General features: G+C 40.7%; 1 protein-coding gene across 1 annotated transcript; it reads right to left on the bottom strand.

Moving 5' to 3' along the window:
• Nucleotides 1-36,313: 36,313 nt before the first annotated feature.
• Nucleotides 36,314-37,082, bottom strand: LOC110703791. Its single transcript, XM_021881572.1, has 2 exons — nucleotides 36,834-37,082; nucleotides 36,314-36,541 (listed from the first exon to the last, which is right to left on the bottom strand). Exons 1-2 carry the CDS (start codon nucleotides 37,080-37,082, stop codon nucleotides 36,314-36,316), a joined length of 477 nt encoding a protein of 158 aa, XP_021737264.1.
• Between the last annotated feature and the right edge of the window lie 35,007 nt (nucleotides 37,083-72,089).

Here is a 72,089-nt window from a genome sequence, read left to right as displayed (position 1 = left end):
ATGGGGATTATAACGGCAACACTCAGGCAACTAGGTCGTCTTAGTAAGAGAAGCTTACAGTACAAGACTGGGAATGTCCCCTTATTAACAATAGGGAATATGTCTTTGTTGTTTACAAGGCCTCTCGAAGAGCGAGACTGTGAAAATGCATGGCCGTGCTCAGATGGATTATAGAAATCATTTGTTTATTGACAGTTGAACTCGGGAATCGAGAAACAATTCTAGACGTAATAATGATGACGAAGAATCTTACCTTATAGTTCATGAAAAGACATTAAGCGACATAGGAAAAAGGGTTATACACTAATTGCACACTTGTCCGGAAGGACAAGTGGGAGATTGAAAGGAATGGTGTCCTTCCAACAAGTGTATTATTCCGATAGAGGGTTCAGAATTATTAGAAAGCTAATTCTTCAGTGAGGTCAAGTGATCGGAATTCCTAAGTAAAGGCCGCTTTCGATCGGTAATATTAATTTGTAAGTAATATTACAGCTTAATCTTGACTGAACCCTTCGGGTCACACCCAATCGAGTAACTGATCCGAGTCAACGAATCAATCCGAAGGTTTAGATAAGTCATTAGAGTATTACAAACAAAGATGTCGGATATCGAGCTTAGAGCGTCGAGATCGAACGTTGTAAGTCAAGTCGAATTTAGAATTCGACGAGACGAGAAATCAAGCAAGTGACAAGTTCGAGCAAAGCGTAGCCTCACATTTTCCTGGCAATGCGAGTCCTAGGCTAGCTCAAGATACCATGCACATCACTAGGCATACCGTAAGCAAGCTAAACAAGGCTGGTGTATAGAGGCGCAAGCATACTAGCAACTAGTGCATGCTAGCGTGCTAGTGTGCTGAGCCACGCAACCATCCGCACCATCACTAGCTCAAGCACAGCAGCAGCGCGCTATGTGTGCTTTTCTATGGCGATGTGCGCTAGCATAGCAGCCTTAACATCGCAGCCTCTTGCACATAGCCACGCATCGCATCGTAGCGTGCTATGCGTTGTGGCTGTGCATGCTTGCGTGCTAGGCATCGCAGCATGCTACGTGTTGAGCCTAAGCGTGAATGTGTGCTAGGCAGCGCCTAGCATATGCTACACACAGCAGAAGCAGCCCGCATTATATGTGTGGCTGCCAGGCGCCAACTAGTCAGCCTTGGCAAGCTAAGGCAGGCTGGCTGCCAGCTATGCGCAGGCTGCTCTTGAGTCTTGGTAGGGACCGATGCTTTGTGTCCTTGCTTTGGGAGCAAGGGGATTTTTAGTCCCCCCCCTTAGTGGTCCTCTCCTACCTTTGCTCACCTCTTGATACTTGTCATTTGTTGATTCACTTGCATTTCAATTTGATTTTTGAATTAAAAATAAATTGGATAAATTGCATTTTACCAACTCTCCCACATGGATGGGAGATTGAAGTTCAAGAGCTCCCCTCCTTATGAATACCCATCATTTGGGTTTGGGAAGGGACACTTGAGTTGAACTCAATGAGGCATCTCCCTTTAGGTGAGAAAACCTCTAAGTTCGTAATACTCTAGTCTTTTCTTGGTCTAGCCCCGACTAACCTTTGGGGTAGAGGCCGTTCGGGTCGGGTCTCGAAGGTGGACTCCGTCAGAGGCTCTCGTGCTTGCGGAGCTAAGGCTTTGAAGTCCGAGCTCTATAGGAGCGAAGCACGCGTCGAGGGTAAGAATGTCATTTCCCTTTCTCTCTTTTATGTTGTTAATTATGTGATTAAATATTTAGTTACTTTAATTAGTGAGCGGGTCTTGGGTGGGTTTCTCTTCCGCGTAGCGTTGGACGCTACGAAACCCAATAAATCTAATACCTGACATTAATATTTTTAGGGGCTTACAACTCTTTTCCTCTCTCCTTCCTTACCTCCATTGTCATGGCTCTTTACCTCTCTCCTCTTATCAAATCTGCTACCAACTTCAATACTAAATCTTGATTTTGATTTTTCACTCACCGCCGACTCGACTTTGGGAGTCTTTATTTATTAGCCAAGGGTCAGAGCTTGATTGATGTTCCATTGTTGAATTTGGGTGGAAATGGCGTGGGACTCCTCGTCGGCAAGCACATCGTCCCAGACAAACCACAACAATCCAACCCAGCACTATCTCCAGCTACGAAATCAACGATGTCGAAAGGATCTGGCGAGAATAGTGACTTATGTGAAGCCACCACAGATTCGCTGGAAGTCATCGGTTTCGCCGTCTTCGAAATGATCGCCATCCTTTGTATGGACGCGTCCTACACAATTTTTTTCGAATTTTTAATGAGACGATGATAAGTGTAATCTAGGAATACAATAGGCTTGTCAAAAGTTAACTCGACACGAAATAAACAGGTTTGGGTCAAGAATTCTCGACCCGTTTAAATAATTGGGTCGCCACGAACCCGACACAAAATTAAACGGGTTACGTTGGGTTGATATTTTCAACCTGAAATCGTCACGTATAACCTAATTATATAAATAGGTTCAACGATAACCCGTTAACCCGAAACCAACACGCTTAACTTGATTATTAAGCAGTAAAAAAAAAGTGAAATTTTTTATTCTAAACTTGTAGTTTTGTAAAAAGCCTTGGCGCCGATCATAAATTTTGGTAAATTTTTGACGGTTTACTTAGGCGGTCAAATTTAAAAATTTAACTTTTCAACATTTCACTTTTCCACTTTAGACTTTTAGAGGATTTTTGAGACCTATGCTTAGTGTCTTACCCTTACTCTCATTTAACATTTTTACCTACCTTTAGTTCATCATTTCTCACGCCATCTTTCATCTCCTTCAAGCTCAAATGATGTAACTAGCAGTGGAAGTGGAGCAGCAAGCGCAATTAAGCAAAGTCAACCATATATGTAAATTAATTTCATGGATAGGAAATTAAGGGAAATTAATTACTAATGCATGTTTTAGTAGTTGATAGTTTGTCATTTTGAAGGTCGGGACAATTATTATGTATTGGTTTTGTTGCTAAAATCACTTTAATTTTTGACAGTATATTGAATATTAATTAGTTTATTATATATTATGTAGGTAAAAGGTTACCCGGGTAACCCGTTTACTAAACGAGTTAGGTTTGGACCAAGGGTTTTCAACCCGTTTAATAAACGGGTAAGATTTGGGTCAAGGGTTTTTCAACCCGTTTAACATTGACATGAAGACGAACCTGACACGACACGACCCGTTTGATAGCCCTAACCCCAACTACCTTACTCACATCTTTTTATGTTAAAGTCAATTAATTCACCCAAAACTATGTGGCAGTAACACTTAAAAAAAATGGAGGGAGTAATAATTGACAACAAGGTTTTATTATTACTATGATACTATTCTAATATATGATAAGTATGGCAAGAATTGGAATATTTTGGTTTTCGCAATCTTTTTTTGAATTTAAAAACTATTTGACTGCTCAAAGCCTATATTATCTAGCAAAGGTACATTGATTTAAAAAATTATTTACTTCAACTATTTATTCAATATTGTCACGCATATACAAAGAAAAATTAAAAGTTTAATGTATAAAAACATAATTTAGTGGGATACTAAACCTTTTATCCTATTGCACGAAATCTTTATTAGCCTCGTTTAATTAAGTGTTTTTGACATTGTATTTAGTCCCTATTATATACATGTGTTTTTTTTTTAAGAATTTATACTCGGATTTAATGTTAAGCATGTAATAATATATGATGAATGATGTGTTTCCTAGCTTATTGTTATACTAGCTTAAATCCTGTGCAATGCACGGTTGTTATGAAAATTTTTATAAAGGGTTGTTATTAAATTTTATAAAATCATACTCATAATACTTATTCAAAAATAAATATAACTTGAATTTATACCTCCAATGTCAAGATTATTGACACTTATACTTGATTATAAAAAAAAAAGGTCTATGAAGTTTTATTTTAAAAAAAAAACAACTAAGGATAGTGTAGGCTTCATTTGAGGCGCGCCTATGTTAAGCATGTTGTGAATATGCTTGGCACTCATAGGAAATGAAAATTGACTTATACGATTAGGGACAAAGCAAAGTAGGGAGCCGCCAACAAGTTTTTAAGGAACTTGTAAACCGTTCATGGATCATTATAAGGCAACCACGATAAGGGACAGCGAAAGGCAACAACGATTGACCCGTGAAGGTTACGCCCCATTCATATCCATGAGATTACTAAATCCATATGGTTTGGAACCACGAAAGGAGGATCGGGGATGATGGTACGAAATGAGTCATGGAGTCACATTCGCCCGTATTGACCTCTACATGATTCTTATAGCGAAAAGTATTCCTGCAATCTCAAAGGCATACAAACAAAGATTCAATTTGCTCCAAACTATTATTAAGCTAAATTGGTTGAATGTTATTGCAACAAATAATTCTAATTATTAGTGATCACTTGATTAAACAACAAGATTAAAAAGGAACCTAAACTGAATTATATTATTAGACATTATATTCAATTACATATTCCCTTTAACATGCAATATGATGATCAATACAATAATAAAATCATCATTAACATTGGAAGCAATTTAACCATAACAACAATGACTAGTATATGAAAAACATAACAAAAACTGTTTTGCTTGCAACTATAAAACAATAAATTCGTTAGTAACTTCAAGGAAAACAATAAACAATAATGGAAATTAAATTAAATTAAAAGTAAAGTTAATTTGGGGCCAAACCCTCAAACAACTTTACCTTTAACGCCTTGGTTTAAGTTTAGAAGTTCAGGTGAAGTACGGACTCCGGGAAGTGCTTAGAGAATGTACGTATTATGAAAGAATAGCGAATACATGTATTTAGGCTAGAGCATGAGAGAGAGAAAGAGAGAGAGAGAGAGAGAGATTTTTGGTGCCCCGAAACTGAGAAATCAGCTTCGTATTTATAGAAAAAATATGAGCGTGAGGTACGGAACCCTAGAATTGAAGCGCCATGGAAAAATGTAACCTAAAAATTGCCGTGTCACGGCGCAAATTGCTGTGGCACGACAATATCTTCCGTGGCGCGGCAGGTTTTGCCATGTCTCGACAATGCTAGCGTGACGCGACATATTATATTGCCTCAAATTCTGTCTAAGTTCTTTTTTATCTTTTACTTTTCATTAAGTACGGGATAATTAGGCGTCGTTTTAGTGTTCCGGACTCATTTCAGGTTTAGGGTTTTAATATTTATTAATCGGGCTTAATTAATAAATAAAATGAAATGGATTAAAATGGTTTGGGCTAAAAAGAGGGTTAGACTACGCTTTGACTAAATACTTGGGCTGATCTGTTGACTGATTTGTAAGCCGTGTTCGACTGAATATGGATTTTAAGCACTCCCGATATTAAATACCCGACTCGACCAATAATGGCGGTGAAAGGTTGTTCATCATCGGGTTTGGTTTTGGGGAGACATTTGTAGATGTCTACAGATAATACCCGTGCATGCTGCGTTATTATTGATACGACTTTTAAAAGTAGAAAATTAAAGTATATAATGTATATGTTAACCAAATGATGTTAATTAAATTGAATTAAACATTATTGCTAATAAAATTGGATGGAAACGAAGTTGATAGTATTATCGGAAACTAAGATAATACATATATGTTCAATTTTTTTTTATCAAAAAAATACCTAATATAAAATACTACGTATATGTAAAATATATTGGTTGAGTGTATATGGAAAAAAATTATTGTTAAGAATGTTAACTGGAAAGAAGATATTTTGGATTATTATGAGATAAAATCTTTGAAGAATCTGCGAAAAAAAGAAAAGTAAAATGGGTGGGAAAATTTTTAACCAGGAAATGACATGTGTCATTCCTGATTTTGCTTTTAGTATATATATAGTTATTGATGCAAGCTTGATAATTTATTTTTTTTGACAGAAAGCTTGATAATTTTTTATGAGATAAGGTTTTTTTTTCTGATATTTATTTATTTATTTTTTTAAAAAAAAAAGCAAAATATGTTTGAAAGATTTTAAATTGTGATAAAATGGGTTGTTTTCATATTTACATTTGGAAACTCACATTATTATGCAAACTCACACGAACTTCTTACTCCCTCTCCTCCCTTACTTATATAATAGACATAAAATAAAAAATAAAATCATTACACATATATATAACATTCAGCGCGTTATGTGTGCGGCTGGCCACACCATGTGGCCGCTTGTGAAAAAATAAAGTAAGGATAACACTGAGAAGTAACCCTCGTAACACTCTAACGAGGAACCCCTATAACACTGACGAAATAACCCTTATAACACTAAAGAAGTTTTTTTCCCCCCCCCCCCACATATAAGAATTTTATGGTGCAAGATTTTATCTTTTTTATTTTTCCTATATGGTTTTAAGGGGGGAAAAAACATCTTTTAATTTTAACCTATTTCGTATATCTTCCTATAATAAATTGTAATCTTACCCTTCCCTATTATGAATTGATTTCTTACACATTGGAAAACATAGAATGTCAAGTTAATTTAACAAAATATTCCATGTTTCATTTTATCAAATACTTCAATTTTATTCAAGACATTTTTAAACAATTATTATTTTTATTCTATTAATTAATTTAATTAAAAAATATGGAGTAATTAAAATAACAGTGCGTGGCACAGGGCTTAACATGAGTTTACATAAACCTAACCTGCATCCGTAAACATAATACTAAATAATTATTAATTAATAAAATCCTAGGCATGATACTAACAAGATTAATATAACGCCTAAACATGATACTAATAATTTAGAATAATTCCCTATACATGATGCTAGTAATAAAAGCAATAAAAATAAATTAGAGTAAATACAATCAAGACAATTAAATACTTACTCCGAATGTGCAACTTTTGACTACTACATCATGAATAAATTGTTAGTAACTTCAATAAAAATAGTAAAGAAAAAGAATTAAATAAAAGAGTTAGAGAAATTAATATCATTCTCGGGATTATGCCATCACGCCTTAGTAAAAAAGGTAGAACCTTTAAATCTTGTTTTGGATTTTGAATTACTTGAATAATATAAGATTCGAAATAAAAGCTAAGAACAGTAGAAATTATTCGTCGAAGCTTTACGTCTAAGACTTTTGGATTGTATGGGATTGGAAAATAGTTGCAGGGATGTCAAATTCACCTCTGAAAATCATAAATAAGGGTGGTATTTATAGGCTTAAAATCAGGTAAATATAGATTTTTAAAAACGCATCGTGCGGGTCAACTTTTTTAATTTGCGATTTTTGTTTTTATCATAAATTTTGATCACAACTTGAAATAAAATACTCCCTTCGTCCCATAATACTTGACACGGTTACCATTTTCGTCCGTCACAAAATACTTGACACGTTACTAAATATGGAATGAGACCACTAATAAAAAAATATTTTCCTACACTCTCTTTGGGACCACAAACCACAAAACCCAATTAAATCCATCATTTTCTCACTCCTCACTACCCCTACCTCCCCCACCTTTTGTTTTCTTACAATATAAAAATAAAAAAGAGAATCCTTTATATAACAAACAAATGTTTTAAATGGACCCACTTGTAGTTTTCTTAAACTACATGTCCACCCCAACATCCCAAGTAGTATGATACGTTGGGAGTAAATTATATATCGTTGGAAAGCTCTGGAAGTCTACTTTCCAACTTAATTAGAATTAGATTAATATCTTTTGTAGATTTCAAGATATGATTGAAACAGTGGAATGGTGTCAGTTTTGAACAGAGTTTGGTATTTTGATCATATCTTTTTCATTTCAAATCGGAATTGGGCTTATGATATATCATTGGAAAGCTTATTTCAAGGATATCCAACCATGTAAGATTTGGATTAAAATTATGAGGCATAAAAAACAGATTTGCTCAATTTTGGGCTGTAGTTAAGAAAAGAGGAAAATGGGTTAAGACTTATGGTTTTTTTTTACTAAGAAAAAGGTTTAGGCTACTAAAATGGCTATAATGGTTAGGAAATTATATTGGGATAGAACAAAAGGACTATTCAAGTTATTCTTAGATCCATCATGCGAACCGGACCAAATTAGGCAATGAAAGTTGTTTCGTCACAAGGCTTTGGTCGGGGAGGCATTTTTAGGTGTCTACACCAATCTAGAGATTGTTGGAACATTTATGTAATAATGTAAATGTGCTTATAAGTATTTCACATGTTTATGTCGTTTGGATTTGTGTAGTTAATTGATATAGTTTAAGTTAGAGGATTATTAATTACAAATTTATTAAGATTTAAACGTTAAGATTGGTGTTGGAAGCCACATGGCGTGCGCGCGCAAGGCTTATTAGGTGGCGCGCCCGCGCGTCCCTTAATATGTGATGGTTCTCTTTGTAGTTTGGCATTAATTCGTGTGGGTCTATAGTCCATATGGGTTTATACATGATTAAAGTTCTAAATTATCTATTACTCCCTCCGCCCACTATTGTCTGCAACAAACCTAATATTTGCGGAATTCTAGGCAAAACTTTTAATGGGGTGTAATTAACTTTGAGTGGGTTTAATTAAGTGGCAAAAGGAGGGAATGGCGTGGTCCTCCCTTTTTTTTGTTTTCTTGAAATCAGAGTAAAAAAGATGGAATGTACTTTTCCCTCTCAATTTTTTTGGGAAACATTTGAATTTTCAGAATTTCACCTAAGGTTTGAATTTTTTTTCATTTCACTTCAATTTTTTCCTTCCAAGGGATATTTCCAACCATTTATGCCTCTTATAAAAGGCATTAACCATTCATTGTTCACATTCATTACATACCTAGTCACCATGGGCATTAAATACACAACAATGTTTGTCCAAAAGAATCCCTTTAATTACATCCATAATTAGTCAAAATCTACCTGCCTAATCTGTAATTAGTCCTAAACTAAGGGTATCATTAGGTTTTGCTTCATCACCACTTCAAAAAACAACAACTGCCAAAAAACTTCATCACCTTTCTTCAAATCTGCAAAAAAAAAAAAAAAAAAAAAAAAAAAAAAAAAAAACTGTACGCAACCAAAATGGAAGATTTCTTTGATCAAGAATTTTATGAACAACCATAATTGGAACAACCAGAAGAGTACAACAGTGATGATGAAAGAATCGATGAGGATGATCAGTCAGATAACAGGAAAGTAGAGGAAGAAGCAGTACCACATGTGACAAGCAGAAAGCAATTGAATGTGAATAAAAAACGCCAAACAGTAGATGACATACTTGTCAACATGTAGGGTGGGGAATTAAAAAGCCGGTTTTTGTCTCACTTGGCAATCAAATATGGCATTCATAGAAGCACAACATTCAGGTTATGGATGAACATACAGGAATAGATGGCCCAAGGGAATGTGATTGATGTCAGGAGCAAAAAACTTGGGAAAACTTTGTTTTGATGAGTGGTTGTAATCAATACCATTATACAAACGTACAGTAGAAAAGAGTTATACAGCTGCTCTAAAAAGTGTCACATGGAATCCTCCATAACTTGAAGAAAAAGGGCAGATTAAGAACACATACAAGCACCAATCATCCAACACTCACATCAAATCACAAAGTTGCTAGTATGAAGTGGGCTTTAGGGCATATTCACCCTATCCCACCAGTTGGAGATCCAACATTCATGGACATGCAACAGTTTATACACATAGATGAAAAATGGTTCTATATGAACCCTGAAATAAGGAATTTATACCTCCTACCCAAAGAAGAAGATCCATATAAATGTCAACAGTCCAAGAGATTCAAAGTGAAAGCTATGTTTATGGGGATGATTGGTAAGCCACTTTATGATATGCAAGGAAATATGTTGCATGATGGTTAGTATGGTATTTTTCCATTTACTTACTAACAAAGGGCTAAGAAGAAAAGAAAGAATAGAGATGCAGGTGTTCTTCAGACAAAGGCAGTTCAGAGTGTCACCAAAGAATAAATCAGGAAGATGCTATTGAACAACACCCATTCCATTTATACATAGGCAATGGCATCCTAGTCTTTCTAAAGACATTTTCATCCAATGGATAATGTAAGGCCACATCAAATTCCCAGGGATGAGGAATTCATTGCAGCATGTACTGGTAATGGATTCAACATCCAAATGGTCTTTCAATTAGCTCAATCTCAAGATCTTAATGTCCTAGATCTTAGGCTATTCAAGGTCATTCAATCTTTGAAATACCAGCCATTTCCCACAACCATAGATGAACTCTTTGAGAAAGTATATGAAGCATAAGAGTGGTTTGATCCAATAGTGAACAAGTACACATGGATAACTTTATAGACAGTAATGAAAAAGATTTTGGGGAAGGAAGGAGGAAACAACTTTAATCCACCTCATATGGGTAAGAAAAAGGTTGGACAACTTAGGTCTACTACCTGAGCAGTTGGAGGTTGAAAGGGAACTCATACAACAGGCAGTTGAGCACCTCAACACACTTTTCATTCTAACAGATCCAAGCAATGCAGAATACAGTTAGATGGAGGTAGACGCAGACTACGTGTAACTGAAGATCAGTGACAAGCGCACATTAGGGCGCGCTTTAAGGCATATAAATGGGTAATTTTGGATGTATTTAGGCCTGTTTTGGTCGTTTATTGCCTTGTTACACTCGTTTCCTTCATATTACGTGCTTCACGGGTTTCGGTCTGTTTTTGGTGTGTTAACAGGTATAGTTGACCAAGTTATGCCGAGTCCCGAACCATTGGTGCGTAATCAGGTTATTATCGATCCTAGTCCACCAAGCTAAGGCTTTGCTGCGGTTCTCAAGGCCTTGAAAGGCAAGTTAAGTAGCAGGCAAGGCAGAACAGTTCACAAATATGACACCTGTTCACTATTTTGCTTACAACTTTCGGTATACAAATGATAATGGAGTGATTCTAATTGCATTGGAAAGTAGACTTGAAGAGCTTTCCAATGATATATTGCACGCCTCAAACGGAGCTCTGGATAAGAAGTTGTGACTGTTTTAAGAAGACCAAAGTGCCTGCAACCTTCCTGCCTATGCTGCACGGCCGTGCCACTTTTAGCACGGCCGTGCCAGGCATTAGCACGGCCGTGCCAAGCCAATTTTCATGCCCGTGCTAGTGCCAGATTCAGCACGGTCGTGCCAGATTCAGCAAGGCCGTGCCAGGCATTAGCACGGCCGTGCCAGATTCAGCACGGTTGTGCCAGGCATTAGCACGGCCGTGCCAAATTCAGCACGGCCGTGCCATAATTGAAGATATTGCGGATCAGCTACTGCCATGCTTGCACGGCCGTGCCACTTCCAGCACGGCCGTGCCGATTCACGAAGGGCAGCCTGCGATTTACTTTCCGATTTAAAACATATATATATAGCCCGATTGTAAGGGTTAAGGGAGAGTTTGAGAGATAGTTTTTGAGAGCCTTTGTAGAGAGTTATTGAAGAACGTTCTTAGTATTAGAGATTCATTAGTTTTCTTAGAGATTATTCTAGCGATTTTAGTTTTCTTGGATTGATTTGAAGCAAGATTTGTGAAGATTCTTTGTATTATTCATTGACGAGGGATATCAAATTTCTGAACTTTTCCATTGATTCGCATCAATACAATTGGTATTATTCATTCTTGTTTATTAATCAAGCTTTATTATTCCTTAATCAGAATTCATGTTTATATCTATTATGCTTTTGGAATTCATTATTGCTTTGATTATGAATATGTGTGAGTAGTCTCCTAGCTAGGGTTTCGGGATGAAACCCGGCCTAGGTAATCTATGTAATTGAGGATTGATTTTGATAAACGGATTGTGATTAAATTGATTATATGCGATTGCATGTTAATTCATTATAATAGGAGTAGCTAACCTAGAATCTTGAATTTGATTGCATGATATCCTTGATTTGAACAAGAGATTGTGAATTGAGTATTTCATTATTGAATGGTTTGATTATGTATCGAGTAATGTTAAGTGCATGAGAAATCCAAGCTTAGTATTGCCCGTTGTCTTCCTATCACATGATATTGATCAGACATATAGTCTTTGCATATCCCGTTTGTCTCTGTGATTCCTTGTTGCGTAGTTACCGATGGTTTGGTGAATTCCTGTTCTCCCTAGTGTCTTAGTTTATTGATTTATTCCATCTTATTAGTAGTATTTTAGAACACCATTTTCCATTGATTTCGAACTAGCTTAGGTTTAAGATTGATTTGCAATTACTCTCGTTCCTCGTGGACCAAACCTTTATTTTCCATTGTACTTTGTTATAGGGTGTTCGTATAAGTATTGTTTGATTGAGAGTTAGATTGTAGCGACCGATTTAACCCTCGTCAATCAGTAGTAGATGCCAATATGAGTGACACACATAACAAAAGAAGGACTCATAACAGGTTTTTGTCTTAAGTAAGCTTTTGTATTTTGTTAATGCTTATTAAGGTTTGGTTATGTGTATTTTGATAGATAAACTAGCACATTTTAAGGCAGTCATGTAATGAATGATCAAGCACAGGGACTCTGCTAATGTATCTTTTAGTTTTGTAATGAATGAATACGGAATAACAGTTGGAATAGAAAATGAATTCCATCAGAAAGGTTACTTTAATTTCAAATGAATGTTGTAGGATGTTACCTCAACAACAAGTTCAAAAGAAACTTTTTGGAGCAAAACAAACCTAGAAATCCAACTCAAAGTGAGTCCCTTCATCATTTGGAATTTTTGCACATACATAACCCTTTATTAGGGACTCATATACAATATGCACATGAACTGAGTTGCAACCACTACTAGGCAATAAAATTATGGGACTCTATAGGCTACCAAACGTAGTTCATCATTCATTAATCATGCATTCCCCGGCCAATAACTCAAATAAGTTACTAGCAGCCAAATTAAGGTAAATACAGGCACAAATACTGATGTGATTTTTAGTCCGAAAACTAAGCCTCACAAAGATATGAATCTAACCTAAATCTATACAGAAAATTCACCAAGAATTAAGCAAGAACTTAGATTAATTAATCAAGAATCCACCTAATTAATTAACCTAGATGATTGTTTTAACTAAAACAAACAAAACAACAAATTGGAATCCACCAATCAAGAGTTTAAGTAATCCAACTTAAACAAAAGCAATAAGAAATATTATTATGAATGTATGATTAAACTTGTATATTATTCGCAGATTACAACCCTATATTTATAGACTCAATCAACTATCCTAATCCCAGTTGAATTAGAATTCTAATCCCCTAACAAAAACCTATGGATTGCATAACTTAATCAAGTTTAGATAACTTTAATTTAGTTATTTAATCCTACTTAAACTCTAACTACTCTTAAGATAAAACTTGCCTATTTTATCCTAACTCAAGCTTGCACTCCAAGCTATTATTGACGCCTACTAGACTAAAAACAATTCCTAATCAACTTAGGAACTCTTTTTGCTAAAAACAAATCCTAATCAACTTAGAAACTTGCTTAGCTAAAACTAGTCCTAATCAATCTAGGAACTTATTAAGCTAAAATAATTCCTAATGCAATAAGAAATCCTAAGTGCTTAAAACAAGAAAAATCCTTTCAAGTGAAAGGTATAAACTTGTAAGCAAAAACCTAAGTAAAGAAGACTCCAATATCAAGCTAAACCAAGGAAGGCTACAAGGCAAACCGTAGCCTTACTTTGATGACCCATGAAGTGACCATGAATTGCGTGATTTGAGTCCAAATTGAGGGCTAATGTTTCTTCATGTTGATTTATCAAATCTTCCTAGTTCATCCTCGTATTATCCTCCTCTTCTTCGAAAGAATTTGTTCTCAAATCTTCAAGTTCTTCATCCGAAATGTACTTAGCCAAATCTCCAACATTTAAAGTGGCGCTTACACCATATTCTCCCGGAAGTTCAAGCTTGTATGCATTATCATTGATCTTCTCAACAATCTTGAAAGGTCCTTCACTTCTAGGCATCAACTTGTTCTTGCGTTTACTCGGAAATCTTTCTTTTCGTAGATGCAACCAAACCAAGTTACCTACCTTGAAGACTTCCTGCTTCCTATGCTTATTAACCCTTGCTTTGTACATGTCATTAACCTTCTCTATTCTTGCACGAATTTGAGCATGTAACTTGAGCATTGATTTAAGCTTAGATTCGGCATCCTTGTGTACTAGCTCGCCTTTTGGTAATGGAACAAAATCTATGGGTAGTTTTGGATTTACCCGATAAACAACCTCAAAAGGACTATGATTAGTGGCATATGTAGGTGACCTATTGTAAGCAAACTCAGCATAAGCTAACTTAATATCCCAATCCTTTTGTGTCTTGCTTACTAATCCATGCAAAAGTACACCAAGAGTTCTATTAGTTACCTCGGTTTGTCCATCCGTTTGTGGGTGATAAGATGTACTAAAGAGTAGCTTAGTACCTACGAGCTTCCATAAAGACTTCCAAAAGAAACTCATGAACTTTGTATCACGATCACTCACAATGGTTTTCGGAACTCCATGCAATCTAACAATCTCCTTGAAGTAAAGTTTCGCAACTTTCATAGCATCATCCACCTTGTGGCAAGGAATAAAGTGTGCCATCTTAGAAAAACGATCCACCACCACCACGATTGAATCTTTCCCTCTTTGTGTTCTCGGCAACCCTACAATAAAATCCATAGAAATGTCTTCCCATGGTGCATTAGGAATAGGCAAGGGTGTATACAAGCCTTGATGAAAAGTAGCCTTCGCCTTTTGACAAGTTGCGCATCTAGCAATAACTAGTTGTATGTCCGCAAGCATTTTAGGCCAATAGAAGTGCTCTTGTAACATATTCAAGGTCTTTGCAATTCCAAAGTGACCAGCAATTCCTCCTCCATGAGCCTCTCTAACAACTAGCTCTCGGATGGAACACTTAGGAAGACAAAGTCGATTTCCTTTGAAAAGAAAACCATCTTGCAACAAGTAGGAACCTACGGCCCTTTTTGAACAATCATCAACGATTGTAGAAAAGTCATCATCTCCTTTATAGTACTCTTTAATCAATTCAAAACCAAGCAATTTGCTATCAAGAATACCTAGCAAAGAATACCTTCTTGAAAGTGCATCCGCCACTACATTAGCTTTCCCTCTTTGTACTTAGAAGAAAAATTGAATGATTGTAAGAGCTCAACCCATTTAGCATGTCTTGGATTAAGCTTTTGTTGCCCATGTATATACTTCAAAGATTCATGATCAGAATGCAAAACAAAGTGGTTAGGTCTTAAGTAATGACTCCAATGATCCAAAGCCCTAACAATTGCATAGAATTCTTTATCATAAGTGGAATAATTCAAACGAGCCCCATTCAACTTCTCACTAAAGTAAGCCATAGGCTTTCTCCCTTGTAACAAAACAGCCCCAATTCCAACCCCACTTGCGTCGGTCTCTACCTCAAAAGGTTGTGAAAAATCTGGCAAGCAAGTATAGGTGCTTCACATAGTTTCTTCTTGATTAGCTCAAACGCTCCTTGGGCTTCTTTAGTCCACTCGAATTTTCCCCTTTCCTTCTTCAAGCATTCGGTCATGGGTGCTACAACACTGGAAAAGTTCTTCACAAATCTTCTATAGAAAGAAGCTAAACCGTGAAAAGATCTAACCTCACTAGAATTAGTAGGACTAGGCCAAGTTCTAATGGCTTCCACCTTAGACTTCTCAACCGAAACTCCTTCTTTAGACACAACATAGCCAAGAAAAGTGACACTAGGCACCAATAAATAACACATCTCAAGCTTAGCATAAAGTTTCTTTTCCTTTAACACTTCAAACACACTTCTTAGATGCATTAGATGATCATGTAAGTTTTTCGAATATATCAAGATATCATCTAAGTAAACAACAACAAACTTTCCAAGAAAAGGTTTGAGTACCTCATGCATCAATCTCATGAACGTGCTAGGTGCATTAGTAAGACCGAAAGGCATCACTAACCATTCGTACAAGCCTAGCTTTGTTTTGAAGGCGGTATTCCACTCGTCTCCTTCTCTCGTTCTTATTTGATGATAGCCACTCATAAGATCAATCTTCGAAAATATTTGTGAGCCATGTAACTCATCTAGCAAATCATCTAATCTTGGAATAGGAAAACGATATTTGATAGTGATGTTATTCACGCTTCTACTATCAATGCACATTCGCCAACTTCCATCCTTCTTTGGAACAAGCAATGTAGGAACGGCACATGGACTCATGCTTTCCCTCACGTAGCCTCTAGACATGAGCTCTTCAATTTGCCTATGCATCTCCTTAGTTTCTTCCGGATTGCTTCTATAGGATGCTTTATTAGGCAATGGTGCTCCTGGAATCAAATCAATTTGATGCTCTATCCCACGAATTGGAGGTAAACCCGGAGGTAACTCTTTAGGGAATACATCCTTGAATTCGACCAAGACTTCTTCTAGCTCAATCGACCTCTTTTCTTGTTTGTCTTGATCAATATGGAACTCATTAGCAACAAGTACATAGACCATGCTATTATTGCTAATCTCTTTCTCCATCTCTTTCTCACTAATAAAGTAAGAACTCTTTGAATTAGATGAATTGAAAACCGGCGTGTTGCTTATCAAAGGTTTTCATGCAACCGGTTTCTCCTTTCCTTTCCTCACCACATACACGTTAGTCCTTCCATCAAATTTCACAAACCTATCATATTTCCAAGGACGGCCTAATAATATATGACATGCATCCATAGGACAAACATCACAAAAAACTTTATCATGAAATTTACCAATTGAAAAGGATATTAAAGCTTGTTTATTCACCTTGACATCACTCGAATTATTGAGCCAATGAAGCTTGTAAGGGTTTGGGTGCTCGGTAATTGGCCACTCCAATTTATCTACCAAAGTAGTAGACACTACATTGGTGCAACTTCCCGTGTCTATGATCATATCACACAACCTATCTTTCACCTTGCATCTTGTTAGAAAGATTTTCTCCCTTTGGTTGCCCTCAATAGACATAGGTTTTGAGTGTAGTGCTCTCCTAAGGACCAAAATTTGACCATGAGTCTCGGGTTCATTTTCTTCCATGTGTTCCTCCTCTTTTTCAAAGTTTTCTTCATCCTTTTCAACGTCACTACCTTGCTCACACAAAACCTTTTCTTGTTCCCATTCTTGAGCCGTGATGACCCTTTTTGAAGGACAATCACTTGCAATGTGACCAACACTACCACACTTGAAGCACTTCCTTCCTTCCACAAACTTCTTGTTAGTTTCGAATTTAGGCTTAGATTCTTTGTAATTCAAACTAGAACCACCTTTTTACTCACTAGATTTCTCAAAAGGTTTCGAGAATCCTTTTATAAACGGTTTAGAGAATGAGCTTTTCTTCCCTTTTAATTGTTTTTCAACTTTGATAGCCACTTTACACACATACTCAAAAGACCAATATTTTTGTAATTCAACTTTTTCAGCAATATTATCATTCAATCCCGAAATAAATCTAGCAATCTTATGTTCAACAATCTCTTCTAAACCACATAGCATGCATAACTTCTCAAATTCAACAATACAATTCTCAACAGTCATAGAATTTTGCTTAAAAGTTTGCATCTTAAGATAGATATCCTAAATATAATCACTAGGAATGAACCTCTTTTTCATGTGCTTCTTGAGTTGCTCCCAAGTTGTGATTTTGTTACGCCCTTCTTTATGCCTCTTCTTTTTCAAATTATCATACCAAAGACTAGCATAACCAGTGAGCTTTAACTCCGCAAGTTTACACTTATTTCTCTCATCATACTCCTTATAATCAAAGAGTGTTTCGGCCCTTCTAATCCATTCAAAATATTTCTCTGGTTCATTCATACTCCCATTGAATTCGGGAAGGTCTAACCTATGGTTTCTATCATCATCTTTAGGTCTATCCCTTCTCCTAGGTCTAGGTGAATCATCACTTGATGAATAATTCTTTTGTGACCTCCTAGGGTTTCTTATTGGTTGTTCTTCCTCACTTGAACTAGAATTAGGGTTAGAATCACCCCTCTTTGAAGAAGATCCATCATGAGTATCAAGTCTCTTCAATACCTCCTCCAACCTAGCTGCCAATTCGGTGATTTGCCTATCTCTTCTAAGATTTTGCGCTTGTTCTAAGGTTAAACCCCTTGAAACTTGTGGAACCTCTTCTTCACTCATGATTCCTACACAAACCAAGTTAGTATATGCGAAAATCTTGATTAAAAGATCAAATCTTGAAGGAATCTTGAAGCAAACAACAACCGGACTCCCAACCCGTATTCCAGTGAAACTACACCAAACGTTTAAGGCTGTACAGAGTTCGTTACTCAACCAAATGCTACGAAATTTTAGGTGAAGATAGCTAGACGTTTTTAATGTCTAATGCAAAAAGAATCACTCAAAAAATCTAAGCCAAACGTTACCAGTTTAATTTCTACCGAACCTGTGCTCTGATACCAAGATGATGAGATTTTTTAGTCCGAAAACTAAGCCTCACAAAGATATGAATCTAACCTAATTCTATACAGAAAATTCACCAAGAATTAAGCAAGAACTTAGATTAATTAATCAAGAAACCACCTAATTAATTAACCTAGATGATTGTTTTAACTAAAACAAACAAAACAGCAAATTGGAATCCACCAATCAAGAATTTAAGTAATCCAACTTAAACAAAAGCAATAAGAAATATTATTATGAATGTATGATTAAACTTGTATATTATTCGAAGATTACAACCCTATATTTATAGACTCAATCAACTATCCTAATCCCACTTGAATTAGAATTCTAATCCCCTAACAAAAACCTACGGATTGCATAACTTAATCAAGTTTAGATAACTTTAATTTAGTTATTTAATCCTACTTAAACTCTAACTACTCTTAAGATAAAACTTGCCTATTTTATCCTAACTCAAGCTTGCACTCCAAGCTATTATTGACACCTACTAGACTAAAAACAATTCCTAATCAACTTAGGAACTCACTTTGCTAAAAACAAATCCTAATCAACTTAGAAACTTGCTTAGCTAAAACTAGTCCTAATCAATCTTGGAACTTATTAAGCTAAAACAATTCCTAATGCAATTAGAAATCCTAAGTGCATAAAACAAGAAAAACCCTTTCAAGTGAAAAGTAAAAACTTGTAAGCAAAAACCTAAGTAAAGAAGACTCCAATATCAAGCTAAACCAAGGAAGGCTACAAGGCAAACCGTAGCCTTACTTTGATGACCCATGAAGTGACCATGAATTGCTTGATTTGAGTCCAAATTGAGGGCTAATGTTTCTTCACGTTGATTTATCAAATCTTCCAAGTTCATCCTCGTATCAAATACACCATCCAAAACAATCCAACAACATAAACAACATCCACAGGACAAGTCTATAAATTAGTATAACCATCAACAAAATCATGCACACCAACCATCAATTACATGGAGGGAATCACACAAACACATTGGACATGCTTTTCAAAACTTATACACCAAAAATCATGACAATCATGTCAATGAACAAAAATCACATAGTAGTAGGACAATCAGCATAAATAAGTCACAAGACCAATTAAAAATTAAAACAAAGATAAACAACTAGGGTTTAGTATTAGTTACGCTGCAAGATCAGTTCGTGAGAGGGAAATGCTCAGGGTATTTGTCCCATAGGTAGGCAAGGTAAGCTGGATCCAAGTCGCTCATGTCATTAGGGGCGCTAGATCTGACGCGTTTTTTCCCACTGGAGGGTCCAGCATGGTCAACAGCCTTAGGGGACTCAGGGAAAGCTTGATTCAGAACCTCAGGAGAGTCAGGAGCCTCCACCACTAGAACGACCACCAGAGGACCTCCATCATCCACCAGATCTACCTCCCAAGGTGACTCAACAAAAGAGTTGTTGACAACAACCACTTCAGAGGGCTTCTCCTTCACAATAATCGCACTAATATTGTTAACAACACCTTTCGGCGATAGTTCTGGACCCACATTAGGCTGAAAGCCTCTTCCTTCATTGGTTCTGCGCCTAAAACCTTCTCCTTTTCGTCAACACTCAAAATGTACTCAACTATTTTCACCCCTTCACCGGACTTGTACCTTAAAAAAGAAGCGGAAGCGCGACAAACTGGTTTTAGAATTTTAGTTCCTCGCTGCGCCCTGTAGCGTGTAAAAGGAGGGTCAGTCTTCCTTTCTGTGCTGTCGGCTTCAAGGGACTCACAGCAAAAAATCTTGTCGTTTGGATCACTTTTGGAACTCATAGTTTTTGAAAGAGAAGAAGAAATTAAACTTAAGGTTAGGGTTTGATAAATAAAATAAGAGCCAGAAGAAAATTACAAGAGGAGAGAGAAGAGGGTAAACCAAAGAACTTCTTGGTTTAGGGTTGAAGTTCTAGAGAATTCTCCAGTTTTGAAGCAAACTGGGCAACATAATCAAGAGGAATTCCAAGAATGCGCCTCGACCGTCTATACCTACAAAACAACGGAACTCCGGTTGGGTATCCGCCTCCGACGATCAAGTTAGAACGTTTCCAGATGTATAAAAGTGCGGAATGTAAAGGTTTTCCTCTCGGATTCCGAGAGAATTCTGTAATTAATATTGCTCGGGTTTTATGTGTATATTTTGTGCATGTGTAATAAATGAGGATTTTCTTCTATTTATAGTTAGAGGGGATTAGTTCCCCTTTCATATGCTAGAATGCCACGTGTAGCCAGAGGATTGACTCTCTTAGACCCATCCGATGCTGACACGTGTCAACACGTGATTGGGCCACGTGGTCAGGTTATTTTTACCTTAAACAATTGCCCCTCACAGGTGTGACGTGGCTTGCTACGTGGCACCTGTTACATGTGTCACACTCTGAGAAGGTGATGTTTCGTCTCCTTCTCTCTCTCTGCTTTATTTTTTTTTTGTTTTTTGTTTTTTGAATTCGACTTTGAATTTGGGAAGGTGACGGTTCACCTTCTGGGGTTCTCTATAAGTAGAGACCCATCTCCTCTCAATTTCACACTTTGCAAACTTTTGTGGAGAGAATTTTCTGAGAGAGAGCTCTAATACCGGCTGCTATTTTATTTAAAATCGTCTTCCTTTTTCCTCACTCAACCGGTCACCGTCTGAGTGCTCTTTGCTCAAAACTCATAGGTACCGCCTGACCATACTCAAATTCCTTCCCTTTGCTCTCAATATACCCTCATCCGGTCTACCGTCTGGGGTATCATCAAGCAAGATTTCAGAGAAACGGTTGGGTTGCTTCAACAATTTAGTTTCTCTTTGAAGAGGGTACATCCAGACAACCGTCTGAGTTTCTTCTCCAATTTTCAGTTGCGCTTCAAGAGGATACATCCGGGCTACCGTCTGGGTATCTAGGAAGCAACAAAACGATTTTCGGCTGCTGATCCGGATAGCCTACTTTCCGCTCAAAGCATCATCAAGGTACCGTCTCTACTCCTTGCAACCTTTTTTAAGTTTTTTCGGTTGTATAGCTTGTAAAGAATAATGGATTCACCCAACACACACACGGCATAGCGTAGGACAGTTGTCAGCCGGTCACCGGATACGGCTGAGTCTAGGACTGAGGATGCCGTCTGGAGGTGTTTGGACCACCCTTACTCTTCTGCGAATCCGACCGTCTCTGTTCATGTGCCGGACAGAATGGCTCGGACGAGACGGACGGCTGTAGAAGCCAAATATCAGTCAGACGGCTCAGCCGAAGCTCCGGCTGACTTTGTACCTTATGACCGGCCGGGCGTACCTTATGACCGGCCGGGAGATGATATGTTGGACGATTCCGAGGATACAGGCGGCGAAGAGACCGTCAAGCAATCAGAGTCTATAGAGTCGACTATGGAACCGGATGCCCCCCAAGAGGATGAGGAGGCATATAAATGGCCCTCTATCAATGATCCAATAGAGGCGCACATGAGCGCTAGGGATGTGGTCACTCTAAATGCCACCTTACCTAGATTTTTACAGAAGCGCCCGGTTAGGGTAGGATGGAAGATTGTTGTTTCGCCTGTAGAGGCAACCGTCGTCTGGGATGACGACCTTGATCATGTCGATGATTATTTCGGCTGCTATGAGGCGGCGTTCAAAGCCAGCCTCCGGTTCCCCCTCCATAATACAATAATAGCGATTCTAAGGGTTTACGACCTTGGCGTTTGGCAGCTAACACCAAACTCTTGGGTGAATATACTAAGATACATAGCCGCTTGTGAGATGCAGGATATAACGCCTAGTTGGGAGGCGTTTGCACATATGCACTACCTCAGGCGTGCCCTAAGTGGCTGGAATGCGTGGTATACATTAACCACGCATCTAGAATACATGATGACGCTTGACAAGCCGTCGAAATGGAGCAGCTAGAAGAGAAATTTTTACGTGGTTTCTTCCCCATCGCGGCAACAAAACCACTGGCTGCGTTGCTACAATACACACCCGGCTCTCCTTGGAAAGAAATGCGCCCTTCCTAAAGTGCCGGAAGAGGCTTGGACACAAATAATGGAGAAGGGTCTCTTTAAGAAGACCTCCTTGCCTTTCGATGATGGGACAGAAGTCATTGTCCCCAAGAACTGAGTCCCTCATCCGGATAGGCTAAAGAACGAAGCGTTCCTTTCTGTTTGTGGCCTTAGCACAATGTTTAGCATATGTATGTTGATTGTTAACTGGTACTTTATGTCGTTTGTATCATTCTTGAATGGCATTTGATTTTTTGATTTTCTTTGCAGTGAAAGGATTAGAGATGGTGCCTCATGAGAAGACACCTGCTAAGTCTGCTGCACAGACCCGGAAGGATCAGTTGGAGAAAAAGAGGGCCCAACTAGCGGCTAAAGATGATGAGGTAAGCGCCGGCTGACCTCGTTTACCGTTTGTATGGTTTGAAGTTAATTCTAGTATTAACTGGCTGTTTTGTTTTGTTTTTCAAACAGGGAGCTAGAATGTTCCTCGTTCTTTAACAAAGATGCTGAAGAGACCAGGAGAGCAGCCTTCCCAGCCTGCTTCTAAAAGCCGAAGGGTTCCGGCTGCCTCTGCCTCTATTGGAAGGCCGCCTAAGCCGGAGAGGCCCACCTCAGCAGGCAAAAGCCTGAAAGACCTTGGCCTTAGCTTAGGGTCGGCTGAGGTTGAAACGAGGGAGCCCCAAATTCTTTTAAGCCGGGTGCTTGCTGTAGCCTCCGGCTCAAATGCGGCTTGGGGTGGGATGACCCCTTAGCCTAAAAATCAAGGTACGGGTCTCACCTTTGATCCCCCCTTGCCACTTGGGCCTATGCAAGTCAAGTCCCAACCTACCCAATCAGGGGGTTCCTTAGGCAGCCGACAGAATGTAGGTGCCGCCTATGCTCAATACTTAAACAATAAATCTATTGATTTAGATGCCTCTTCTCGTTGGCCTGACCTCTAAACTTATGCCAAGAGGATGTTGAGGACCCTCACCCGGTCTGAGAAGGACGTGGTGCCAGGCGTGCACCAAGTCAACATAGACCGCATCAACTCACTGCTCGCTGAGGTAATTGACCAGTCGGGGTGCTTTTGTGCCACTTTATTCTTTTGCCGGTTGTAGCGTAATTGAAAGACTAACCCCTTTCCGGCTGATTTTGCAGGTGATGCTAAGGGTGGACGACATGAAGGTCCCCTTGCGGAAGAAGCAGGAGGAGGCAAAAGGGCAACCGACCTTATTGATGTTACTCAATACAACACCCTTATGTGTGAAATTCAAACTAAAAGCCGGGAGATGAAATAGGAGGAGCTAATCAAGGAGCTCACGGCTGCTGCTGACACAACCAACAAGAAAGCGGTTGTATTTAAGCTGCAAGTTAAAAACCTCCAAGCTGATGTCAAAGCTTTGGGGGAGGCTGACAAGGAGAACACTGAGCTGCGGTCAGAGGTCAACCGCCTAAAGACCGAGCAGGCCTAGACCCAGGTGGACCATAAGGAAAAGCTGGCGACTAAGCAAGACCAGCTGATCGCTGAGACTGAGCACAACTATGAAGAGAGCATGAAGATTGCCTGGTCTATGATCCATCTGGACATCGATAAGGCTTTCTTTGACCTGCGGTATAAGTACGCCACTGAGGTGTTCGATGCCCAGGTTCTCGGAACAGAGAAGCCGACTCCCTTTGAGGAATGGGCCGACATTACCGAGGAAGAAGAAGAGGAGCAGGCGGAAGAACAATCGCCGGCTGAGACTAACGAAGCTCAAGCCAAGCAATCTCAAGACGTTCCTCCTTCTGGTTAGGGCTAGCCGTCTCTGCATTAGCAGCAGTAGTAACTTGATTTGTTTCTTTACTCTACCTCCGGCCTGCGAGCCGTGTACTTTATATGTATCTACTTTCCTCGGGCATAGGTCCGGCTGACAATCATTTCTATTAATATATTTTGCCAACTGAGTCGGTTTTGCCTTTAATATAATTTGCTTCAACTTTTGCAAGTTTTTTCTCGTACAAATTTGTTTTTGCAATTTGATTCGGTGTGTGCAGTATGCCGGATGCATTGGCTCTGCCTGCCCCTGGATGGTTGTTTGCTTAATATACCCAACTCTAAGCAGGAAGCCGTCCAAACAAGCATCCGGACGGATAGATAGGCGGTCATTGACTGTATTTAGAGAAGTAGAACTATTCCAAGTTGGATTAGCAGACGGTGCCGGGTAGGGCCAACCTAGATTATTCTTTTAATCAACTACTGGTTACCCTTTGGGTATCCATCATTGCCGTTTGTTGGGATGCACCCGGCCAATGGCCGGGTGTATGCATCAAATCAAGGTATGAATTAATTGCTAAGGTTTTGACCTTGCTTAATTTGGGTTTGTAACCGGCTGTAGTGCTTTTAGGCAAAGACCGGTTACATTCGACCAATATTTAAGTTACCGTTTGTGTTGCTTTGAAGCAACGGCCGGTTGTATCTATGTTTCAATTGATCATTCAAACGACTGTGAGTTATCTTTAACCTAGATAGTTGGTTAAAGCCGCTTGAGTTATGATTAATAGAACAATGTACCACCCAAATGAGAGATACTCTCTTCGACAAATTCACCCAAATGGGCGTCGCCGGTTGCCTACTCATGTTGGAGCTGGCGGTTTAAAATATATCCGGCCATTGGCCTTATAAATAGTTAATTTTGATACTTAGCCTACGTCTACTTAGTTTAGAGCAGAGGGTTGCCCGGTTGTGCATTGCACAGATGGGACTTCGTACAAAAGACAATGAAAAAAAGCATTCTTTCATTAATATACTCTATTTACAAGTCTTTAGAAGTAGTAATTTTTCAAGTTATCTACATTCCAAGTTCTTGCTAGCTGCATGCCGTCTGGAGTTTCCAAGCGGTAGGTGCCGCCTCTAAATTCTTCAAAAATCCTGTAGGGGCCCTCCTAGTTAGGGGTTTACTTTCCTTTCTCATTAGCCCTACCGGTTGCCTCCATTTTTCGTAACACAAAGTCCCCTACTTTTTGGGGTCGTTTGTGTACTATTCTGTTATAGGCCCTCATCATTCTCAAATGGTATATCTCATGACGCAAGGCGGCATTGCCTCTGCGCTCTGGGAGTGAATCCAATGCTAGACGCATGGCCTCCAAATTTGCCTCTCCATCATAGAGCATGATTCAGTGTTGGCTCATAAAGTTCAATAGGCAGGACGACTTTAGTGCCGTATGTCATGAGAAACGGGGTTTCACCGGTTGCCCCTTTTTGAGTTGTTCTGATGGCCCATAGGACATGAAGCAACTCGTTTGCCCATAGACCGCCAGCCCTTTCAACTTTCTTCTTAATGTCGTCTGAGATGAGCTTTTTGAAGGCTTTAACTTGGTCGTTTGCTTGGGGATGGCCGACTGATGCAAAACAATGTGAGATTCCTTGATCTCCCAACCAGCTCTTGAGGGTAGACGTTTCAAACTAAGGGCCATTGTCAAAGACCATAGATATAGGTACCCCGAACCTAGTGATAATGTTTCTCCAGATAAAAGAGATGACATCTTTTGTCTTAATGCCCTTGACCGCCTCTGCCTTAACCCATTTGGTGAAGTAATCTGCAACCACCAGGATGTATCTCCTTCCCCCTATGGCAAACGTATATGGACCTAGGATGTCCAAGCCCCATTTTGCAAATGGAACCGGGTTGTAGATAGCCGTCAAATCAGTAGCCGGACGGTGTATGAGCCGGCCGAATCTTTGACACTTATCGCATTTCTTCACCATTTCCATGGCGTCTGCCTCAAGAGTGGGCCAAAAGTAGCCTTGCTGCCTGGCCCTTTTTGCTAGAGTTCTGCCGCCTATATGTGATGTACAAAAGCTTGAGTGCAGATCCTCTGGAACCTCTTTTCCCCTTTCAGGGGTAACACATTTTAGTAGCGGCTGGAGGTAACCCTTCTTGAAGAGTTCCCCCTTGTAGATCTCAAAACTTGTGGCTCGCTTCTTCAACGCAGCCGCTTCTGAAGCGGCATCCGGCAAAGTGTCGTCTGCCAAGTAAGCTCGGATGGCATCCATCCAGGTAGAGATTTGCTTAAGAACTCCAATGGGATCATGTTCAATGCTTCTTTTTTCCATAACTTCCCAAAAGACTGACCTAGGCGCATCACAAGAGGCGGATGATGCCAACTTAGAAAGTGCGTCTGCCTGGTTATTTTTTTACCTGGGCACCTGAATAGATGCAATTCGTCAAGTGTCTCGGCCTCGTCCTTTACCGTCTGCAGATATTTGATCATAGCCGGATGGGTGGTCTCGTAGTCACCATGGTATTGGCTAAGGATCAACTGAGAATTTGAACAGGCGTCAACTTTTCTTGCCCCTGCCGCCTTACATATGCGGATACTGGCTAGCAGGGCCTCATACTCCGCCTCATTATTCGAGGTTTGGAACTTGAACCGTAGTGCATGTTCATATTGGTCCCCTTCTGGAGACTTGCAAATTACGCCTACACCACAGCTATTCATAGTAGAGCTCCCGTCTACATATACCTTCCAAACCTGATCAACATTGCCCGGCTAAACCAGCCTTGTCAATTCCATAATGAAGTCGGCGAACGCCTGACCCTTCATTGCCTTTCTTAGTTCGAAGGTGATTTCCAGACTTTGCATTTCAATAGCCCACTTGAGCATTCTGCCGGACGACTCCAAGGTTGTCATTGGCCGCTTGAGAGGTTGGTTTGTGTAGACCACCACCGGATGGTGCCAAGAAGCATGGTTTCAACTTCTTGACTGCCATGAAAAGAGCAAGGCTAAATTATTCAACCAAGGGGTACCACAGCTCAGCATTTCGAAGAACATGGCAAATGAAATAGACCGGGAGCTGAATGTCGTCTCTCTCAGCTAGGAGAACAACACTGAGGGCATGATCTGAGACAACCAAGTACATATAAAGAACCTCTAATGCTAGAGGGCTGACCAGCCGTGGCAATGAGTGGAGGTGCTCTTTTAATTTCTGGAATGCCGCCTCAGCATTTTCCCCCCATTCGAATCTAGTCTTCTTTTTGATTGCCTTGAAGAAGTAGAGGCACTTGTTGCCTGACCAGCTGAGGAATCTCCCCAATGTCGCCAGACAACCGGTAAGTTTTTAGACTTCCTTGATAGTGCAGGGTGACTTCATGTCAGTTACTGCCTGTACCTTTTCCGGGTTGGCCTCTATCCCCCTTTGATCAATCGAAAATCTGAGAAACTTCCCAGACTCAACACCAAAGACACACTTTTTGGGATTAAGCATGACCTTATGTCGCCTGAGGGTAATGAAGATTTCTCGGAGGTCAGCAAGGTGATCCGTCTGTAGCTTAGATTTGACTATCATGTCATCAATGTACGCATCCACATTCCTCCCAATTTGATTAATGAAGACTGTATTAATCATTTGCTGGAAGGCAGCAGAAGCATTTTTCAACCCAAACGGCATCACGTATAACACAATAACCCTTGATCAGTGATGAATGCCGTCTTCTCTTGATCTTTTTTCCACAAGGGTATCTGATGGAAACCTGAATAGGCGTCCCTGAAGCTCATCAAGGCATGACCAGCTGTAGAGTCGACTAGACTGTCGATCTTTGGAAGCGAATAACAATCCTTTAGACATACCTTGTTCATATTTGTGTAATCAACACACATCCGCCAGGTACCATTTGGCTTTTTAACAAGGACAATGTTTGCTACCGAATCTGGGTAGTAACATTGCCGAATGAACCCGGCTTGCAACAGTTTCTTAACCTCGGCGGTTGCTGCTTGAGATCTTTCCTCGTCGTGGTTCCTCTTCTTTTGCCTAACCGACTTCTTTTTTGGATCCACGACGAGTTTGTGGATCGCAAGATCCGGGCTGATGCTTGACATCTCTTCCACGTCAAAGGAAAAAAATGTCTTTGAATTCTTTCAGCAGTTGGTGCAACTCTACGCCCAACTTGGCAAAAGCAACCGTCCCCTCTTTAACGGTTTGTTCCGGACGGATGTCATCTAGAACAATGTCAATATTTTCACCAGCTGGTTGGGGACGGAGATCATCTGACCGCTCCCCGATCAGTGATTTCTATTGCTTCTCTTTTTTGACAGCCACCAGGTGGTCCGCCTTCCTTATTTTGCCGGCTGCTTTGAGAACAGGCGCGGGTTCCTTGAAGTCATCAAGGTCGATGGGCTCCTCGCCTTGGCCGACTGCGGCCACTTTAGGCTTGACGTCTGAGAGATAACACTCCCCTGCCGTTTTCTGATTTCCATTCAGGGAACCCACCGTTCCATCATCCCTCTCAAATTTCAGCAGCATAAGGGATGGGATGATGACTGCCTTGGACTCGTTGAGGGTTGGACGACTTAGTAGGAACTATCCCATACAACTAGTCCCTCAAGAGGTGGTATGAGGTCGCTCATGCCAGCTGTTTTGAGTGTGTAACCTCATCGGTAATTACTCAATAAGTCGTCCGGCTGAGGCTCCCTCCATATAACTAGCCCCTCAAGTCTTAAGAGTGTGTACGTGGTTCAAAGATTTAAGAGAATAGGGGTTGATGTTCTGAGGATGCTACTATTGTAGTGGGGCGATGATAGTAACCTCTTTAATCTCAGAATTGTTAAGCTTGAGCAAGGAATTTCAATTACTCCCGCTGAAGTCTGAGAAATGACGAGCTCGTAGCGAGGAATTTCGATTACTCCCGCTGAAGTATGAGAAATGACGAGCTCGTAGCAAGGAATTTCGATTACTCTTGGCGAAGTCTGAGAAATGACGAGTTTAGAGCGAGGAATTTCGATTATTCCTGCTGAAGGTTGGGAAAATTATATATTTTCTTAAGCGGGAATGTCATCTTGCATGCGTGGGACACGTGTCAATCATCCGAGGTGCAGTTATTTTACTGTGGTGACATGGTGTTTAATCCTTAGGGATTAGGTGAAGCCGCCTATTAATGCCACATTTAATTTTACTGTCCCCCCTTTTTACTTCCTATTTTCATTCCCTTTTTTTTATCTTCTTCATTTCAAAATTTTTGCTCTCCTTTCTCCTTCAATATTGCTCGCCTGTGAGTGGTTGATACTCATTGTTGTTGTAAGTGCTTTCTATCTTGCTCCTCTTATTATTCATTTCATTTTTGTGCAATTAATTTCGCCTCTGTTAATTGCTTGTTTTCTTCGATTTTTGTTTTGCCTTGGGATCATTTTTCCCTGGTTACAGTCCAAATTTTTTCTTTTGATTTTCACTTTGGGGTTGCGTTTGTTGCTATGTGCCGTCTCCGGCATGCCGTGGATTGCTCGACTCTCTTCAAAAGGTACTTCCTTTTACCCCTTTCGCACTTTTTGCTTGCAAAAGTGCATTTTTTGCTTCATTTCTTTGCAAGATTGAATCTTTTTCTTGAGTATACTGTTCACATGCACTCTTTCCTTTTGTTCATTGTTGGTTTCGCTTTCCTATTTCAATTTTTCCTCTTTTCTTCTTTCTCTTTTTGTTTTGTTGAATTTGCAGTTGGGGCGCAACTGATTTTCCTTTAACTCCCCATTTTTCCTTTTCCCTAGGGTTTCTTGTTGTTTGTAGAATCACAATGCCAAATGCTTCTGACAGTCAGAATCTGACTACTCCTTCTGCTCGTACCGAGTTCGCCTCTTCCCCTGAGTCGTCTCGCTGTTGTGAGCGAACCTCTTTTGTTTCTCATACTTCACCCCCATCCCTATACGAGTAGTTATGCCGGGTGGAAATTCCCCTTTTGGGAGCGGGGAAGGTACCACTGTGACCCCTCAGTTGGATCGGAGTCAGGTGGTAGCTGTGCCGCTGACAATAGTGCTTTTCGCCCCTTTTAGCCTCGGACTCGCCCCGACATTTTTAACCCATATTGCGAGCGGGATCTCCCTTATGATGGAGTTTCCCTCTCGCACGTCATGAGCTTGAGAATGCACGCATAAGTGCTTGGCTGACGAGGTTAAAGCTAATCCCCCTGATGTTTCTCTTGTTAGCCCTATTCCTCAAGTTCTTCCTTTAGACAATTTTGCTTGGCTTTACGATATGGCTGATGTAAATCAATTTGATCATTATGTAGTGCGAGGTGCCCATTCTCTGTCTCTTTCTTCGACTCCGTCTCTGGTGAAAGATGTGGGTAAGACTGCTGAGTCCCCCAGCGAGAGAGCTTTTTAGGCTAAGACTGCCAGCCTTTCTTTGTGGCCGAGCCTATGGAAGAGGGGAACTCTGATTTCTTTATGGATGAGAGATGCGTTGGCCCTAAGAATTGTACGCTTGACTCCAACTGGCGTAAAGATGCTGAGAGGCTGGAATTGGCAAAGGTGGGCCAAGAATTCTATGGGTTTGGACCAGGCTACTAGTTGGTTCTTCCTGCCGAGGGCTCAAAGCTATTTGTTCCTCCTGACGGGTATATTGTCGTGTTTGCATCATAGCTTGATTTGGGCTTACGTTTTCCTCCGGATCCTACATTGGACAAGGTTTTTAACCTCTATATTGCTCTGCTTCACCCTGTGTCTCTCCACACGCTGATTTACCTGCTCTGGTTTTTGCGCTTTAGGCGCTACCTTGAATCACTGAACTTATTCAAATCTTTGATGAGTCTGAAATGGACTTCATCCAGCTCGCCTGAGTCTAGCTGGTATTATGTGGCTCCCAAAGATGGCAGGGTGTTGTCCTATCTAAAGCTTAGTCGCTTTCATGACTAGACTAGCAAGTTCTTTTAGGTGGCTGTCCCCTCTGACTTCATTGTGCCGCGTAACTTAAGGGTGGTTCACACTAATATGGCTGGTGTTACATTCACCCCTACTGAGACTGTTCGAGAGACACAGGCTTATGACGCCCTGCAGGGTGCTGGCACTCTTGATTCCAGGTTCCCCAAGGTTTGGCTGCCCAACTCGCTCTATATTGTTGGCAACACGCAACTTTCTGCCATGCGCTTATGCTCTACTCATGAATCTGGTAAGTGTTACTTTTTCATTAGAGTTTTTCTTTTCACACATGCCCTTTCCTGTCTTATAGCTTTTTGCGTCTTTGTCCTTTCAGGTTACGACAAGTTGGATAAGAAACTTCTTGGCTTGAAGGAAAATTGGAAAAATCCTTTCACCGCTACACCTGAGAATCCTCCTAAGCTTTTTGAAACTTTGGAGGACTGTGTTGGCGCGCTAAAGGGTTAAATTCGGCTGGCTCTAGCTGAACTAATTAATTAAGATTTGTGTTTGGAACTGTGACTCCCATAGATCTCGCTGGTTTTAGTAGGGCTGATGTTGAGCCTTCATCTTCCACTATGGGGAGTCATCGCGCATATCGGAACAGGCTGAGAGATGTTACTTCGGGATCTGAGGCGTTAGTGGCGCGGGGTGCTTCGTCTATTGCGAAGGACCTTGCTACAGTTTTCGGCCGGGTGGCATCTCAGTTATCCCAAGTAGATCAGCCGGGAAACAAGCTTTGGTCGATGCTAAGAATGATGATGTTGATAATTTTCCTGATAGCGTTCTTAACTTTTCCCTTGAAACGGGGGTTGTGGGTGACACTGTTGTGGGTGAAAAGCCCCATCTTCTGCTGAGTATGTTCTGCTCTTTGCTACCAGTATTGACACTTTTATTGCTACCAAAGACTCTATTTTCCCTTCAATTCAAAGTTTCAAACCACTGGGTTCGAGCTTCCCAAAGATGTGATTGGGGAGCTTCCCAAAGTTGCTCCTCGTTCTCTTGGGCTCCCAGGTCGGCTGCGAACTGCCAGCCGGTCTAACACCTCGTCTAAAACAAAAGGCGAGACGTTAGCGGAAATAACGTCAAGACGGTAATGTCACTCTAAGGGTTACTAAAAACTAAAGGAAATAAATAAAGAACTAAAATAAATATAGTTTAGAGAAATAAATCCAAAATAATCAAAGAAAACTTTCAAACGAGGCAGAACAACCTCAAACCCGACTATTCCAAAAAGAGATGTAAAGATAACAAAAGAAACTCAATAAAACTACAAGGGAACAAACTAAACATTCTGCTCTCAGTCCAAACTCAACAAACACTACTCTTCACTTGCAAATAACATTTAGGTTCCACAATTAGTGGGGAGTAACTAGCAGTTCTCCCAAAACTTGTAGAAACACAAAGCTAAGCATAGGGTAAAGCATAGAAGCAGACATATAAATAATACAAAATATATACATGTCAAGATAAACATGATCTGATGATATACATAGATAGGAATACAGTTCAAAACATGCAACATGATTATAATACAAAACAAACATGTATATTGAAAGTAGATATATTACCACAAGCTTACAAAGTAAGAATAAATAGCACCCAAAATAGAGCGATAAACTCATAAAAAAAAACAATAATTAACACTTATAAAGGTTCTTTAGAGAGATTAAGGAAATTCTTGACTTGACTTAAGAAGACCTCTCAAAGTAGTAATAATTTTAAAACAAGGAATTTTAACTTTTCGAAAACTTATTCATAGTGAGGCAAGCATATAAAATATAAACCCCGGTGAAATCCGCAGCCCACCACCAAAGGTTTGTCATGGCGAACCTACAGACGATTTCGCAGCCATCTGCGTCCAAGAATGGCCAATCTCCCGGTTTTCCTACTCGAATTCCGCAGCCCGAGTAGTTTCGGACGACAACAATTAACCTAGGAAATTACATCTCGAATTCCGCAACCCAAGATGTTGGCATGTTCCAACCATTGAATTCCGCAGCCAAATGATTATCTTACACTCACAAATTATATAAAACTATAAAAATACTTCTTCAAAATCATCCAAACACATTTAGGGATCATCAACCCCAATTTAAAATACTGCAGGTCTTTACTTCTAAGACCAAAATTCAACAAAAATCCTTCAAAAGAGTTTAACTTCAAAATATACAAAAACAACTTATATATCATAACAGGGTGTCACTCTTATTGTCTGGATTTGGGTACGAAGCTAATTATAAAAAAAATATCACAATACACTCCATACACATCCCTTGGCGAAGCGGTGCTAAAAACAGTAATATTTGACTTTAAAGCACAACGATGTCGACAATTTACCGAACAACCAATAATGGCAGCAGCTACACCACTTCATTGACACTTCATAAACTCACCCCCAAATCATGCCAAAATGATAAAATAAAACTATGACATATTAATCCACATATTAGACAATATATACATACAAGATGGCTTAAATTCATGACTTTAACATACCAAAAACATCATGATAATGCAGCAGCCCCTAATTACAATTACAACAGCATATTGCACAACAGATTCACCCAAAACCAACCTTAAACCCATAATTAATCTTAGCTCATTAACATACACACTCTAAAAACATAATAGGTCATGATAGGTACAAGATTAGGCATAAAAATTAGGCAATACATCACTTAAAACCACTCAATTCACACGGTTCACAAACTGTTCTGGCTGCAACACATTTGCTTAGTTTTAGGCTTATAATCACATCAAAACTTACTTAAAACATGATGATTTAAATTTGGGATATTCCTAACATGATACCCAATTATAAATCAACAAGAAAGGCTTAGAAACCAAGCAAATAAACATGACAAGGGCTGTAGGAGTACACGACAACCTCAGTGAGTATAGAAGCAGCAATTAAGTCCTTCTAGTGCTTAAAATACATGGCATAACTTCCCTAAAATATGATTAAACAATTTAGGAACATACCTATCATGATGCTACACCAATTAGGGTACAAAAGCAACCTAAAACTAGGCAAATAGGGCTGTAAATCCACGACACAATGACAGTAATTACAGCAGCTATTTCATTGAGCATTAGGGTAATTTGAATCCGTCCGAGCCGCTCCAAACTCACGCCTCTTGCTAGCCCCAATTGATGATGTTATAGGGTGTTTGAGTGCTCGAATAAGGGGGAGGAACACAACAGCAATTACCCACGAAAACCCTTGATGAATACACGAAAATTTGAGAGAGTTTGAGAGGAGAAAGCAAATGATAAAATGCAGCAACAATACACACCCAATGGTCAAGGTTTATACGTAATTGAGAGGGGAAGAAGAAGAGTATTTAGAGCAGCAAATAGGTTGTTATTAAGAAAATTTAATTAGCCTTGAATGAGGTGTAATGAAGGGGGTTACTAGGCTAAATTTGTGCAGCAACTTACCAGCGGGTAAAGCCGTGTGAGAGGAGAAGAATTGGGTAAAAAAAATGCATCTTAGATGTCCACCTTATGAAATCCTAGATTTAGGAACCAATGGGCTGATTATTAGGAGGGTTAACTAAGCATTAACATGGGCTTAAGTAGCGCAAATAAACGAGCTTATACAAGCTTAATTAGACAGTTAACTACTAGCCTAAAATCTATACCGAGCTAATCCTAGTTAGCCCAAAAATAATCGAAGAGAAGAAACTAACTAAGAAGCAATTAAAATACACATATAATAACAACACTATTAATAATAATATTTGATAGTATCAATAACAATAACAAAAATAATTATAATAAGAACAATAATAATCAATAATAATAATTAAATCATGACGCAAAATAACATATAAAGTTTATATTTTAACAAAAATTAGGAAGAAAAGACGAAATACGAAGCAATTAATAATATATATACATAACAAATTTATTAATAATAATATTAGTATTATTAACAACAATATCAAAATATTAATATTAACTAATTCAAAATTCAAAATTTAAATAGAAATCAAAGTATTATTGAAAAGTGCGCGTAAAACCTTAATTTAAAATTATGGGGTGTTACAGCCGGGGTTGTCATTCTCAGTCTGCTGGGGTACAACAGCAGACTCCTCGGTTTAATGACCAAGCTAGAGGCTCCCTCTGTCTTCCCCTCTCCTACAAACCAGCCGGCTGCCAAAAGGGATCGCACCTCCTCTGCCCTGGATCCCCTTGCATCCCACTCTGCTAACACTGGCCTTCTTAGCGAGAATGTTGCAAAGGAGCTTGGGACTCACAACTCCACCGAGCTTAATCGATATGTTCACCAGGATCTGGGTGATGCCTTTGAAAATCCATTGTCAGCGACTTCTCGGTCTGGTGGTGGCATCTTTCGCCCTACTGAGCGATAGAATTTGGAAAGGTGCCTATTGACGCTGCTTTTCGACCCGTCCTGTGCCTAGATGGGGCTGGGAATGAGCTTTTTCGCCTTCTTATGAATGTGCAGGCTGATGAATCTCTTTTCATGGATAATCCTTATCAGGGTGGCACTTTGGGATACCGGCTCACTTAGGGTATCAGGTTGCCAGCTGACTCTACTAGTGGCTCTGTCAGCCTTCCTGTTACCACCACTTGCCATGATCTTCAGAAGGTTTGTTTCTTTTACCTTTATTCTTGGTTGTACCTTTCTGCCCTGATATTGCCGTTGTTATTGGAGTTAAGACCGTGGCTGACGAGCAATAAAGTTAGGTTTTAGCAGCTATCTCCCTCATTCTTCAGTGGTTCCTCTGAATATCCATCACCTAGGTCTGTAGTTACTAGGTAGTATTTGTGTTTATCTTTGGGGTGTATAACCGCCAAAGATTCTGTTATATAGGTGTTTTTATCTAACACTTTTATTTCTATCCTACTGGGTCTATCCAGGTTAACTTGGTTTCATTTTATGTACTTGCTGGATGTTTGCCAGCTTAAACTCGTACCTTATTTTAATTTGGCTAAATGTTTCTTTACCTTGGTGGATGGAGGTTCAACTTAAATATGCACTTCTTATTTTGCCTTAGTAATTTGTTGTTGCTTGTTTATTTTTGCATTTCTCTTCTCTGGGGGGACCTGCTATAGTCCTCCTTAGAACCAGATCACCAGGCAGCAATTCCCGATGCCTGACCCTGTTGTTGTAGGCCTTTTAGATTCTGCTCTTCTATACATCTAGCTTGAGAGTTGCCTTCAACCATACCTGAGGGAGAAAATCTAGCTCTTCCAGCAGGCGCTTCTCATTTCCCTGTTGCTCATAGTGTTGAATTCGCAGGCTGGGGATTTGCACCTCTACGGGAACAGTAGCATATGCTCCATATGCTAAGGAAAATTAACTCTTGCCCGTTACTTCCTTCTCCGTTATTCGATTCGCCCATAGCACCTTTGACACTAGATCAGCCCAAAGTCCCTTCTGTTCCTCAAGCTTTCTCTGCAAGGAAATTAAGATCAGCTTGTTTGCTGCTTCAGCTTGACTATTGCTCTGCGGGTGACACACAGACACACTTGCGTATTTGACATTCAGCTCCTCCAGGTAATCCTTTATAGCATCACAATCGAACTAGCAACCATGATAAAAAAAACTATACACTATGGCACCCTTAATCTTGTGATAATATTCTTCTAGATGAACGTTTTGACTTGGGACGCCTTTATGTATTTTGTGGGCTCGGCCTCTATCCATTTGGTGAAGTAATCCACTGCCACTATGAGGTACTTCCTTCCCGCTGACCTAGTGGTGAATGGTCTCAATATGTCCATTCCTTACTGGGCAAATGGGATCGGTATGAGAATCGAGGTCAAATCATTCGATAGCTGATTGATAACTGGTAAATATTTTTGGCACTTCTCACATTTTTAACATATGCCAAGGCATCTGGTGTCAATGTCGGCCAGTACGCTCCTCTTTGAAGTATCTCGACTTTTAAGGCTTTTCCACCTATGTGATTTGCACAGATTCCAGCATGAGTTTCTTCCATGATTCCCTCTTGTTCCCATTCAGGGATGCATCTAAGGAGTGTCTTTGAGAATCCTTTCTTATTTAGCTCTCCATTCATTACCACGTACCAGTTGACCTTCTTGGCTATGGCTGATGTGCTCATTCGTAGCCTAGCCAGGGTAGTCTCGTACTCTGCCTCAACTCATTGTTTGATGCCTTGAATTTGAATTTAATGGCATACTCAAATACGTTGCCCTATGGCAAGGTTAAAATGATCCCAGCCCCGCTGCCTGTCTGAGCGGTGGACCCGTCTACAGCCACTTTCCAAATTCCTACCTCGTCTTCCTTCTCCTCATACGAGGCTTCCATTATAAAATCAGCCAGAGCTTGAGCCTTTGTGGATGCCCTCGGCCTAAATTCCAACTCATACTCAGAGAGCTCAATTACCCACTTTACCAGTCTTCTCGAAGCATCCATTTTCTGTAGGGCCTTTTCCAGCGGGTGGTTAGTAAGGACTTGAACCACATGTGCGTCAAAATAAGGCTTTAATTTTCTTGTCATTGTTACTACTGCCAATGCTAACTTTTCCACCAGCGGGTATCTTTGTTCAGCTTCGATCAGCACGTGACTTACAAAATAAACTAGTTGTTGATGCTTGTTTCTTTCCACCAAGAGGACTGATCGTATTATCTGCGGTGAGGCTGAAATGTCTAACTAGAGCGTTTCACCCTGCTCCAGGCTGATCATCGTGGGCAGTTTGGTGAGATGCTACTTAATACCAACAAAGGCTTGTTTTTCTTCTTCACTCCACTTGAATTCATTGTTCCCTTTTAGCAGCTAGAAGAATAGTAAGGCTTTGTCCGCTGACTTGCTAATGAATCGGGTCAATGCAGCCATTCTTCTTGAGGCGCATTACGTCCTTAGTGCTTTTTGGTTCTAGGAGGCTGAGAACTGCTTACACCTTTTCGAGGTCGACGTCTATCCCTCTTTCACTCACCATGAACCCTAGGAATTTTCCCGAGCTCACTCCAAAAACGCACTTCTTTAGATTCAACTTGATGTGATACTTGTTCAGTGTGGCGAATGTTTCCTCTAGGTCTAAAATATGACATGTTGGCCTGGTGTAATACTTTTAACAATTGAATCATCGACATACACTTCCACACTCCGCCCTTTCTGATGTATAAACACCTTATCCATTGTCTTCAAAAACGTTGCCCCTGCATTCTTCAGCCCGAAGGGCATGGCAATGTAATTGTACACCCCTCCTTCAGTGATGAACGCAATTTTCTACCTACCTAGCTTGTGCAAACTAGTCTAGTGGTATCCTAAAAAGGCATCCATGAAGCTCATCAATGCGTGCCCACTCGTAGCGTCTACGAGCTGGTCAATTCCTGGCAGTGGGTAATAGTCCTTTGGACATGCTTTGTTGAGATTTGTGAAATCAACACACATCCTCCACTGACCATTTGCTTTCTTTACCATGACTACGTTGGCCAGCCATTCTGGATAGTCACATGGCTCAATGAACTCCGCTTTGAGCAGCTTGTCCACTTCTTCTTGTATGGCTTGATTCTTTTCAGCAGAGAAAGAGAAACTTCTCTTTTACTGCTTGATTGGCTTAACTTCCTCCTATACGTTTAGCCTATGGACCATGATTTCTAGATCAATTCCAGGCATCTCTTCTGCTGAGAATGCAAAAATGCTCCTGTTCTTTCTCAATAGTTCAATAAGGTTAACTCGCACTTCAAGCTCAATCCCTTTGCCAATTTTTACCAATCTGGAGCTATCTCCTTCGGTGAGTTCAATTTCTTTGTGTTCACAGCTAGGAATCGTCCTGGATGCCTCTTCTTTAGCAGGTTCAAAATTCTCCATGGCCAACTTTTACTTGTCCTTTTCACTACGATGTTATTCTCTTTTTCTTTTTCGAGACTTCCTCTCATCCTGAGCTTCTTTCTTAACTTCTGAGCCTGACTGGGATCTTATCTTTGCTCGATGCTTAAGGGTTGTAATGTAACACTATTGTGTTGTCTTCTGACTTCCCCTCAGTTTGGCAGATCTTCCATCATTGGTTGTGTAAGCCATTGCCATGTGGTAAGACCACTCCGCTTATCTTGTGGATCAGTGGTCTGCCCATTATCACATTATAGAGTGAGGGTGAGTCTACCACCAAGAACTCATCTCTGACGTCGCGTCATCTATACCCTTCTCCCACTTTACTTGACAGCTCCATAATGCCCTCTAGGATTAAGTTTGACCCATTGAACCCTATGACTTCATAGCTCACCCTTTTCAGATCCTTCCTGTCCAACTTGAGGCTCTTAAAGGCACTGATAAAGATTATGTTGGCTGAACTGCCGCCATCTATCAACACTCTGTCTACATGCCAGTTTGCAATTCTCACGGTGACTACTAGAGGGTCATCATGAGGGTAGATTATGCCCTTCTGATCGTATTCGTCGAACACTGTACGCGGTTGAGGCGGCAAGGGTTGCCATCTGCGCTTGTCATTGTAGTTCACTTGGTGAATCATTGCGCATAGGTCAGCTCTTGCCCTGTTCACCGTGCCGCCATGTACTGGTCCACCGCTAATGACCAGCACTTTACCGTTTAGCTTGCTATCACGATCTCTACTTTTATCTCGGTCTTTCTGACTCTTCTTATGGTCATAACCTGACATATCCTCCTCTCTATGCCGATTGTAATCAGAATATTGATTGAATTGACTTAAATACCCTTGTCGGACCAGATATTCTATGTTAACCTTAAGTTATGTGCATTCGTTAGTGGTATGCCCGTGACCCCTATGGAAGTTGCACCACTTGCTGGGATCGCAGTTCCTATTCATCATGCGAGGTGGTCTTTGCCACTTGTCATCAGACTTGTTCACATTGAATATGTGAGACCTAAAATGAGTGAGCGGGGTGTAATGTTCGAACTTTCTAACATGCGCTCCTCTTCTGTGGTCATTCCTTTTGATCCCCACTAACCTGTCCCCGTCTCTTTGACCTTGTTCAGCTTTACTTGGCTGATCGACCCTACTTAGCTGGGTTGTTTGTCACCTTTCTTCCCAGCATGGCTCTGTCACTTTCATCTCCTTTTATGAATTCAGGAGCCTTTCCTAACACCTCTTATAACACCCCGACCCCAAACAAATTAGAGAGGGGCCTATTGTCACGAATGCACATCAAGGGCCAACAACTGTCCCCACTAGACCAACACAAGTCCTTCTAGTGCATTTTTTCCTCACTCATGCGCACCCCAAGAAAACTTCCTATGAGGTCACCCATCCCAAGACTACTCCGAGCCAAGCAACCCCAAACCCAAATAAATTAGGGAGGGGCCTATTGTCACGAAATGTGCATCAAGGACAACAACTGTCCCTATAGACCAATACAAGTCCTTCCAACGCATTTTGTCCTCACTCATGCGCACCCTGGGAAAACTTCCCAAGAGGTCACCCACCCAAGACTACTCCCAACCAAGCACGCTGAACTGTGGAGTATCTTAGCATATGAGCTCCCTAAAAGGAAGTGCACCTTGTTGGTATGAGTAGTATATTAAACTCCTTTAAAGCAATCTTGAGGGGTATTAAACCTCTACCAGCGTTTTGAGGCTCTAACGCCCCATGTACGCTCTGATTGGTGATCCAGGTAGGAGTCCGCTCTACAAGGCTAAATGGGCTACCTCCTGGCTCATATCAGGGATTGTTGTGGCCTCCTTGTTGAACCGGGTGATGAAATCTCGAAGGGGTTCATCCTTCCCTTGGACTAATGACATTAGCTCCAAGGTCATTTTGGTACGATCCACTAAGGTGACGAAGTGTTCCATGAACATCCTTTTCAACTAGCTGTAAGAATAGAAGGAACCTTTTGGGATGGCCCCGCTCTATTCAGCTGCCAGCCTCTCTAGTGTTGGAGGGAACGCTTTACACCAGACCGAGTCTATCATGGTATACAACACCATGTGGTATTCTAACGCTGAGACATGGTTCTTTGAGGTGGTAGTTCCATTGTATTTGTAGGTTGGCATCTTGATCTTCTCCATCGGCTTTTTTAGAATCTTCGTGCAAAATAAGGAATCGTTTGGAATCACCTAAAGCCGAGCACACTTCCCCCTATCCAGACTTGGCCCTCGTCTGTGATCGGAGATCTTCTGCTAGTAACTTGTGCCTCTGGGCTTCCCTTCTTAGCCGCTTCGTCCTCTTCCCACTCCTAGTTCAGGTTGTGAGCTTACAGTTCTAGAACCCTATTTCTCAAATGCATCAGCTCTTTCTGCTCCGGGGTGAGAACTGGTGATGCAAGCTTCTTGGTTGCTGGCTCTGAGGTGGCAACAACTGATGTCGAGCCAACTTCTTTTCCAAAATTGGTAAGCACCGCCGTCAACGGCGCCTGTTGCTCCTTACTGCATTTGGAAAGGTTTTGGAGGATGGTTGGCATGTTGACAATCTAAGATTTCAGGGTTGGGGGAGTTTGGATGATTGTTTTGTTATTCAAGCCTGTTACTGGCATTTCAAATTTGAAAGATGGACTAGATCTTGCCAGATCTCCCGGTTTCATCACCATTTTTGTCGCATTAGGTGCTAGTCCGGCGGGATTGGATTTTTGGGTTACAATTAATTTGGATTTTTTGGTGGATCCCTTAAGATCCGTAGTAGCTGATGTTGGTTTTTGTGGTGTTTGGTTGTTTTCGAGGTTAGTGTTTCTATCGCTCCTTCTCCGACCATAGTGGTTAACCAGCCGGTCCTTGCTCAGTCGGCGAACTTTAAGTACGGATAATCCTGGCCCTTTCTTCTAGCGCCAATAAATGCCGGTATGGCACTGGGGGTTCACACAGGTACGGGCCGGGTCCAGCTGAGTAACCTGCACATGGTAACAAACGTAATTGCCCTCGGGGATGGCTCGAGGAACTCCTGCTCCGATGCTTAAGTTAGTATGTGTTTAGAGAGAGAAAGTGTACTTAGATAAAGAGAGAGTGTGTAGGAACTTATGTGTCTAACCTCCTTTCCGTTGTACTTGGTCCTCTATATATTGGTGTACGATCTCCTTCAGGTGGAGCCATACTGGTCAGCCTATAAGCTAACTCTAACAGGCTGGTGAGCCCTCCTAAATATCCTTACAGTAGTGAGTGCGCACCCCGTGAGTAAAGCCAGGAGCATTATAATGGCTTAGCAAGAGTTTTCTCATACAACTAGCCCCTTAAGAGGTTGTGTGAGGTCATTCATGCTAGCTCTTGAATGATTGTTGCGCCTCTCCTGAGTGAAGCCGACTGCGAGGAATAGCTCAGTATGAGCTATCCCATAAAATGATGATAAAAGAATGGAGAAGGATTGATGGCTTGATCGGTCAACGTTTAGATAATGTATAATGCGGATAGATGTGGTCTAATGAACCTATGTTAGTACGCGGTTGTTGCATAAATTGAGCTAAAATGTGTATCGCATATGATAAATTAGGTCTTTTGAAGTAGTTAAGGACAAGTAAAATTAATGAGACACACAAGGGGTTGTTCCTAGAAAATCATGCAGAAGTGTTCTAGTTGTGAAAATGGGTTGAAGAAGAGAAAAATAGTGGAGAATGCAGGGTGTGCATGCCTTGTGTGGTGCACATGAAGAAACCCTTGAACATTTGTTTCAGAATTGTGACTTGGTTAGAAGAGTGTGGGCATGTGGCCCATTAGGAATCCAGGAAGAGGGTATACACCCTCTAATTAATTCATGAACAAAAAATCTGTTGCAATACCGTACCTCATAAAACACGAAGAGAAATCGATACCTTTGATGCTTGCTACTTTTGGGGCAATCTCAGTTCATAGAAACAACTTTTTTTAAAGGAGGGAGGCAGTGCAAGCCCGAAGAATATAATGGCTATTTTGGAATACTCTCTGAAAAGGTTTACGATGAAGAAAGACAATGATCTACAGGGTTCACCATAGGAAAGCCAATCTACGATCCAACACTGTAATAGTGGACGGAGCATGAAATTATGGAAAAACAGATAGAATAGTGTAGCAGCCATAAGGTGGGAAATAAGGAATGAGGCTAAAGTTTTGGATGGAGGAGCTTATATTAGCCGGTTCACACGAAATAAGCGCTTCAAGTAGAACTGGAAGCAATTTTGTAGGTATCAGCAAAGCAGTATGGTATAATTCTAATGTGGAAGTGTGACAATGAAGTAATCATAGAAATCAAGAATCCAAGAAGCTCAACCTAGGAGCTTAGGAATCTATCCTTGAACATTAAAGAGTTTATTATTAAAGAGTTTATTATTAATGAGCTTGTATTTTTTTTTTTGGTATCTGTAATGTCCCTAGGAGTCAAGTCACTATTGCTCATAAACTACCAGCTAGTCAAAGTTAAGAGGAAGAAGTAACCAGAGTTTATTATTGTTTACTCATTCGAAAAACGAATTAACCAGACCACTATAATTTTATCTCTCCATTTCACAACAAGAGGTGTTAAAACACCAATGCCTCTAAGAAACAATCACCAACACCGTAATTTTTTTATTTTTTTATCCACATCCGCTACCTAATGAAAATATGTGAACGAACTGTAGGGTTTCATAGTGACCCGACACTACGCGGAAGGAAACCCACCAAGACCCGCCCCTTAATTAATGCAATTAACAAGCATAATAAACTTAATCAAACAAGATTAAGAACAAGAGTTATACCTTTGACGCGTGCTTCGCTCCTAAAGAGCTCTTACTTCAAAATCCCGAAAAGACGAGATCTCTGACGGATCGTACCCTCGACCCGACCCGAGCGTCCTAAGTCTTGAAGGTTAGTCAAGACCCGGACAAAATAACTATGAGTTTTACGAATTAAAGGTTTACTCTTTTCTTAGAGTTGCCTTTTTAATTCCACTCAAGGTTGTGTATTTCCCAATACCCAAGCTTGGTATTTATAGGGAAATGAACCCTTGCATTTCATTCCCCAACCAATGTGGGAGAATGTGTAATTTGCTAATTAGTTTATTTCTAAAATAAATCAATAAATAAATGCAATCACAATTCGACAAGTGTCAAAGGGAGAGAGAGCATTAGGTGAGGACCATGGAGAGGTGGGGGGACCAATGCCTTGCTCCCCAAGGCTTTCTCAAAGCTTTGGTCCCCACCCTCACAAAACCGCATCACCCAAGGCTGCTGGCCAGCTACCAGCTAGCACGCCAGCTTGTTGTGCCAGCTATCCCAGCATGCTAGCACAAGCCCAGTAGCAGCGCTGGTGCTTGCTGGCGCGTGCTGGCGCTGGTGCTTGCTGGTGCGTGCTGGCGCTGGTGCTAGTAACCCACACATCATCGCTGCACCATATGCTTGCATGGCCCAGCATGCGTGCTGCTAGCGAGCCACGCATGCTGGCCTCTCGCTTCGCCAGCCAGACGCACCACACTCGCACATCATGCGCGCCACGCATCAGCCCCTCTCGCATGCAATGCCTAGCATGCGTGCTGCTAGCAAGCCACGCATGCTTGGCTTGACGTTGCCAGCTTGCTAGCCCCTTCGCACACACTCGCATAGCCACACGCATCAGCCTCGGCCATGCACCGTGCACCATGCACGCACATGCCTCGCCCAAGCACCACGCACCATGCATGCGCCAGTGCCTGGCACTAGCTGTGCTTGGTGCGTGTGGTCCTGCCATGCGCCCAGCATTGTGCTAGGGCCGCTACGGCACCAGGCCATCCTAGGGCATGCATGGTGCGCCAAGTGATGCTACCTGGGCTACGATGGTGCCCAGCCATCCTAGGGCACGCATGGTGCACCTAGTGATGCTCATTGGCTTGCGATGGCTGCGATGGCACCCAACATCATGCTAGGGCTGCGATAGTGCTTAGGCATGATGTCAGGGCTGTATTGGCCCGCCTGGTGCTAGCGATAGCCAGCCATGGTGCCAAGCCATCACGCTAAGGCTGCGATAGCGCTTAGGCATGATGCTAGGGCTGCTATGGCGCGTCTAGTGCCTATGATGAGCTAGCCTAGCCTTGCTATGGCTATGCTCATACTTGTCGATTGTGATTTTGCGACGCTCGGTCTCGACGCCCTAGGCTCGATGTCTGATGTCTGTATTCGTAAAACTCTGTTGACTCATTAAATCCTTTCGGATTAATTTGTCGTCTCGGATCGGTGATTCGATTGGGTTCGACCCGAAGGGTTCAGTTAAGATTAAGCTGTAATATCAATTGTACCTCGATATTACTGATCGAAAGCGGCCTCCACCTAGGCATTCCAATCACTTGACCTTACTGAAGAATTAGCCATGTAATAATTCTGAACCCTCTATTGGAAGAATACACTTGTTGGAGGGACACCATTCCTTTCACGAACTATATAAAAGTCTAAACTAAGGCATTATTCCTTATGAACAAGTCATTCCTCTTTTTCCCTTATTGTATGACTTTTACGTTTTTTTCCCTTGCTTTGCCACTTCTGAAGAGGATGTTAGCTAGAGATGGAAATGAATGCTTATTGGCCATGTCCCCGAAAAAAAGCGCCAATGTTTTAATAAGCATAAGAGTAGTTAAGCTTCATACACATAAAGTGGTGTTGATATGCCACCAGCCAAAACAAAATTTACTACATGATCACATATTCTCGCTTATTGTAATCTAAGTACAATTATTGATAAAATGATGTAATTGTAATATCAAGCCATATTCAGGGTTCATAAATATTGAGTTACATAACAAATACGGAGTATAACTATATATTATCGTCTAAAAGTATGAAGTAAAATATATCACCTTGTTATAAATATAAGGGAAAAGGAGAATATTAGAGAGAGATGTAGATGGTAATGTGTTGATATCTCATTTCATTAGACCATCCCATATATATACATGATGAAAATATGTAACCTATATGGAAAATAAAGAGTCCATTCATGTCATCATGTGGGAGTTACGATGTAGAGTAAAGGTATATGGGGGTTACAAGGAGAGTCATAATATTGGGAGTTACAAGCCATAATGGGCATACACAATTATTATATTTTGTAACACTCCCCCTTGGATGCCCATTATCTAAGAGAGATTTAATGCATTTATATGCTGCCTCATTAAAAACCTTTCCAAGAAAAACCCTGTGGGAAAAAACTATGGATAAGGGAAAAAGAGTGCAGCGCGTAATTACTCCCCCTCATTATTATATCAGTAAAGATCTTTGTCACGACGCAATCCAATACAATACGATTTTAAATGTTTCAGTTGGAAGAACCTCAATAAATAAGTCTGCTAAGTTCTCACTTGAACGAATCTGCATAACATTTATATCTCCATTCTTTTGAAGATCATGAGTGGAGAAAAATTTGGGTGAGATGTGCTTTGTTCTGTCACCTTTGATATATCCTTCCTTAAATTGAGCAATACAAGCTGCATTATCCTCATATAGAGTCATCAGTGCTTCTTTTCCAAATGATAAACCACAAACTTCTTTTATATGCTGAATTACCGACCTTAACCATACACATTTACGACTAGCCTCGTGAATTGCTAAAATCTCATAATGATTGGAAGAAGTAGTTGCAATGGTTTATATCATGGAACTTCAAGAAATGGCAATACCACCATATGTGAACACATATCCAGTTTAATATTGAGCATTATGTGGATAAGATAAATAACCTGCATCTGCAAAACCAATCAAATTTTCTTTGGACAATTTAGGAACGAACGAATAAACCCATACCTTCATACCTTAGAGGTAACGAAGTATATGTTTAATTCCATTCCAATGCCTTCGGGTGGGACATGAACAAAACCTTGCTAATAAATTAACTAAAAATGATATGTCAGGTCGTGTATGACTTGCAAGGTACATTAGTGCTCCTATTGCACTTAGATAAGGAACTTCAAGGCCAAGAATTTCTTCATCATTTTCCCGGGGTTGGAAAGGATCCTTCTCTACATCAAACAATCTTACAACCATACGGAAGCTTGATGGATGTGTTGTATCCATAGAAAATCTTTTAAGGACTTTTTCTGTGTATGTTGATTGATGCACAAGGATTCCATTCTCTAGGTGCTCTATTTGTAACCCCAACCAAAATTTTGACTTTTCAAGATCTTTTATTTCAAACTCTTTCTTCAGATAATCGACAGTCACCGAAATCTCTTCAGGAGTTCCAATGATATTCAAATCATCAACATACACTGCAATTATAGAAAATCCTAATCCAAATTTCATTATTAAAATACATGGGCCGATAGGATCATTCTTACAACCTTCTTTTAACAAATACTTCAATCCATAAAGAGATTTGTTCAATTTAATACAGAAATGTTCTTGAGAACTAGATTTTGCTGCTTTTGGCAATTTGAATCCTTTTAGGAGCTTCATGGAAATGTCATTAGCTAGTGGGCCATATAAATAAGATTTGACTACATCCATCAAACGTAAGTCAAGTCCTTCTCTTATTGCCAGACTAATCAAAAATCTAAAAGTAGTTGCATCCACCACAGGAGAGTATGTCTCCTCGTAATCAATATCAGGTCTTTGTGAGAATCCTTGTGCAACTAATCGTGCCTTATATCTTACAACTTCATCATTTTCATTTCTCTTTCGCACAAAGACCCATTTACATTCCACTGGCTTTACACCTTCAGGTGTATGGACTACAAGTCTGAATACTTCTCTTTTTTCAAGAGATTTTAATTCTGCTTGAATTACTTCTTTCCATTTTGTCCAATCATTTCTTTGTCTACATTCTTCAATGGATTTTAGTTCATGATCCTCATTATTATTAACATCTAATGCCACATTACATGCAAAAACATCGTCGACGTTGATTTGATTTTAGTTCCATGTAATTCCAGACACAATATAATTTGTTAAAATTTCTTTATTATCAGGTACCTGAATTTCTTCTTATATCATGCCTAAAGTCTCTTTTGGAGATCCTTCGAAAACTATTTCTTCAACTTGACCATCATCAATCATTGCTCATTTTCATTTCAAGGATTCTTATCTTTAGAACCTATTGGTCTTCCACGTTTCAGACGTGGTTTAGACTCATTAGCAAATTTATTTTGTCCTTCCGGGACATTTATTTTAAATGGAGCATTTACAGCTAGAATATGTGACTTAGTCACTCTTTTTGGGTCAACAAACTAGTCTGGCAATTGATTTGTTAAACCTTGTAAATGAATTATCTTTTGAACTTTTAGTTCACATTGTTTAGTTTGAGGATCAAGATAGGATAATGATAATTCATTCCATTTAATTTCCTTTTCCAGCTCTCTTTTTTCTCCCCCTAATGTTGGGAAAAGTGACTCGTTAAAATGACAATCTGCAAAACGAGCCGTAAATAAATCCCCTGTTGTAGGCTTAAGATATGTCATTATTGATGGGTATTCAAATCCAACATATATTCCCAACCTCCTTTGAGGACTTATCTTAGAGCGTTGTGGTGGAGCTATTGGGACATAAACCGCACATCCAAAAAATTCTTAGATGGGAAATATTTGGTTCCTGACCATAAACCAATTGTTATGGGGAGAACTTGTGATAACTTGTTGGCTGATGCGAATTAGTGTTGCCGCATGTAATATGGCATGTCCCCAAGCAGAAATTGGGAGGTTGGATTTCATAAGCAACGGTCTGGCAATTAACTGAAGACGTTTAATTAATGACTTTTCCATACCGTTTTGTGTATGAACATGTGCTACATGATGTTAACATTTATCCTAATGGACATGTAATAATCATTAAAAGTGTGAGAAGTAAATTCACCAGCATTATCAAGACGAATAGTCTAAATAGGAGTATCTGGAAAATGTGCTCGTAACTTAATCAATTGGGCAAGTAATCTCACAAACGCCAAGTTAGGAGTTGATAACAAGGATACATGTGACCACCTAGTCGGTGCATCGATCAAAACCATAAAATATCTAAATAGTCCACATGTGGGATGTATGGGCCCACAAATATCTCCTTGTATACGTTCCTTAAAACTAATTGATTCAAAATTCATCTCAGCTGGTGATGGGCGAATTATCAACTTGCCTTCTGAGTAAGCAGCACATGGAAAATTATTATGAAGAATCTGCTGGCTCTTCAAAGAATGTCCAAATGAATTCTCAATTATTTTTTGCATCATTATTGAAACGAGATGGCCTAACGGGTCATGCCAAACAACAAAGTTATTAGTAAATTGAAAGGAATGGTGTCCTTCGAACAAGTGTATTATTCCGATAGAGGGTTCAGAATTATCGGATAGCAAATTCTTCAGTAAGGTCAAGTGATCGGAAAGCCTAGGTGGAGGCCGCTTTCGATCAGTTATATTAATGTACAATTAATATTATAGCTTAATCTTGACTGAAACCTTCGACTCGAACCCAACTGAACAACCGATCCGAGACGACGAATCAATCCGAGGGATTTGATGAGTCATCGGAGTTTTACGAACAAAGACTTCGGATTTTGAGCTTAGAGCGTCGAGATCAAACGTCGCAAGTCGAGTCGAATATAGAATTTGACAAGACGCGAAATTAATTAAGTTACAAGTACGAGCCTAGCCGTAGCCCCGTATTGGCCTAGCCATGTGAGTGCTAGGCTAGGCAAGACCCATAGCAAAGCCTAGCATGCTAGGCGTGCTAGGGCCTTTCGTGTGTGCTAGCAAGCCATGCGCCAAAGCATCGGAAGGCTAGGCCTTGATAGCATGCTAAGCGTTGGCGCTAGGCAAGGCCTAGCACTGCTCGTCACACCATCGCTAGCATAGCACCATGCTAGGCGTGCTGTGCTATGCGTGGTGCTAGGCGCTAGTAGCCTCGCTAGCACAGCATCGCACAGCACCATGCGTGTGCGTGTGCCTTACTAGCAAGGCACTAGGCAATAGTAGCGTCCAGCCATCGCAGCCACGCACCGAGCATCGCATAGCAGCATGCTTAGCTTGCTAGGCACTGGCGCGCACTAAGCAGCCAGCCTCTCGTAAGAACGTTGCATTGTAGGGCTGGGACTTGTAAGCAATGCGCGCTGTGCGTGCGAGAGCTGGGCTAGGCACCTTGCGAGGATAGAAATGGCTTGCACTAGGAACCTTGCTAGGCAGCGCCCAGCATGCGTGGCTCGCTAGCAGCACCCATGCTGGCTGTGCTAGAGATGCTTGTTATGCTGGCTGCGATGCTTGCGTGTGTGTGCTGGCTGGCTTCCCAGCCATGGTGCTAGGCGCCAGCTGGCAGCCTTGGCAGCCAAGGCAAGCTGCCAACCAACCACATGGAGGAAGTCGATTTTGTGTTAGTGGGGACAAAAGGGTTGGAGCATTGCGTTGGGCACCAAGGCCATGGTCCCCCCCCCCCTTGGAAATGGTCCTCACCTAATCTACCTTCCTCCTTATGCCACTTGTAACTTATTGATTGCTTTACAATTTTAATTTTGTTTTAATTAAAATAAAATGGGAAAATTGCAAATCTCCTACATTGATCAAGAGTGGGAATTCAAGGTTCATTTCCCTATAAATACCAAGGTTTTGGGATTTGGGAAGAACACTTGAGTAGAACTCGATAAGGCATCTCATTGATTTTGAGAAAACCTTGAAGTTCGTAAAACTCTAGTTTTTATTGGTCAGGTCCCGACTAACCTTCGGGACTTGGATCGTTCGGGTCGGGTTCGTGGGTACGAGCCGTTGGAGACCTTGCATTTGCGGGGTTCAAGTAAGAGCTCGGGTTTCGAGCGAAGCACACGTCAAGGGTAAGAATGTCTTTTCTTTCTCTCTCTCTTATTTGTTGTTTAATTAGTGATTAAATGCTTAGTCGCTTTAATTAGTGTGCGGGTCTTGCGTGGGTTTCCCTTCCGCGTAGAGTCAGACTCTACGAAACCCAACAGCGCTATCGGAGCCGCGCTCACTTTAATTATTTTGACAAATAATTAATTAAGGTGATTTAAAATGGATTTAAATTTCTGGTTGTGCTTTCTAATTGATTAAGGTAATTAATTAATTTTAATCTCGTATTTTTTTCAATTTTGGTTGGTGAACCCAGATTTCGACTCAAAAATAGTGATTTTTGGGTTGAATTGATGTTCTAAATCGCTTCAGACTCTTTCAGGATTGTCCAGAAGCCAAAATCCACCCAGAAATATATTTTTCGAGGGTTTTTTCGTTTTTGACGAAAATTTTTAAATCTTTTAACCTGGACTAATTATTGCATGATGAAGGTATATTAAATGTATGGTTGCATCCCTAATCTACTACAATTATAAACCTCATTAAGCATGTTTATGAAGTAATAATTGGTGCTTAATTTGGTTTGTTCACTTTTTAAACTTGTATTTTTTTCACATTATTGCAAATAAATTGCTTTGAGTGTGAATGTTTATGGTGAACTTGCAATTTTGAATCCCCTAAAATTTCAAAGATTCAATCTTTAATTGTTTATTTGGTTGGAACTTTGATTGCTAAATTCCATGTTGAACTAATTTTTGGAATTAATCATTTTTGTGTTGATTAAAGTCCTTAAAGTTCAAAACTTGTGAAGGAATTTTTATAAATCTTCATATTGGAAGATGTAAATTTTTCAATTTTACACAAGTTATTGTTGGAAAAGTTTTTCATTAGATGAAAGAGTTTTTTTTTCCAACTCCCTATTTTGTCAAAACTCATCATTAATTTACATTTTGGTTAAATTAATTATGGGTGTAGCCTTTCAATTTTAAAGCATCAAGAAAGACCTAAATTATTTCAAAGGTAATTTTGGATGATTTAGGCTTGTGCACCATTAAATGGAATTTAAATTAAGTTGGACTTATTTTATTTCATTTTGCCCTAAATTGATTCTAAAATAAATTTAGGATTAATTTTATGTCACACGTAAATCGAGATTAAAATCCCGAGAAATGGCACGCAAATCGAGGCAAGAACACCCAAGCGCCACCAAGGCTAGTCGGGCTGCCTAAGCAGCCTTCATGTGGCTTCCTATTGTGCGCACAGGGGTGTTGTGCCTTGAGGTGCTGTTGCGGTGTGTGGCAAGAGGCTGCTGTTGCGGGCTGATGGCTGGATGCGTGGCCTTAGGCTGCTGGAGTGCTTGTGCGTGCTGCTGGGCAGCGAGGCAGCAAGCTCCGGCCAGCCAGCCAAATACTGCCAGTGCCAGCGAGCAGCTAGCATGCATAGCATGCTGCTGGTGCTAGCTAGCATGGTATGCTGCGGTAGGCGAGCATGCTAGCACCCAGCACCAGACGCAACAAATGAGCTGCCTAGCAGCCATGGTGCGCAGCCCTCGTGTTTTGAAGGTGGGCTATTTTTCTTAATTATTGGGTTATCGTTTTTGCAAAATTTTGCGGTTTTAATTTATTATTTTAACGAGGTTAGACCTCGGTTATTCGGCTCTTGCAAAATTTTGGTTAGCCGGCTTAGTTAATTAGATTAATTAAGTTGGATGCGGAATTTAGTGGGAGCTTCGTTAATTGCATGATATAATTCAGTCTCAATCACGTAAAATGTTAAACAACTTTGACTAGTTTTAATTAGGCGTGTTAATTGGATTAACCACCTAAATTAGTTACTTGTTTGCGCGCGTTATGCATTGTTACTTGTTTTTCGTTGTAAAATGCATGGGACATTCACATATAGTGATTGGATGAATGGAAAATATATTGTTTCACAGGTTTCGTGAAAATGGCAACTAGTGGGGCCTAATTAGGATAGTAAATACGGACTGTGATCCGTTATGTATTTTTGTAAATCTAAATACGGTCTGCATACCGTTGAGTATTTTTGTACCTTAATATTTAAATTTGCACGAACGCTATGAATGGTTTTTCATTTCAAATTCTTTCAATTGTAGAAACATGTCTGCAAGTAATTTAAACAACAACTCTATGTGCCCGGAACTCCCTAACAAGTTGGCTTTTAGCCTTAACTTGATCAACTTCAAGGAGTGGGAGGAGGAACTCATGAAAACTCTTCGGAATTGTTCCTTGGAGTAAACTCTTGATACTCCCATGCCAAGCTTCTTCTCTAAGGGGATCATGACCGATGAGGCTCATGAAAATCGGTCTTTCGATTGCAAGAAAGTCTCACGACTTATGGCAAATTCCATCCCGGAAGATTGGAAGGAAAAGCTCTCCTTCTATTTTCCGGACACGTTCCTCAAAGGACTTGAGGACGTTGTCAATGTAAGAGTCACCAAGAGTGACAATGGCAACCATGATGGACTCGTGTTTGATTTTACTAGGTCACTCTCAAACATGAAGATAAAGCCACCGAATGTGGGTTGTCTTGTTAAGGAAAGGCGTCGGCTTTGGACAAAGGTCTACAATACCAAATTGAGACCCGGCATACCCCTCCGACCTCATGTGTTTGGAATCACTAGGCTCTTCAAACACATGCAGCTTCTCGGAATCTCATTGGAGGATGAGATGGCGGGGCATATCTTGCTTGCTTCGCTCCACTCGGGCTATGATGCACTTAGAGTGCATATAGCTGCGGGAAAGGAGACACGCTCCTTAATGGAGGTGGTGCAACTTCTTAGCCGAGACACCGCCTATGGAGTGACCGAGAGGCCCTTGAGAGCAAGGAGAATGGAGTTCAAGAACAAGGAAAAGATGCGGTGCTTCTATTGTGGTGGGCAAGGCCACTACAAGAGGGAATGCAAGCTCTTCCGAAAGGAGGAGGAGGAGAGAAATGTGGCATCTGCCTCAGGTATCTTCATTAACACTTATGTTTATAGCTATACATAGGTATTGGATACCACATATGACTCACTTTACGTTGCCTTTTTAGGAACCAAGTGAGATGGCTTCACAAGTGGATGTGCGACTGCAAACGAACGACAAAGATGGTCTTTTGATCGTGCTTGTAGGCACATTTATTTTGTCTATGATTTGTAATTAAACAATGGTTGTTTTCTTATGCTTTTGAACATATTTTGATCTATGGTGTTGGACACCAAGTTATTTTGATCACAAGACTTAATCAATAGTTGGTTTGTTGAATCAAACCTACTTGTGGCATTGTCATCTTGGCCACATTAACATCAAACGCATCAAGAAACTTCTTCAAGAAGGTGTTCTTGACTCATTCGACTGGAGTCGTTTGAAAATTGCGAGGGATGTCTATAAGGCAAGATGATAAACCAACCTTTCTCCAAGTTGGGAGAAAGGGCAAGTGACGCATTGGGTCTAATACATACGGACGTATGTAGACCAATGCGTACACCCACAAGGCAAGGTTATCGATATTTCATTACCTTCACGGACGACTATAGTAGATATGGTTATATCTACCTTATGTCGAATAAATCTGAATCCTTTGAGAAATTCAAAGAATTTCAGAGTGAAGTTGAAAACCAACTTGGCAAGAAAATAAAAGCACTTTGATCAAATCGAGGTGGCGAGTATTTGAGCCATGAATTCGGCGATCACTTGAAAGAAAAGGGTATTCTTTCAGAGTTGACACCTCCTGGAACTCCACAATGAAACGGAGTATCCGAACGAAGGAATCGAATCTTGTTAGACATGGTTCGATCATTGATGGGTCTTAGTGAACTTCCTATCTCTTTCTGGGGACACGCACTCCTAACTGCGGCACTAACAATGAACCGTGCTCCTTCAAAAGCTGTCGAAAAGACTCCATACGAATTATGGACCAAGAAACCTCCGAGGTTGTCTTATCTTAAGATTTGGGGTTGCGAAGCATATGTCAATAGATTAATTTCTGACAAACTTCACCCAAAATCGGACAAGTGTTTCTTTGTGGGTTACCCAAAAGAAACCAAGGGGTATTACATCTACAATAAATCCGAGAACAAAGTGTTTGTTGCTCGTGATGGTGTCTTTTTGGAAGGAAAATCGAACTCGACAAAGTTCGAGAGGTAGAGCAACAAAGTCAACATGACAAAACTGACAATCGAAGTGCTTTAGAAGCAGCTGCTGACATTGGTCAGAGTCAAACCGACAATGTAAATGCTCAACCTATTACCCTGCGTAGGTCGCATCGGCCAAGATCTCAACCAAACAAATACCTTGGTATTGACATAACCGAAGATCAAGACATCTTAGTTATGGATGGAGATGAGCCAGCGACGTACAAACAAGCTATGACGAGCCCTGACTCTGCTAAATGGAAAGAGGCCATGAAATCCGAGATGGACTCCATGTCTGAAAATCAAGTCTGGGACTTGGTTAATTTTCCCGAAGGTTATACACCTATCAGTTGCAAATGGATTTTCAAATTGAAAACAGACAAAGATGGAAATGTATCCATATACAAAGCTAGACTGGTGGCAAAAGGTTACAGGCAAATTCACGGAGTTTATTATGATGAAACCTTTTCACTAATTGCAATGCTTAAGTCCGTTTGGATAATCCTAGCGATTGTTGCCTATTACGAATACGAAATATTGCAAATAGATGTCAAAACCGCCTTCCTTAATGGGATTTTGGAAGAAACTGTGTGTATAACACAGCCGGAAGGTTTTGTCAATCCAAGCAATACAAGCTTAAGAAGTCCATTTACGGACTAAAGCAAGCAAGCAGAAGTTGTAATCTGCGATTTGATGAAGCCATTAGTAAGTTTGGTTTCATTAAGAATCCAGATGAGTCTTGTGTTTACAAGAAGGTCAGTGGGAGTGACATCGCATTCCTAGTATTATATGTCGATGACATATTACTCATTGGAAACAACACTAAACTGTTAAAGTCCGTAAAGGGCTGGCTGGGAAAGTGATTTTCAATGAAGGACTTAGGAGAGGCATAGTACATATTGGGCATGAAGATCTATAGGGATAGATCTAAGAGGATGATTGGATTGAGCCAAAGTACTTACATAGATAAGGTACTGGCACGATTCAACATGGAAGGGGCCAAGATAGGGCACCTACCCATGTCCCATGGCATAACTCTCAGCAAGAAACAGTGTCCATAGAAACCTGATGAGCGAGAGAGAATGAGTCAGATTCCATATGCTTCACTTATTGGATCGATTATGTATGCCATGATATGTACTGGGCCGGATGTATCGTATGCCTTGAGTGTTACAAGCCAATACCAATCAGACCCAGGAGAGGCGCATTGGACTGCGGCCAAGAATATCCTAAAGTACCTGAAAAGGAACAAGGATAAATTCATGGTCTATGGTGGCAAGGTTATACTGACTCGAGCTTCTAGACTGACAGAGACGACTCCAAGTCGCAGTTGGGGTACATATTATGCCTCAATGGAGGAGAGTTTAGTTGGAAGAGTGCTAAATAGAGCACCACTACAGATTCTACAACTTAAGCCGAATACTTGGCAGCTTTGGAAGCAGCTAAGGAGGCAATTTGGATTCGTAAGTTCATTGGTGAACTTGGTGTTATACCCTCAATCAAGGGTCCAATAGACCTCTATTGTGATAATAATGGAGTTATTGCTCAGGCCAAGGAGCCAAGGGAACACCAGAAGGTCAAACATGTCAAGCGGCGATTTCACATGATAAGGGAATGAAAATCCGAAGGTGAAATTAGAATTTGTAAGATTAGAACGGACGACAATGTAGCCGATCTGTAGCCGATCCTCTGACTAAACCTTTTCCTCAAGTGAAGCACAACAAGCACGTTGAGGCAATGGGAATCAAGCACATTGGAGATTCTCTTTGACTTCCCTGTATAGATGTTTTAATTAAACTTGATGTCTTAATGTAAAACACTATGTAAAACCATTCAATTTTGGAGCAATTAAATTTTCTGCAAGTTTATGATTACTCCATATCTATTTAATTGTGATTTAGAATTAAATAATGAGTCCATTCAATTTTTAGAATATTCAAAACATGGTATCAAGACCATGTCTTGGATAAAGAAACACCTGTTAAGTGAAAATTTAATATTTTAATCGAAAATTGTCCCCATCGAGGTCATTTAAATAATGGACGATTAATGACCACTTGAGATTAGTGTGTAGTATGATTTATAGCACCATTTTTTGTGCTACGAGGACATGAAAGTCATAAATAATTTGCACCGGTACTAGTTTGGAACTATACCGAATAGACCTATGAGAATACTTTAAGAGATATCAAATCGTCATAAGTATATTACTCATTATTGCTATCGGAACCTTTTTCCTCGACTCATGAGTATTGCAAGTTCTCTTGTTTGAGTACTAGTCGTTTTGATGTTGTCAAACGTCTGCCGTAAATGGAGATTATAACGAAAGCACTCAGGCGACTAGGTCCTCTTAGTAAGGGAAGCTTACAATACAAGACTGGGAATGTCCCCCTATTAACAATATGGAATATGTCTTTGTTGTATACAAGGCCTCTCGATGAGCAAGACTGTGAAAATGCATGGTCGTGCTTAGATGGATTTTAGAAATCATCTGCTTATTGACAGTCAAACTCGAGAATTGAGAAACACTTCTTTACATTAAGAGACATTAAGGATAACGAAGAATCTTACCTTATAATTCATGAAGAGACATTAAGAAACATAGGAAAGGGGCTATACACAATTTGCACACTTGCCCGGAAGAAAAAGTGGGAGATTGAAAGGAATGGTGTCCTTCCAATAAGTGTATTATTCTAATAAAGGGTTCAGAATTATCAGATAGCTAATTCTTCAGTAAGGTCAAGTGATAGGAATGCCTAGGTGGAGGTCGCTTCCGATCAGTAATATTAAGGTATAATTAATATTACAACTTAATCTTGACTGAACCTTTCGGGTCGAACCCAATCAAACAACCGATCCGAGACGACGAATCAATCCGAGGGATTTGATGAGTCATCGAAGTTTTACGAACAAAGACGTCGGATTTCAAGCTTAAAGCGTCGAGATCAAACATCGCAAGTCGAGTCAAATTTAGAATTTGACGAGACGCAAAATCAATCGAGTTACAAGTACGAGCCTAGTCGTAGCCTCGCATTGGCCTAGCCATGTGAGTGCTAGACTAGGCAAGACCCATCGCAAAGCCTAGCATGTTAGGCATGCTAGGGCCTTGCGTGTGTGCTAGCAAGCCATACGCCCAAGCATCGCAAGCCTAAGCCTTGCTAGCATGCTAGGCGCTGGCGCTAGGCAAGGCCTAGCACTGCTCGTCGCACTATCGCTAGCATAGCACCATGCTAGGCGTGCTGTGCTAGGCGCTAGCAGCCTCGCTAGCATAGCATCACACAGCACCATGCGTGTGCGTGTGCGTGTGCCTCGCTAGCAAGGCACTAGACAATAGCAGTGTCCAGCCATCGCAGCCACGCACCGAGCATCGCATAGAAGCATGCTCAGCATGCTAGGCAGTGCGTGGTGCTAGGCAGTGGCGCGCACCAAGAAGCCAGCCTCTCGCAAGCACGCAGCATCGCAGGGCTGGGCCTTGCAAGCAATGCGAGCTGTGCGTGCGAGAGCTGGGCTAGGCACCTTGCAAGGATAGTAATGGCTTGCACTAGTAGCCTTGCTAGGCAGCGCTAAGCATGCATGGCTCGCTAGCAGCACACATGTTGGCTGTGTGAGAGATGCTTGTTATGCTGGCTGCGATGCTTGCGTGTGTGTACTGGCTGGCTGCCCAGCCATGGTGCTAGGCGCCAGCTTGCAGCCTTGGCAGCCAAGGCAGGCTGCCAGCCAGCCACATGGAGGAAGTCGGTTTTGTGTTGGTGGCGATTAAAGGGTTGTGGGCATTTCCTTGGGCACCAAGGCCATGGTCCCCCCCCCCTGGAAATGGTCCTCACCTAATCTCTCTTCTTTCTTATGCCACTTGTAACTTATTGATTACTTTGCAATTTTAAGTTTGTTTTAATTAAAATAAAATGGAAAAATTGCAAATATCCCACATTGATCAAGAGTGGGAATCCAAGGTTCATTTCACTATAAATACCAAGGTTTTGGGATTTGGGAAGAACACTTGAGTAGAACTCAATAAGGCATCTCATTGATTTTGAAAAAACCTTTGAGTTCGTAAAACTCATGTTTTTATTGGTCGGATCCCAACTAACCTTCGAGACTTGGATCGTTCGGGTCGGGTTCATGGGTATGAGCCGTCGGAGACCTTGCATATGCGGGGTTCAAGTAAGAGCTCGGGTTTTGAGCGAAGCACGCGTCAAGGGTAAGAATGTCTTTTCTTTCTCTCTCTCTTATTTGTTGTTTAAGTAGTGATTGCATGTTTAGTCGCTTTAATTAGTGTGTGGGTCTTGGGTGGGTTTCCCCTCCGCGTAGAGTCGGACTCTACGAAACCCAACATAACTAGTATGAGTTTCAATAGCATTGATTTTTGTGTTGTACAAACCAGTGGAGAATGTAGGGAGTTTCTTCAAAACATGTTTTGTGCCTTGAGTAATATTCATGATTGAAGAAATTCATTATTTTCTTCATTGATTGTCTCAACATGATAACCATTGTTGTGAATATCCTTAGAACTTAATAAATTTCTTTGAGACAGGGATGCATCAATTATTTTAATTTCAGTTCCCCAAGGCAATTTTTTGTTGGCTCTTCCGGAGTCTTTAATGATACTTGTACTACCTGATATGGTACTCACATTAATTCTTTTTCATCATCAAATAAGAGAAATATTTTTTATTTTTAAGTATTGTATGAGTAGTTGCACTGTCAACAAGACATAATTCTTCACCATTCATAGCAAACTGAACTTGAGTAGTATCCATATTCTCCATGAAATAAAAATCATGTCAAAATATTAAGCATAAAATGAATGATGATAAAATAAATAAATCAATAAAAACATCCAAATAGTTCATAAATTTATAAAGCATATAAAGTCTTTATTACAACCATTAAATTAACATAAGTAAATCACTAGATTAAGTCTAATACTTAAAGATGACACAAATTTAATTATTCCCTTCTGAGGAAGTGATGAAATTAGCAATATCTAGATGAGTTGCATTGCCAAAATAAAAAGTATTCCCTTCCGAGGAAGTGAAGAAATCAGCAACGTCTAAATGATTTGCATGGCCAAAATTAAAATCACCTTCACCATCTTCAAGAACAAGGTTTGCCTCAACTTTCTTTCCTTTCTTGAATGATTCTTGATAAAGTTCAACAAGATGCTTTTCTACACACTTGAGACCAATGGCCTTTTACTCCACAACGGTAACATATATTGGTCTCACTTTTCTCTTTCTTAACTTTATCATCCCTACGTTCCCACCTATGGTGAGAATGTGAGTTTGTGAAATGAACTCCACGACCTCTACCATATCCACTAAATCCACGCCCACGACCGCGACCGCGCCATTGGCCATGACCGCTATTGCTACCTCTACCTCGACCATTACTGCTGGAATGGTCTTTGTTTTTAGCTTCTTTCCCGTTATGGGTTGTCAAATTATCTTTAGGGAATGGAGCAGAGCCATTACGACTTAATTCATGAATTTCATTAATAGCTCGTTATTTTGCGTCTGTCAATATTGTGTCCTTCCAACAAGTGTATCATTCCGATAGAGGGTTTAAAATTATTAGAAAGCTAATTCTTCAGTGTGGTCAAGTGATCGGAATACCTAGGTGGAGGCCGCTTCCGATCAGTAATATTAATATGTAATTAATATTATAGCTTAATCTCGACTGAACCCTTCGGGTCACACCCAATCAAGTAACCGATCTGAGACGACAAATCAATCCGAAGGATTTGATGATTCATTAGAGTATTACGAACAAAGACGTCGGATGTCGAGCTTAGAGCGTCGAAACCGAGTGTCGCGAGTCGAGTCGAATTTAGAATTCGACGAGACGAGAAATCAACAAGCGACAAGTATGTGCTAAGTCGTAGCCTCGCACTGCCCTAGCTATGCGAGTGCTAGGCTAGCCTAGGCTACGCACCATACCAAGCTTGCTAGCAGCGCATGCATGCTAGTATCGCTGGCTAGCTAACTGGTGTGGAAAGGCTCGCTGGAGTGCTAGGCGTGCTAGCATGCTAGTGCCTCGCACACAGCAGCCCTATCGTAGCATCGCAAGGCCAGCAGCACCACGCAAGTGATGGGCCTTTCTAGCATCGTTATGCGTGCTTGTGTTGTGCCTGCGTGCGTGCTAGCCAAGCAGCACCAGCCATAGCAATGTGCTGCTAGCAAGTACGCTATGCGTGCTTACACTATGTGCGTGCTTGCCTTGTGTGCTATGCGTGCTGGGCATCGCATAGCCCTCGCACCCGCATGAAACAAGCAACAGCAGCCAGCAGCCCGTAATGCATACGTAGCGTGCTTACTGCGTGTGTGCGTAGGCTGGCTGGCCAGCAAGCCCAGCCTTGGTGCTAGGCGCCATTTGGGCAGCCTGGCAGCCAAGGAAAGCTGCCAGCCAGCCAAGTAGCGTGGTGGTGAGTCTCTGTGGGGACCGATACTTGGTGGCCTTGCTTGGGGAGCAAGGGGATTTTTGGTCCCACCCCCCCCCCCCTTAATGGTCCTCACCTACCTTTGCTCACCTCTTTACACTTGTCATTTTTTTATTCACTTGCATTTCAATTTGATTTTTGAATTAAAAATAAATTGGATAAAATGCATTTTACCAACTCTCCCACATGGATGGGAGATTGAAGTTCAAGAGCTCCCTTCCTTATAAATACCCATCATTTGGGTTTAGGAAGGGACACTTGGGTTGAACTCAATGAGGCATCTCCCTTTAGGTGAGAAAACCTCTAAGTTCGTAATACTCTAGTCTTATCTTGGTCTGGCCCCGGCTAACCTCGCGAGTAGAGGCCGTTCGGGTCGGGTCTCGAGGGTGGACTCTGTCGGAGGCTCTCGCACTTGTGGAGCTAAGGCTTTGAAGTCCGAGCTCTCTAGGAACGAAGCACGCGTCGAGGGTAAGAATGTCTGTTCTCTTTTTCTCTTTATATTGTTAATTATGTGATTAAATATTTAGTTGCTTTAATTAGTGTGTGGGTCTTGGGCGGGTTTCTCTTCTGCGTAGCAATGAAGCTACAAAACCCAACAGCAGTATCGAAGCCACGCTCACTTTAATTATTGTGACTAATAATTAATTAAGATGATTTAAAATGGATTTAAATTTCTGGTTATGCTTTCTAATTGGATTAGAAGCTCGTTTAAATTAAATTTAGTCTCGTATTTCTTTCTAATTTGCTGACGAACCCAGATTTTGACTCAAAAATAGTGATTTTTGGGTGGAATCGATGTTCTAAATAGTTTATGTCCCTTTTAGAATTGTTTGGAAGCCAAAATCCATCCAGAAACATGTTTTTCGAGGGGTTTTTCGTTTTTGACGAAATTTTTTAAATCTTTTAACTTTGATTAATTATTGCATGTTGAAGGTAGATTAAATGTATGGTTGCATCCCTAATCTACTGCAATTATAAACCTCATTAAGCATGTTTATGAAGTCATAATTGGTGCTTAATTTGGTATGTTCATTTTTCACATAAACTTGATTTTTCACATTATTACAAATAAATTGCTTTAAGTGTGAATGTTTATGGTGAACTTGCAATTTCGAAGCCCCTAAAATTTCAAAGATCCAATCTTTAATTGTTTATTTGGTTGGAAATTTGATTGCTAAATTCCATGTTGAACTAATTTTTGGATTTAATCATTTTTGAGTTGATTAAAGTCCTAAAAGTTAAAAACTTGTTATTCAAATTTAATTAATCTTCATATTCGAAGATGTAATTTTTCAATTTTACTCAAGTTATTGTTGGGAAATTTTTCATTGGATGAAAGGGTTTATTTTTCCAACCCCTTTAATATTGTCAAATCTCATTATTCATTTACATTTGATTAAATTAATGATGAGTGTAGCCCTTCAATTTATGTATCATAAAGAAAGACCTAAATTGTTTTAAGAATGATTCTTGAATAATTTAGGCTAATGCACCATTAAAAAATTAAATTTATTTAAGTTGGACTTGTTTTAATTTCATTTTGGCCTAAATTGATTCTAAAATAAATTTAGAATTAATTTTATGTCACACGTATAACGGGATTAAAATGCCGAGAAAAATCACGCAAATCGAGGTAAAACACCCAAGCGCCACCAAGGCTAGCCGGGCTACTCTCGTAACCCACATGTGGCTGCCTTAGGTGCGCACAAGGGTGCTCCACCTCAAAATGTTGTTGATGTGTGGCTGGGCTCGTGTGTGTGTTGCTATGTGCTTGGTGCATGGCGGATGGCTGCTGGTCATGCTTGTGTGTGCTGCTGGGCAGCGAGGCAGCAAGCTCCAGCAAGCCAACCACTCGCCTGCCAGCGCCAGCAAGCAGCCAGCATGCATAGCATGCGCAGCAAGCTGCTGGTGCCAGCAAGCGTGGCATGCGTTGCTGGGCAAGCATGCCAGCACCCAGCACATGCAGCCGCATTTCCCAAGTGCTACTAGGCAGCCATGGTGCGCATCTTACTTGAATTGGGCTATCGTTTTTCGCAAAATTTAGTCGTTTTAATTATTTTAACAAGGCTAGGCCTCGGTTTTTCCGGATTTTGCAAAATTTTAATTTTGACAAAATTTGAGTTAACCGGCTTAATTAATTGGATTAATTAAGTTGGATGCGAAATTTAGTGGGATCTTCGTTAATTGCATGAAATAATTGCGTCTTAATCACATAAATTGTTAAACAACTTTGACTAGTTTTAATTAGACGCGTTAATTGGATTAACCACCTCAGTTAGTTACTAATTCGCGCGCGTTATGCATTGTTACTTGTTTTTCATTGTAAAATGCATGGGTCATTCACATATAGTGAATGGATGAATGGAAGATATATTGTTTCACAGGTTTCATGAAAATGGTAACTAGTGGGGCTCGATTAGGATAGTAAATACGGATTGCGATCCGTATGTATTTTTGTAAATCTAAATACGGTTTGCGTACCGTTGCATATTTTTGTACCCTAATATTTAGATTAATCCTAGTCGTAGTAGCTAGTAATTTTATTTTGGCAAGATGAAGACTCTTGAAGATTTGAAGATTTCAAGGGGTCATGCTAGTTGCCAAATGCATCTTATTTCATGTTTACTATATATAAATGTTCTTATATATATGCGAATGATATGTTAGATGCATGTTTAGGTTTTCAAATGTTGCGATGATTAATTGATTTCACTTAAATCAACCAACATAGAAACCCTTGGTCCCTAAAATATTGAGCTAAACTATGCCATTCTAAGAACAACACTTACCAAACTAATGCGCGTATGTGATGGGCTACGCCAAAGCGAGGCATCACTACTTCCCTAGGAACGTAAGGTATACTAGGTATACAAGTTGTCTTGGTTAAGCTCAATGATATCAGTAAGGAGTCCTTAGATGTCGTGGCAATGGAGATAAAATGTTAAGGAAGCATTAGATGCGACATGTTATTGAACCAAGAGTAGCTTGGAGCTATTAGAAATTGGATTGCTTACCCTAAAATATTAAGTGTTAAGACAAGCCAAAGAATGCTTAATCACTTTCTGATTTGTGGATCTTGGAATCGTTTTATTCTCGCCTAAAAGGGACAAATTTTAATGCGTGGATAAGACGCGTAATAAGATTGAAAGTTTGCATGTATGCTTTGAATTTCAAACTTATTATGTTATGAATTTGGTAAATGGTTATACTTTGCACTTATATTTGTAGAATTCGAAATCAAATTATATTTTTTTCAATGATTGGTAAAGGAAATCTTTTGAGAATGGTTCTCAAAGAATAGAATGGAATTTCTAAAATACAACCTCTCATAATTGAGTTTTATGACTTAAGTCCGAAAGGACGGTTGGATATCATGTATTCAAAATACTGGGTAGTTTTGATGAACATGAAATATTGAGTTGAAAAACTAAAATTGTCAATAGTTGACAACTAACATATCTTTTCACTTCATACACTAATGAGTTCAACTCATTGATGTAGTAATTCAAGTACGAATTGAAGGAAAAGATGAAACTTTGTTTCACGGCTTATTAGATGCTTAATTATGCCTAACAAAGTGTAAAGGTCAAAGTAATTTAAAGAAATGGTTCCTTAAAGTTATGAGATGGCGTATGATGAGAAATATAGGAAACAGGGAATAAAGGAAAGGAATAAGATTCCTTTTCTACCCATGAGTTCATGTTATTATGGTTAACTTAGCAGTTTGATATCTTCACAAGTATTGGATACTACTTGAGTGTTCCACTTTGAAAGTGACCTCAAACCATTGAAGACAAGCTAAGTTATTGACTTACAAGCTTATAATGAAGCAAGTAGTGCTACATTAGTTGTAAGGTCATTTGTTTTGTTTAAAGTCCTTTTAAGCCAAGGCTGGAACGAATAATGGTTATTGTGTTCCATAATCAGCAAACGATCTGTTTACGCATGGAAACACTCACATTCAATAAAAGAGCAATAGTTGCTGTTTAGGGTAAAAATACCCTATGCCACGTGGTCCAATAGCATGATGACACGTGGCAGCCCACTAGAGGCCCACCGGGATCCAATAGGATGCTGACACGTGGCATTATACTCCCAATGGGGGAGCAGATCCTCATCTGCTATAAATAGAGGAAATTCCTCATTTATTATTCATTGAGAAATATTCACAAACATTCATAAATACCAACACAAAACCCGAGCAATATTAATTGCGAAATCTCTCTGAACCAGTGAGAAAAACCCATTTACTTTCCGCACTTGATCGTCGGAGGCGGAACTCCACCCAACCGGAGTTTCATGGTTTTGCAGGTACAGACGTCATGCGCGCATACTCAGGATCGTAACTCTCCCGAGGGACTCCAAAAACCCCCGAAACATTTGGCGCCGTCTGTGAGGAGATTACTTCTGAGATGGCATTCGACACTATACCGCCTGTAGAAGGCAGCCGGCCTACGGTTGAACCTGAAGTCCATACGAACCATGATAGTGGTGACGACTATGAGGTCGACACTTATATGGCCCGAGACGGGTCACTCCGAACAAGGCGCGTCTGTTCCAAAGAAACAAGGGAACGGGGCCAAGACAAAGTTGGTCCTAGCAACCCAGGCGGTAAGCATGCTGGGCATCCCCAGGCGGCGGAGGGTACTTCCCCCATCACCCGAGACGAGCTCGTGAAATTCATGACATGTTTCAAGGGGGAAATAAAGGACATAATCAAGAAGTCAACTGGCTCAAACAAGGGTCAGTCGACAAAGAATCCTTCTCCCTCTGGGAAGAAGCAGATCAAAGACCGGGTGCCTACTCCTCACCCCAAACCCAAGGGGACGGATGGGCCCCTGATCGACCTCTCAAAACTTCGTTTCCCTAAATCAGGGCAAAGGAAGGTCATCCGGCAAGTTCAGCCGGATGGGTCAAAGAAGACTTTCTCTGATGCCCGAATGTTTATTCAAGAGAAGAGAAGTCAGCAAATGTCTAGGTCGGCCTCAACGTCAACTTACCCAGATAGTTTCCGCAATACTTCAATGAAGCTTTCGGAGACGCACCAAGGGAGTCAGTCATGCGGCATGTCCGCACGTACTGGCCCTCACATCATCCAGCCGGTTCCAAATGTGCCCCAACAGCCATACATGCCATATGGATAACCATACATGCAACCGTCCCCCTTTAGGGGTCAGGCAGCACATCAGGTCTAGCCCATGGACTGGCAGCTCCGCCTGCTCAACCTCGGGGAACAGCCTTCAACTTTCTCCCGGGAGATTACCGAGGCGGCACAGCCGGCCAAGGTTAAAAATGTGTAGGTCGGTACCTACGACGGTACCACCAACGCGGAATACCACCTAATGGCATACACCAACCTCATGTACTTACAGGGGTTGGATGATGTCGCCTAGTGCTGATGCTTCCCGACTACATTGAAAGGCATACCCCAACAATTGTTTGGAAACCTATAAGCCGGGTGCATCAACAGCTTCAAGACGCTTGCCTACCTGTTTGCGTCCAACTTCTCCATGAATATCCCTGCCAAAAAGACAAGTCTCGACCTAGGGGCTATCCAGTAGAGAGACAAGGAGGGAACTACGGTCGTCCTACGTCAAGCGGTTCAATCTGATGAGAATTTAGATTCAAGGGTTGTCTGACGAAGTTGCGTACACAGACTTTTTCAAGGGTCTGAAGTGAAAGGAACGGTGTCCTTCCAACAAGTGTATTATTCTGATAGAGGGTTCAGAATTACTACAGAGCTAATTCTTCAGTAAGGTCAAGTGATCGGAATGCCTAGGTGGAGGACGCTTCTGATCAGTAATATTAAGGTATAATTAATATTACAACTTAATCTTAACTAAACCCTTCGGGTCAAACCCAATCGAACAACTGATCCGAGACAACGAATTAATCCGAAGGATTTAATGAGTCGCCGGAGTTATACGAACACAGACGTCGGATATCGAGCCTAGGGAGTCGAGGCCGAGCGTCGCAAAATCACAAGCAACAAGTACGAGCATAGCCATAGCATCACATTGGCCTAGCCCTGTGAAGTGCTAAACTAGGGTAGCTCACCGCAAGCCTAGGGGAACCATGTGTGTGCTAGGCGCACCATGTGTGTGCTAGGTGCGCCATAGGTGCTATCGCAACCCATCGCACAAGCACAGCACTATCGCATGGCTAGGTCTATGCGTGTGCGCGTGTGCATGTGCCTAGGGTTGTCGCACCATCGCAGCACAAGCATAGCACTATCACATGGCTAGGCCTATGCGTGTGTGCGTGTGCATGTGCCTAGGGCTGTCACACCATCGTAACACACAACATATTACCATCGCATGGGTAGGCCTATGCGTGTGTGCGTGTGCGTGCATGCCATTGCAGCATCACTAGCACAGCACCAAGCATCACATGCTTCTGCGTGTGGCTGGGGAGGCGATGCCCAGCATGCGTGGCTCACTAACAGCACGCATGCTTGGTGTGCGTGTGCGTGCGAGGGCGAGTGGAAGGCAGGTGCCGGCAACTTGCTAGCAACGCCCAGCGCCTAGCAAGCAGCAGCAGCGTAGGCACTGCCCAGCACAGCCACATGCATCATGCTTGTGCTAGCTGGGCTGGTGCTAGCTGGCTGCCAGCCCAGCAGCCCCTTGATGCCGATTTTTTAAGGAGGGGGGGACCTACCCTTGGGCAAAGCTTTGGGGAGCAAGGCAATGGTCCCCCCCCCTCTCTTGGTCCTCACTTAACTCTCTCTCTCCCCTTGACACTTGTTGCATTGTGATTGATTTGATTATTCATTTAATTTAGAATTAAAGTAATTATCAATTTTATTCATTCTCCCACAATAGGGAATGAAATCCAAGGGTTCATTTCCCTATAAATACCAAGGCTTGGGTATTTGGGAAAGAACACACTTGAGTGGAATAGTAAAGGAAACTCCATTGTTGAGTATACCTTGAAATTCGTAAAACTCCAAGTTTATATATTTTGTCCGGGACTCGACTAACCTTCGAGGCTTAGGACGATCGGGTCGGGTTCAAGGGTACGATCCCGTTGGAGGCCTCGCATTATCGAGGTTGAAGTAAGAATTTGTTGTAAGAGCGAAGCACGCGTCGAGGGTATATTTCTTATCCTTACTCTTAATTGTGTTTTAATTATGGTTTTGCTTTTATTAGTTGCTTTAATTATGGGAGCAGGTCTTGGGGGGTTTCATTCCGCATAGTGAGGATCACGACGAAACCCTATAACGGTATCGGAGCCATGCTCCTTTTAATTTTTGCAATTATTTATTAATTAAGGTGTTTTAAAGAAGATTTATTTTCTTGTTTTGCTTTTCTAATTGGATTAGAAGCTCGTTTTAATTAATTTTAAAACTTGTATTTTTCTCGTTTTGGCTGTCGAACCCAGATTTTTGCTCAAAAATAGTGTTTTTTAGGTGGAATCGACATTCTGAATTGGATTCAACCCTCTTCAAGTATTGTCCATAAGCCAAATTCAAACCAGAAACCCATTTTTTTGGGGTTTTTTTCGTTTTCAACGAAAGTTTTAAATCTTTTTATGCCTTGATTAATGCAAGCATTTCAAGGATAGATTAAATGAATTATTGCATCCCTAATCTACTGCCATTTTTAAATATCCTTAAGCATAATTATGGAGTTGTAATTAGTGCTTGAGTTGATATGCTCCTTTTCACACAAACTTGTTTCTTCACAATTATGCAAATAAATTGCATTAATGTGTGAATGTGTAATTTTAAGTTCCTAAGTATGTTAAAGATCTAATCTTTAAATGTTTAAATGATTGGAACTTTAACCCTAAATTCCATGATTGAACTAAGTTTGCTTTTTTTCATTGTTGGTTGATTATAATCCTTGAAGTTCAAATGCTCGTGAGTAAAAATTGATTAATCTTCATATTGGAAGATGTAATCTTGTTATTTTACACAAGTATGAAAGTTGGAAAATTTTATCATTAGATGATTAATTTATTTTTCCAACTCCCATTTGTCAAATCCATTATTGATTTTCATATTGGTTAAATTAATTATGGACATAGCTCTTTTCAATTTTAAGCATAAAGGAAGACCTAAATTAATTCAAAAGAAAATTGTGGATGATTTAGGCTTGTGCACCATTAAAATTGAATTTAATTAAGTTGGACTTATTTTATCTCAATTTTGCCCTAAATTAATTCTAAAATAAATTTAGATTAATTTTCCGTTGCACGTAAATCAGGATTAAAATCCCGAGAAAAATACACACAAATCGAGGCAAAGCCCCAAGCGTCACCAAGGCTAGCCGGGCTGCCCAACAGCCCGCATGTAGGCTTCCTATGGTGCGCACAGGGGCTAAGCAACGAAGCATGCTGCTATGCGATGCTGTGTGGCGAGGGAAGCTTGGGGATGATGTGCGTGGGGCAGTGGCTGGGAGCTGGCTTGCGAGGGGATGCTGCTGGGCAGCATGGCAACAAGCGCCAGCCCAGCGCACCACTTGCTGGCAGGCACCAATATGCTAGGCAGGTTGCTGGTGCTAGCAGCGTGGCATGCTACGCTTGGTATGCTGGGCGCTGCGTGCTAGCACCACGCACCAAAGCACAGGCCATGGGCTGCCTAGCAGCCATGGTGCGCAACCCACTAGGCATTGTGTGGGCTATTTTTGCCTAATTTCGAGCTATGTATTTTGCGAAAATTTTGTCGGTTTTAAAATATTTATGTAATCATTTTAATGAGGTTAAACCTCAATTTTTCGGTTTTTGCAAAATTTTGACAAATTATGGGTTAAGCCGACTTAATTAATCGGATTGATTAAGTATGGATGCGGAATTTAGTGGGAGCTTAGTTAATTTCGTGAGCAATTTCGCACCTTAGAAATAATGGATTAAACAACTTTGACTAGTTTTAATTAGGCGCGTTAATCGAATTAACCACCTAAGTTAGTTACTAGTTTTGCGTGTTTAATTATGTATCTCGAAATGTGCATGGGCCATTCACAAATAGTGAATGGGTGAATGAAAGATTGTTTTCAAAACAGGTTTTGAGAAAATGGCAACTAGTGAGACTCGACTAGGATAGAAAATACAGACAGCGTTCCGTTATGTATTTTTATAAATCTAAATACGATCTGCGAACCGTTAAGTATTTTTGTACTTTAGATTAATCTTAGTCGTAGTAGCTAGTTATTTTATTTTGGCAAAGATGTCTCAAGACGACGTTTCGATGAAAACGAGCCAAGATGAAGACCCTTGAAGATTTGATTGCCAAATGCATCAAATTTATGCTTTATATATATTATTTTTATATATGAATGTTAGATGCATGTCTAGGATTTCATATGTTGCGACGATTAGTTAAGTTCACATAAATCAACCAACATAGCAACCCTAGGTCCCTTAAAATATTGAGCTAAAATTTGTCGTTCCAAGAACAACACTTACCGAACTAATGCGCGTATGTGATGGGCTACGCCAAAGCGAGGCATCACTACTTCCCTAAGAACGTAAGGTATACTAGGTATACAAGTTGTCTTGGTTAAGCTCAACGATATCAGTAAGAAGTCCTTAGATGTCGTGGAAAAAGAGATGTCAATAGTGCATTAGATGCGACATTTTATCAAACCGAGAGTAGCTTGGAGCTATTAGCAATTGGATTGCTTACCTTAAGATATTTAATGTTAAGACAAGCCAAAGCATGCTTAACCATTTCTTGATCATTGGGATCTCGGAATCATTTTATTCTCGCCTAAAAGGGACAATTTATCAATGCGTGGATAAAATGCTCAATAAGATTGAAAATTTGCATGAACGCTTTTAAATTTCAAACTTATTGGTTATATGAATGATTTTTCATTTCAAATTCTTTCAATTGTAGAACAATGTCTGCAAGCAACTCAAACAACAACCATGTGTGCCCGGAACTCCCCGAAAAGTTGGCATTTTGCCTCAACTTGGTCAACTTTAAGGAGTGGGAGGAGGAACTCAGGAAATTCTCCGTAATTGTTCCTTAGAGTATACTCTTGATACTCCCATTCCAAGCTTCTTCTCTAAGGGGATCATGACCGATGAGGCTCATGAAGAATGGTCTTCCAATTGCAAGAAAGTATCACGACTCATGGCTAATTCCATCCCGGAAGATTGGAAGGAAAGCATTTCCTCCTAAATTTCGGACATGTTCCTCAAAGCACTTGAGGACGTTGTCAATGTAAGAGTCACCAAGAGTGACAATGGAAACTATGATGGACTCGTGTTTGATTTTACTAGGTCACTCTCAAACATGAAGATAAATCCACCAAATGTGGGTTATCTTGCTAAGGTAAAGTTTCCGCTTTGGACAAAGGTCTACAATGCCAAATTGAGACCCGGCATGCCTCTCCGACCTCATGTGCTTGGAATGACTAGGCTCTTCAAACACATGCAGTTTCTCGGAATCTCATTGGAGGATGAGATGGCGGGGCATATCCTGCTTGCTTCGCTCCACTCGGGCTATGATGCACTTAGAGTGCATATAGCTGCAGGAAAGGAGACACGCTCCTTAATGGAGGTGGTGAAACTACTCAGCCGAGCCACCACATGTGGAGTGACAGAGAGGCCCTTGAGAGCAAGGAGAAGGGAGTTCAATAAGGTCAAGGCAAAGATGCGTTGCTTCTATTGTGGTGGGCAAGGCCAATACAAGAGAGAATGCAAGCTCTTTCGGGAAGATGAGGAGAGGAATGGAGCATCTGCCTCAGGTATCTTCCTTAAACACTTGTGAATTAAGCTTATCATAGGAATTAGATACCAAGTATGACTCACTTCATGTTGCCTTTTCAGGAACCAAGTGAGTCGCTTATCAAGTGTTGGTGCAAGGACAAGTAGACGACGAAGATGGTTTTTCAGTCATGCTTGCATGCACTATTTTTTCTATGATATGTAATTAAACTAATCTTAGTTTTCAACATGCTTTTGAACATAATATGATCTATGGTGTTGGACACCTAGTT

The sequence above is a fragment of the Chenopodium quinoa genome, unplaced genomic scaffold (genome assembly GCF_001683475.1).
Source record: "Chenopodium quinoa cultivar QQ74 unplaced genomic scaffold, ASM168347v1, whole genome shotgun sequence".
NCBI lineage: Eukaryota > Viridiplantae > Streptophyta > Magnoliopsida > Caryophyllales > Amaranthaceae > Chenopodium > Chenopodium quinoa.
Note: the sequence above shows the minus strand (reverse complement) of the source record. Positions and strands in the feature narration are given on the sequence as shown.

Coding starts and splice junctions, on each gene's coding strand:
- LOC110703791 (XM_021881572.1), bottom strand. CDS start 37,082: ATGAGCACATCAGCCATAGCCAAGAAGGTCAACTGGTACGTGGTAATG. Junction 36,542..36,833: donor CCTTGGCATATGTTAAAAAT/GTGAGAAGTGCC, acceptor CATGGTTGCTAG/TTCGATTGTGATGCTATAAA.